Source organism: Anarhichas minor, unplaced genomic scaffold (assembly GCF_050575085.1).
Source record: "Anarhichas minor isolate MPS153535 unplaced genomic scaffold, ASM5057508v1 ptg000014l, whole genome shotgun sequence".
Lineage (NCBI taxonomy): Eukaryota > Metazoa > Chordata > Actinopteri > Perciformes > Anarhichadidae > Anarhichas > Anarhichas minor.
The window spans coordinates 2,999,075-3,071,163 of record NW_027466460.1 but is presented as its reverse complement, the minus strand read 5'-3'; positions in this window follow the sequence as shown (position 1 = coordinate 3,071,163).

Below are 72,089 nucleotides of genomic sequence, written 5' to 3'. Positions count from 1 at the left end.
CCTTTAACAATTTAGATAAAAGCAGAACACATTATTATTATAAGCAGAAGAATCATTTGGATGCAGTTAAAATACTCTGATCAAGGGAGTGATATTCTGTACACATAACTTCTCCTCATCTGTTATGAATAACTCTTTTTGCTGTGTTGACAGTTGGGCGGTGGTTGGTTGATACATAGCTAATTATGATGCTGTCCAATCCCAGGCCAGTTTTTGTCAATTTGCAACTAATCACATTCCAGCAAGGTTTGCCCTCAAATGACCAATATACAGTTTGGTGTACTGACCAAAATAAACTGTAAAAACTACATAGAGATGTATTGTCAATAATACAAATATTAATAACAATAATATTAATAATAATAATAATTATACATCATAACAAAGTTTCACACTTTTCTCTTCTTGAAAATGCTTGTGGTAATTTCAAACTGCACACTACTACTGCTACTATTTATAACGTTGTATTATATCATATTGACAGCAACTGGATATCAACACTGAGTAGCAAAATGTATTTACCAAAGATGAATTCATATTTTTTATTACTAATTAATATATAATTTTACTGCAACACAGTATCAATAACTTAGTTCAATCTCCTGGTTTGTATGTTAGTAAGTCTTGACAAATTCCGGATATGCCCCATGTAGGCAAAATAACAGATATTAGAAGATGATTTTGACACACAGCCCCTACTTGTTTAATGAAAACAGTTTTGGGCAAAAAGCATTTGAGTAACTTAATATGACGCCCATGTCTGTAATGTATTAAAAACCTAATTATAATAAACTTCTTACAGCAATGTTTGATTCCTTAAGAAAATGTATGTGCATTGTTTTACCTTGTTGCTGCTGCTGATGAGTCGCCAACTGAATTCCGTTGTATCTTTTTACGATGACAATAAACATCCTTTATCCTTTATCCTTATCCTTTATTATTATAACTCATAAATATTCATCATGCTTTGAAAGAGCATCCAAAACATATTATAAAGCATTTAATAATAACTTATAAGGCAAAGTAACAATAAACTTTTTGCATAGATAATAGTGATAGATAATTATAATTCACTTAGTTGTAATATATCATATTTTCAATATGCATTATAATAACTGTGATAACATTTTATTATGTGATTTTAGATTAATCATTAGGTGCTTTAAGTCAAGTGAAAGAAATATAATTAAGCATAAGAACAAGAATGTAAATTTTTACTTTGGTCAGCGAGCGACCAGCAGTTATGAAATATTATAATACTTGAGTCATTATAAAATACTTTATAATATGTTATGATTATTGTTATTAAGCATCATTGATATTTATGACTTACAACTATGTCTATACACGGCTATAAGCATAGAGCATTATGTCTATAATGCCTGACAGACATGGGTGTCATAGGAGGTGCTACCTAGGTATTTGTTTGTTTTCTTCATGTCCATGTACTGATTCTTCACACCAGAAGGTCAGAGAGAGAGAGAGAGATGGAGAGAGAGAGAGAGATGGAGAGAAAGAGAGAGAGAGATGGAGGGAGAGAGAGAGAGAGAGAGAGATATGACTGAAGTGCTTTTCACTTTCTTTTCCTCTCATCATTCCTCTCCCCCCTCACTTTCTCTGTAACCCTTTGGAGAGGATGAGAGGAAAGAAGACAAGTGTCTGCAGCATTTGCCCCTCACTGTGTGTGTGTGTGTGTGTGTGTGTGTGTGTGTGTGTGTGTCTTTGCGTGTGTCTGTGATCGTCCGACAGCATACCCGGTGAGATCTCCTTGTCTCTCTCTTCTTTACCTCACCCCTCATCTTTTTCTACCCTTCCTTCCCTTCTTCTGTTTGTATCTCAATCTTATTTTCCTTCCCTCTCCACACACATACACACACACACACACACACCTATTCACTGCAACACATCCAGCAGTCTCTGCTGTAGCCACTCTGCGAGGTCAGAGAGTGTAAGTGTCGTGAAATGCATGTCAGCCTCCTGAGACTCTGCTCCTCCCTCTCCTCCTCCTCCTCTCCTCCTCCTCCTCTCCTCCTCTGCTTTTAAGACACAGAAACCACAGTAACCACGACAACTCAGGGCAGAATTACTACCTGCTGCCTCGTGTGTGTGTTTGTTTGAGAGAGGGACAGAGAGAGAGAGAGAGCAGTGATTTGGAGTTGAGACCACATAACAGAGATTTGGCCTGGCTTTGTTTAGACAGAGAGAGTTCCCCTTCTTAACATGGTCGCTATAGTAACCAGATTTTGGTTCAGATCATGTAACTGGTGTAATTGGGATAGTGTAACCTCATGGGCAAGCTCATACTGCGAATAGATGCAATCCAGTTAAAGCCCTGTCAAAAGTAGCATTCAATGGTGCGGTCAAGAGTTTATAGAATTATAACTTCCTGCTTTGGTGAAAAGAAAAAGTTTGCTTTTAAACTTAATTCAAAAGTCTTCGTCTGGGACACATGATTTGATGAAAATACGTGATTTTTCTAACTAACTGGTACATTTCCCCATAGGTGTAAGTGTAACCCTTGTTGATATGAGACTTCTGCTTGAGCAATGTACGGCTTTATTAACTGAGATGTAAATTCTGATTAAACTGCTCCCAGTGTTTACAACCTACTAAAGAACACTACGGCCTCCTATAATTCTAAACATAAGAATTAAAAAGTATTTACCATCGAAGAAGAAAGTGAAACCCAGTCGGTGGGCAAATATGCTAAAGCAGGCACAGACAGAGACTCGGTTTTGTTAGCGATCAGTCACTTCACCCAGACCTTCACAACATGAAGCATGAAATTCATGACAGATTTGAGGTACAAATTGTAGAGGCTACGACCAGAAAAAATGTTGAGAATGACTATGATTTTACTCCTGTTACCCAAAAAGAGATACACATTGGCTGATGTTTCTATTTTCAAGTTAAATAATATGTTCTAAACGTATTTAGAAAGTTTTTAGTGATGCTTCAGAAACCTCAGCCCCAAAACTTCACCAGCCTCATTGTTGATCCTCTGCCTGCAACTGAACCTGTACTTTGTCTGTACTCTGTGATATGAATGGCTCTGTCTGTCCCTATTTCTGCCACTGCATTGTAACTGTTAACAGGACTTGCTGTAGAAGAGCATGCATCAGACAAGCCAAGTATAACTTGTAGTATAAGTTGAAAGAGTCATTCTGGAATGGTACAATTTCTATGTTGAAAAGGTGAATATGACTTAAATGGTTATTGACTATCAGCAACATTTTCAAACATTGATACCCCAACAATAAGACTATTGCTAAAGTGTTATTGTTACAAACTCATGTGCAGCAGAACTGACCATATTGATTACTTTTTATTTTATTATCTCTCCATCTATAGTGCTGTTAGCCTGTCTGAGTGCTCCCTGTCAAGGTATTTTGTGCTATGGTCATGAAATGAGAACCTTGACAGCAGGTATGAAAAGTTGTGAGCTTTTAAAACAACCCTTGCTGCTTCATAAACACTTCGGTCTCTACAAAAATCTGTATCTTAAAATACAACTCTTGGGTTAGGTTCTTTTACAGAGGTAAAAACACCAAATGAATGACACATTATTATTATTATATTAATATTTTATCTTCCTAAAAAACAATAAAACAAATTTGAAATCTCATCCTTAGGCGAGATGAGATCCTAGCGCGGATATACTTTGTCTTTATTTAAAGATGTTTTATTAATCTTTTCAAACCATGTGTATATATATATTTATATATATATATGTATACGTATATATATATATATGTGATTGTGATTGAAGGGTGTCATACTCTACCCACTGGTTTTATATAAATCCACAGCTGTTTATATTCACTAATATAGGTATAATTGATTCAAATTGGAACTGTACTGACTGTAGTTAACAGGGAATAGAGACTGACTGATACGGTTAAGAATAAAGGAAATACGAAATGGAAAGGTAAAAATATAAGAAGAAGAAGAAAAAGAGAGGGACGGTGAATGTAACTACAAATTGAAAAGTAAGGTGAAGAAAAGAGAAGAGATAAAAAGGTAGAAGAGAAAAGACAGGGGCGAAAGAAAAGTTTTACAACAGCAATAATATAAATCTATCCAATTTACTTTGTTTTTGTGCATCTATGGGTGTGTGTGTGTGTGGGTAGCGAGGGTCCACTAAAAAGGACCTATGTGGCACATAACCAGGCGTGGACCCATGATATTACCACAGGGATCTGTCTCTGTGTCACACCAGCTCACACACTTACACTCACACGTAAAGGGGACAGGGAGAGTACAGCATGCCTTTAATGAGAAGTCTGATGTTCTCTTAGTGGCCTATTCCTTGAGTCACAGCTTCATTTACAGATGTGTGCGCATGTAAGTGTGTGTTTGAGAAGGAGAGAGATTTTTATAGTTTATTCCCACTAGGGAGACTTGCATGTGGTGGTCAGAGCCAATTGGACATGCCTGAAAGATTTCTTTTGGAGAGGAAAGTGGGGGAAAGGAACGAGAGAAAAGAGTTATCTGAGAGGCAAAGACCAACCCTCTTCATTATCAATTCTCATGGTGAAAAGAGGATGACCATAGTGGAGGATACATCTTTGTAATAGGGACACCATTATTTTAAGAAATTATTATGAAAGCAGTTCTCTCTTTGAAATAATAAAACCCTTCTCTACTCTCTCCAGATGAGCAGAAATAGCTCCAGCAGTGAATCTTAACCCAGCAATGAGAAACTTAAGAAAATAGCCAAAGAAAAGAAACAGTGAGCCGCTCTCTGCCACAGTCCACACAAACTAAACCTGGATACACTGGCTAATAGAGCTGTGTATCTTTTAAACATTTAATGACACACTGATGCATTTACTCTAGTACTGTACATCAGAGTAAGACCTCCATTCCACTTTCCATTCCAAACATGTGATAATGACGTAGATAGACCTACACCTACATCACTCAGTTGTACAGTATTCAGATCCCTTTCTTGTAAAAACACTCCGTTAGAAGTAGAAGTCTTGAAGTTTTAGGTAAAGTCACAGAGAAGAATTGATACATAAGTATAGCATATATATATACCAGCATATTTTTGACTGTCATTTACTTAAGACTAACTACTATGTAACTGCAAATTTATATAGAATCAGGATTATGTAAATTGGTATGGCAGCCACCCAGACAGTGTTGACATGGTGTACTCGCTAATTAATTGTGTTCAAGTTCCAGTTAAAGCCCAAATACCCTCCTTTCATTTACTATTGTCTAAATAATACGTCAACGTCAGCAGTAAATTGAATCACTATGAACTATCATCACTTTGTGCCACCACTGACAGATAGAGTGCAAGTCTCATAATTGCAACGTATGCACAAAATGCAAAGCACTGCATTATGGCAAGAAGACTCAAAGTCTCCAGCCATGCTAGCGTTACTTGGGCACAGTGGTGCTTTGTGCTAATGTCAGTGTTCACCATCTTAATTTACCTTGCTAACATTTGGTAATTAGTGCTTAACACAAAGTTTAACTGAACGCTGAGGCTGAAGACGTATTTAGCCATATACAAAAGAGTTGGAAAAACAGAAATTGTCACTTGATGATAGCGCTAAACCAGAAGGGATCACCAAAGTCATTTTGCTTAATCCGCAGAGGGACATAAATGCCCTCACCAAATTCCATGGCAATCCATGCAACAGTTTCTTGTGATTTCACTCCGAATCATAAATGTCAACCTCATGATGGCGTTAGAGGAAAAGTCAGGGGATAAACATATCTCAGTAGTTATACAGTGATTTTGGACATAGTCCATCTTTTGCTTTTAACTCCTCACTTTGCATTGCTGGGTGCCAGGGTATTTATTATACTACCGCTGGGGCCAACAGTCAGATATTTGCTAATTCTAAACATAATTCCTAGGATCAAGAGTAAAAGTAAGTTCTATTAATGATAATATGTTTTGCATGTAACATCTTTTCTGCAAAGTAACTATCGCGGTCAAAGAAATGGCATTAAAGGAGCAGTGTGTAGGATTTAGTGGCATCTAAAGTGGAGGAATACCCCTCCACTCAGCCCTCCCTTTACTCTACAGTGGCCTTCAGTAACCTACAAATGAAAAGGCCCTCTCTGGAGCCAGTTTGGTTTGTCCGTTCTGGGTTACTGTAAGAACATGGTGCAACATTGCGGACTTTGCGAAGTGGACCTGCTCCCTATGTAGATATGAAGGGCTAATTCTGTTTTATTCAAGCAAACAAAACAATTCTTAGCTTCAGGTGATTATACACTGATGAAAACATAGGTATAAATATTAAATTCCATGGCTGCCCGTGCACGCCAAAATTCTACACACTAATGGTTTAGGTAAAAAATATATATTTTCTCTATTATGTAGACTAGAAGTATAACATACTTCATGGAAATACTCAAATAAACTGGACATAAGTACAGTATTTGTGCACTGTCCATAACTAAATAAACCAATAAATAAAAAAAGAGTAAATGCACAAAGTCACTTCCCTCAAGTGCAGTGAAGTGTCACTTAGTCTTTTGTGATTTGGATGAAATAAAAACAAATACAAACCCCATAACATTTAAACTTCTCACACACACACACACACACACACACACACACACACACACACACACACCTCTGTACATGAATCTTTGTGAGTTAATGCATTTGCTAGCCCCTTACTCTAACCATAACAGTCACAACTAAATGACTAACACTTACACTAAACCTACTTCTAACCTGAACCTTTAAACTAAGTCTTAACCCTCAATCAGGCCTTTGAAGAAGTAAGGACCAGCCAAAATGTTCTCACTTACAAAGAGTGTCCTCACTCTGGTAGTTAAAAACTTGTTTTGGTTCTCGCTATGTCGCCAGTACAAGAACATGCAACACACATTCACCAAGGGAAAGCAGATTGTTCTGTAGAGTAGACAAGCCGGTGGCCACTCTGGTGGTGTTGGACATTGTGTCTCTCACCAGAGGCTTTCACTTGGCTGAAGGACTGTTGCTAAATAAAGGTTGTACCCCATTCGACGATGGAGCTGGTAGGTTTGGAACCGCAGCAGTGCTTTATTTCATCTCTTTTCCCGACTTGTTTCAGATGAACTTTTGGAGGGGTTTTCTAGCCAGCAGTATTTCTCTCTGTTCTAGTGATTCCTCCCTCAGCAAACTCTTTGATTTTACAAATTCAAGGTGTGAGCCTGCACAAGTTTGACAAGGGAATATTTTCACTGGCAGCTGTGCTAAGTGTAACTTCTGTATATTTAATAAGAAATACAATATGAAGACACAAAACAGCTCGTAAATAGCTGCTCGGGAGGAATGTCTATCTCTAACTTCCTTCCTATCTCCTTATGAACTTTCTTTCTATCTTCTTTTTCTCTATCATCTGTTTCCTTTTCTCCTCCTCCCCCTGCTTATGCTCTCTTCTATTTCTACTTGTCTTTCAACGCCTCCTCCCCCTTCACTCCTTGCCTCCCTTCATCTCTATCTGCATCACTCTCTCTCATCATCAGCTGAATCTGTTTCTCTTCCTCTTTCCTACCTCCCATACCCTGCTTCATAGGATACAAAAAACCCTCCCTTCAGTGTTTTGAACAAATCAGGAGATGATCCGAGACACAGATTCCCCAGAAACTCAAATTCTCCCAGCAGGCAAGCTAAAGCCGTGATACAATGTTGAATGGCAGAGCAGAAATCAGAAGAAGGAGATACATCATAATGAAAGATGGATCAAACGTGTTCTCTTTCCTTGTTCATCTCTCCTGTTCACGACCAGCGTTCTGCCTGCTTATAATTAAGATTAGCTAGCAGAAAATTCAATCTGGAGTTTGTGTAATTTTTTCGTCTCAGCTTTGGATATTTTCCCATAGGTAAAATAATACATTTTAATATATATATATTTTACGTTTTTAGCTGAATTGTAGATAAGGAAATGTCTCATAAGCAGATATCTTTATTTAAGTCATAAAACCAGATTTACTGTTCACTAATTATCATTTCTAATTGTGAGTTTTCCATTTCACCTGCACTATTCAGTGCAGAACTGTTTACAACAATTAGCCTACCTATTGTAAACTCAAGCATGTGGATCCTGTAAGAGAACTCTACCTGCATGAACCTCTATGATCTTGTTTTAATCCCTTAGGTTCTTGAACCAACTTTATCCTCAGTCCTAGAAAAAACAGTGCTTACTGAACTGCTATTTAACCAGGATCACAGTCGAATATATATATTAAAACAATGTTCAAGGAATTAATTGCTTTAAAGATAGTGTTCTTATCCACTTGCTATCAAACTCAACAATAACAACCTAGCTCGGAAACATAATATGAAAGACACATATTTGGTCCTGAGGCACTAATGTGGAAAAACAATAGTTTTGAATTGGGTTCAATAGAAATAAAAAAGAAAAACATAATCATTGTATCTCTTTTTTTATTGTCTTGATTGTGCATAATGACCTTGATATTGTTTCTTAATGTATGTTGGCTGAAAGTAAATTAAGTCATTCTAATACTCAATAACAATAACATGATAAACTATAATAGAAGCTGTCCCCAGTCACTATTGGCAGTTAATCTGCATACTGGGCTCCAATTTCATGTGGCGTCCCTCAGGGTTTGATTTGGGGTGCTATCCACTTTTCCATTCACATGAACCCCATTAGACATCATTAAACATACGGCATCTCCTTCAACTGTTAGACTGCTTCAGCCTTGTTTTTTAGCTGAAGAACTAAAATATATATTGATCTACAAGTTGAACTACAGCCTTGATACAAATGTAATGGTTTAGCATACAGACAGCAAACTCATTGTTAGTACTACCCCAAAATTATCCAATCATTGCACCTCATCCCTGATCTGCAAAGCACTCACAATCACACATGGCCCAGGTCATCCACTCTACCAGCACTTTGCACACCTTCCCTCTGGATGCAGGTACAGAGTGCATATATGTGCAGAAAAGCCTGTTTTAGCAGGAGCTTAGTTCCTACAGCCATACGCACTGTAAATAAGTAACAAATAATCCAGTCTGTGGCGACTGATGAGCCATGTCTTTGTCTTTTTGTATAATACTGTATGTCTTACTTGCTTATGGTTTGTGTGCATCTACTGAGGAAGACAAATAATGATATATCTAAAACCTTGCGCAGCAAAAGCAGCATAATGGTATTCTTTCTCAAAAATCAAAGCAAACACATTTTCAAAAAATGCACCAACATAGTCAAATGTAAGGTGTGATAAATAAACATAATTAACAAGACCAGCTCCTCCCTTTCTGTTTCTCCACCTAAAATCAATCTTATGCCTCACATCCGAAGCATGTCTCTCAATTCCTGTCTTTACATATTTTGGTGCTTCTTTATCTACATTCAGCTGATGGGAAACTGTGCAGAAAAACATGATAGAAAAAAAGAAACTATATTAACTGAATTTACTGCCTGTTATTTCTGGATAAATTAGAAATCCTGTTATTTGTAAAGCACTTTCTTTAGCACTGTATGGTCCTGCCCTTTCATGTATTTTGCTCTGCCAGAAGTACCGCCAAAACTGGGCTTTTGTCTGTCCTTCCATTTAAGAAACAGTCCTATGGTGACAGAACTTTGTCTCTCCTTCTATTCAGTCAACCGATAACATTAAGAACGATCAAAAACACACTTTGCAGGTTATGACCCCTTGTTTCATTTGTGTGATACTCTGTTGGAGTGTTACTGTGGGAGTGTTTTTGTGTTAATGGATTTCCGAAACAGCATCAACTGTGTTGTATTTAAAGGCGTATTGAAAAGTTGAGAAAGTGGTTGTGGGGTAAAGAGCATTACAAATTTAATTGCAAAGATAAATGAATGAAAAAGAGAGATTTTGATTCAGAAAAAAAAGAAGCGTATCCTTGTATCCTTGTAGGCAGCTGGTACAAGATCAATAGAACTGGAAAAAAACATAATCCGTCTTTTATTTTACATTTTCTTTTTCTCCAATTTAAGAGCAAAGCCTCCCTGTAGACCGTTAAACTTACGCACAAAATTAAGATCCTAATTTAGGATTAGACAACACAAACTGCCCCCAATTTATCTGGAAGTGGTATGTAAATGTGCCTGCAGTCTAAGAAGTTTTTTAACTCCTTTCAAAGTGTAACAAATATATTTAAGGTGATTTGTCAACCCTGGCGCTTGATAAGACGTTACATTCTTAATTAAAAGGGGATATACCGGAACAATCTGTGAAATGTTTTCCATTTAAAGCCTGGCAAAATTTTGATTAAGCTCAGGTGATGGTTCCTGATTTTCTAACGGAGCAGTAAATGACATCCTGAGTGGAGGAATTGTGACTTCAGAAAACAGTCGTTCTTGTGTTTATTGCTTGTGTTAAGGCAAAGCTGATACTACTGTATGTCACTGTGAAAGACTAAAGATGAGGTTGTGTTAATTAAAGCTGTAAGGATGATTAAAAATGAAGGCCAAAATGGCAAAACAAATCAGAACCAGGGTTCATTAAGCAGTCATTTACTTGCCTTACAGATAGAAGGAATCTACACATTCAAAGAGTAAAACATAAGAGAATAAAGTTGGTGTATATGTGCATCAGTCGTTTTTGAAAAAAAAAAAAAATAGGACTGTTTATCTAATCTGCAAATCCACTACCAAAATAAAAATGGAAATATGTATAAATATATATATATATATATAAATATATATTGCACGTTTAAACATGACTTGGTGTCTCAGGTCAGTGGAAAAGAGACTATAGGAGTGTTACTTAGAGCGAGAGAGAATGCACTAATAAGCATGCAGACAGGGCAAGCAAGTGATTGTTGTGAGATAGAGAGTGAAAGGAGGAGGAGTGAGAGAGATGTGTGTCCATTGCTAATGGATGTTTCTGCTTTGCGTGTGGTTGAATTTGTGTTTGTGTCTCTGAGGTTTCCCTCTCCTTTCTAGCGGCACACTAATCCTGTTATACAGCAACTGGTGTGGTTGTGTGTGTGTGTGTGTGTGTGTGTGTGTGTGTGTGTGTGTGTGGGTGTGAGTGTGTGCATTATAATGGAGCTGCTAAAGTTCCTCATCTTCCACCTTTCTTTTACCTTATCTGATCTTTCTCTTCATGTCTTCCTCTTCATCCTCTGTCCATAGTTCTTGCTCCATTGTTGTCTCCTGAACCGGTTTTACCCTTTCAAGTCTTGTTCTCTCAACCCTCCCTGCTCTATATCTCCATTCCCTTACTTCCTTCTCTCCTCTCTGTCCACTTCTTCTATATCTTCTCCTCTCACAGCTACACTATACATTTTCCTGCCATCAATAATTCTTTCATTATTAGTTCTAAAGTTAGACCATGACAAAATCAAGCATGGGAGGCTCTCTGAATCGCAGCAATTAATCAATCCTTATGGTGTTACCTGTGTAACCTGGCAGTGGCAATATTACACCATTTGAACTAATATACAGTATATATATATATATATATATATATATATATATAGTTCAAATGGTGTAGTGTAAATATGTGACTTCTACCTCTTTTTGACTTATCTTTTACTTAAAAGTCTTGTTTTAAACTGGCTGTATCAGACATTTTATTTTGTTTTATATAATAATATTCACGCTATTTTTTTTTACTGTATCGATCTTGTCCCATGTATGTTTTGTGTATTGACAGCCACCAAGAAGATTAGTACCAGCATCAGTAGAAGATATATGGAATTAAATGATAAGGACCAATAAACTGACAGAAGGGGAACTGCACCGGGAACCCAATTTAAATACACTGCTATATTGTCTTTGTCTGTAGAAAAGTGAGTGTGAAGGCAGCCTATGAGAATCAGTAAGTAATTGAGAAGCACATTTTCTTAATTAAGAAAGCAATGTCTTCTGGTCCATCAAAGCTCTGCTGTGGATATTCACAGTCCCCACAGGGTGAACTATACAACTATTTGGGTGACTTCTATATTCAGTAGTTCCTCTCATGTCACCATCGGGGAAAATGTTTCCACGTGTACACATACGAAAAAAACATGATAGACAGCCATGAATTTGACCTAAATTCATGCTCTCCAGAGGATGAACCCTTTCCATTTTGGACACTTCATGATTTTACCCTTTGCACACCCTCTTGGCCAAATTGTTAACTTTGCTAGGAAATTTGCTGAACACATTTTTTTCTCTCAAGGAGATAAGCTGTTCTGATTTTTACAACCCCATAGCCCTTTACTAATTACTTTTTAACATTACAGTTTTTGCCTCAGAAGGCTCTAAGAAAAACAACATTGTCATTATCATGTCCAGTCTCTGGTGGCCTGTAATGAACACTGAACCCCTATAAAGGCCTTCAGCGGGGCTTTTGGATTTTAGTCTCGTCGCTGTAGCTGCAGAAGGGGGGATATTCTCTTACTTGACATATACTGTATTACTCGATATATGATGACTTATTGCTGATCTGATGAAATGAATAAATGTTCCTCAGTCCCCCTATGGTCTTCATCATCCTCCTTCCCCAACCTCCTTCTCCTCAATTGCTTTGTCACCCTTCACCTCTGTCTCGTTAATGACCGGCCAATTAAGCTGCACACCGTATTGTTGGTGGGGCGTTCAATAACACGCAAGGGTCAACGGCACTTGAAAAAACATTGCACATTAATGGTAATTATAGTTGTGAAAAAGTCAAAGGGTTTGTGGGTATGGTGGGTTTAAATGCCAGCATGGGATAACAGTTTTTAAACAGACCTTATCAACGCATTTGCCTGTTATCTTTTCTCTTACTGCCTTCCCCCTCCTCTTTTCTCCCGTCTTATTTCTCTTCGTTCACCCATACTTTCCTCTGTGTTTTGGGGCTGCTGATTAAGTTGGGTTTGCTGGTAATGAGCCATGAGGCCTAAGTGGGATTGTCAGAAAGAGAGAGACAGCGGGAGACATGGCACTTTGCCATTTACAAGTGCAATAAGTCAAATATGAGGGGAAGACATGAAAAGAGAAAGCTACAGGAATCTGTCATCATTCTGATGAATCATGAAAAGGCTTAAAGTCTTGTTTATTTTGTAGTAATGGAACAAATAGAAGCCTTTTCCCCTCTCAGTATTATTATCCTCATATTTTACATAATAAACGGCTAATTTTGGTCTCCTTTTGATTGACGTAAACTTTTGACATTATGAAATTTAGAGCTTATAAACTGTCGGCTTTGGGTCATTTGCACATGGTATTCTACTATTATCTACTTTTAATAGACTTGAAAGGAAAATTCTGCTAATGTAATGAGATACTGTCATGAAAATTCTTTGAATTAAGCAACATTTTCTCAGAACAAGTGCTGTGATGTCCTTTATTATGTAAAATAAATTAGAGAATATTGTCAAAAGAAGCAAATATTGTTGGTTGTTCTCTCACTTGCATAAAAAGGAAAATGGTGACGTATGAACTGATGGGGTTTGTAGCATGCTACAAACAGGTTCATGATGTTGTCATGGACTGAAATTATAAGTGTTGAACAATCCCACAAAACAGGTCACCCTGCTGAATACGTCAGAAATCCATGGACGATCTTTATTTTATGGTATTGTATTACTTAAATATATTCTATATGAAGGCAAATTAAATCAAAATGCCAGTACTTCAGGTTGATTACACTGCACAGTCAAGCTTTGGATCCAGGGTACGCTGCATTACGGTGCAAAAAGTAAAAACACACACACTCACACACATATGCAAACAACCTATGTATGTAAGCAAAGTGTGGAGTGTAAAAGCTATAAAAGCCAGGATCCTTTGTTGTTTCTTTTCCTCCCCTCCTGTCTGTCGGCATTCTTTATTCATTTGTAATCACCCATTAACAAGCTGGCACTGCACCAGAGATCATTAAATTAAGGTGCAGGATTTATTTTTTATTTTTCAAAAATGTAACACACAAACATACATTCCTCCTTACGCAACTGTTTTTATTTTTTTTGATAATGAAAATTGTATATAAATATATATATATAAATATATATATATTTTAATAACCGTTATGTCCTTAAGATTTCACTTCACATTACATTTTGTGTTTTAATAAAACAACCAATTAAAGCATGAGAAATGGCATTAAAAGCTGTTTTTTAACTGTTATCTTGTGGACTCCAAACCAAAGACCTATGAGCAAATAATTTAATAAAATATGAGAAGTAAAAGGGAAAGCTATCCTGTCACAGCTAAAAGCCTGTTTAATTGCTGTTTGAAAGAATGAAAGATATATTGGGTCCTTCATAAATGAAGAATATGAATCAGCGGCTTGAAAACAGAGTGAACCTGCTTTTGAAGGGCTGTGATGAAACTTCAGACTGTTCAACCTATAACCTTTAATTTCATCTAATTTATTAATACAAATTTTTCTCATCCTCTTTTTTAAGGTGCAACTTAAAGAAAACATCAGCTACTTTTATTTTCTTCTGAAAAGAACATTGTAATGTGAGCATTTTATTTATTAAAAAAAACTGAAGAAAATAAGCTCTCAACCTAATTTACTTATTACTACGGTTTAATCCAAGAGCCTTTTTACAGAGTCAAACATTTATTATATACTGTATTTGGACGGAGAGGTGGGGATTGGTCATACGCACTTTCTGCAAAAAGACTACACTGACCTTGTACCGTATAAATACTACACCTACATGATTTTTCTAAATACACCCATTGCATAAACCAACAGTCTTTTTACATTGATGCTAAAATCATCCCTCTTCTCGCCTCCTCTTAGAAAGCAGATGAGCCATGTACTGGCTCCAACATGTCTCCTCTTAAAAATCCTCTGGCCTCTACAGTGTGTGTGTGTGTGTGTGATAGTGTGAGTGAGTCTCTTTGTCATCCACTCTCCTTTTTAGATTGCATAGCTTCATTACAGACATTAGTGCATTAACAAACAAAATCCTCTCAGCGCGCACATTAAAAGCATCTCATTCCCACCTCGACGCACAATCAAGGCCATAAAACAATACGTTACAGCCCTGACTAATTACCAATGTGAAAACTTTCATAATTGAATAGCGCCCCTTACCCAATCCCGCTTGGCCAGGGTGTATTAAAAGAGGCTGTTCTCAATTAGAATTTGTCAAAGACAACAAATGAGATAGTTTGCATGGAGCGATTTATCTGAAGTCAGGTAATAAGGTGGGAATCACAACCACTTTGTTGTTTGGGTGTTTGCTAAATGAAGCTCATTAGTGGTGGGAAAACTCTGCTGAGAACATCACTACATTATATTGAACCCCAGTTATGAGCAAAAAATGTACATCAACACAAATGTGCACGTGCAAGCACGTAAAAGGTTTACGATTGAATTAAGTTAGAGATTGAGATTGTATTGTTAATGTGTTGTCCAAAGTGCTGTTAATTATGTTTTCACTAATTTACTGAGGTACGGCAGTCAGTTTATTACTGAAATACAGTGAATATCAAATCATATATATTAATACATTTTAACTATTGTGTTTTATTTTAAAACAAACTGTCCATTTGCCCAGATATAAGAAAATGTTAATTTCTGGAAATCATGCCTGTCATGCTGCACATTGAGCCTGTTACTTATAGACACTGCTGTGTGAGGCTGACTACGACACTAACTGCCTCACCAGCAGTGTGTCTGCTACAGACAGAAACGGGTCCAGTAAGCTCAGTTTAACCTGCAGTAAGCATGTTAGTATTCTTTTGTCTCGGAGTAGCTAGCCTTGGGTGATACTTCTTTGTGGGCTTGTAACAGCAAGTGACCCCTTTAACATTAGATGTAACGTCAATAAGATAGTAACATGTATTTACAAGGGAAATATTGTTAGTTGTATTTTATGTGAATCAATTTGGTTTTATTCACCATATTTGCAGATTATTTTGTTTTAATATACAAAATTACGTTCCCATACAATAAAACTGCTTTCTCAATGACTTTTTGAGGAAAGAAAATGTAACACAGTATTAAACACAAACGTATTTGAAACAAATGTAATCAGGGAGAAAATGTGTTTCCCTTAAAACATTTTAAACAATTTTCAGGAGAGCAGGCTGTTATATGAATGTGACTATACATGTAATGATGTGAAATAGGACATATCTTCCTACGTCATTTCATTGAGTAGCGTTTCTTATCTGTAAAGATCTTATCTTATCAAGATGAATGACTCTTAATTGAGACACAGAGTGTCAGGGAAAGACGCAAATACAAAGAAAGCAAAAGAGACATTTACTATGGATTTATACAATGAACTGGAATTTCATTAGAAAGACAACTCAATCAGTTTGATGTTTGTCACTTGTGGGTCTCTTTTTAGAGTTTTATTGATTATGACATTACTCTTAATGACTATAAATTACCACGTTGTCTTGTTTTGTCACCTCGATCATGTTTCCAATGAACAGCATTCAGAAGGAATTTGGAGCACAAATCTGTTGAGTGATGAGAGACGGACGGAGGAGGACAAGAGTGTGTACTAAGAATGTTTCCCTGAGCTTGGATCTGGTTTCAACCCGTATTAGACGTTGTCCTATCTGAACTGGGACTTTACAGCTCTCTATGGCGAAGGACTCACAGTCAAACCCATAAAATAAGCTGATTATATGAGCAGACCAAAGAATGCAAAGAAAAAAAGGATGTTACCACATATTTTACAAAGTAACTCAATACAATGAAATATAACACGTGCCAAAATAACATCTGAAAAAGACATCACATCGGCACATTCAAATAAAATACATTCGCTCCTGGCAAATTTAATTTCCATGGATAATTCTGAGAAGACTTTAAATGTCACATCACTGTCAATAAATGTAGACATGCAGGCATGACGATTGGAAGCTATCTCCTGCTTCAGTTATATAATGATCAAAGATAGTTCATCATCGCTTTGTGGTCAGACAGCTACTGAAGTCTTCAGCAGATAAAAAGTTTCTTTCTGGCATTGTGTGAGTTTTATGCCGGCCTACACTTTACATCTACATTTCTTCTTTTTTAATACTGATGGAATTCAAATTCTGCTGAAGTGGACTTTTTGCTGAACAGCGTTTTTTGATTAATGAGCTACAGAAAGCTAATAGGCCTCTACCTGCAATAGAACATTTTAACAATAATTGGGAGCAAGTGCTGCTTTATTAAGCATATACTCTGTTAAAAACATTCATTTATTTAGAACAATTAAAAATACTTTTGCGCATCCCGCCTCCCAGTCCCTTCTTTTGAACAAGAGTGGGTGTCAACTGTTACAGCCAGAGTTAATGATTGCAGCACAGGACTGTGTCCTGTTTACCTCAGTATTCCAGCTCTATATTTTGAAGCTACCAAATTAACGGTTACCTATACCATTGAATGAGTGACCTGGGTATCTGTTATAGGCTCTTTGTTTGTCCAGCGGCACTTGCTGTTATGTGCGCTCCAGGGAGGGGCTTCATTACAAAAGGATCTTTCTGTGTTGTCTACTGTAGTGTCACATGCAGATGCCAGTTAATTGTCCTTTTAATACATACCTTATGTGTTCTGGCAATCATTAAACTCTGTCTGAATATATATTCACCAGTGGCGGGCCGTGTATTTTATACCTGGGCCTTCAGTGCTGTCCTACTATAGTTGAACCACCTCCTAAGAACCTTATTATGACGCCAGCATAACAGGATGCTTCGTCATGAACAGGCAATGCATATCGTCAAAATCAATGTAATTAACTCAATGACAAGAACAAACTCACAAGAACCAGTCACATATATTTATATGACAATTCAGCAACACACTCGAGGGCACCAATTTAAATATTATTCACATCAGAGGGAACGATATTAACTATATCATAAAAACGACACCATAGAAAAATGAACACATGTAGTAATGCTACTGCAGATGTAAAAACAACAGCAGTTCAATTATCAAAGCTGCTGTTCACTCTAAAGACAAATTCCATCCTCCTCTCTTTGATTACAAAGAGTTTAATCCCACGGTTGTACAGTAACGTTACATCGGTGCGTTTCAGTTCCAGTAAGAAGTCCTTCTGGATTCATGGACGCCAGTGAAGACAGTCGAGCCTCCCCAGTTATATTTCTTGAATATGTTTTTGCGTTTGAGGGCTGAAAATGTCTGCTCAACAGAGGCAGCAGATATTGGGATTGTCACCGCCAAACATGTCAGGCTAGCCCACATGATGTACTGAACAACCGTGAGATTAAACTCTTTGTTAACAAAGAAAGGAGGATGGACTTTGTCTTTAAATAGTGAACAGCAGCTCTGGTAAGTTAAATGCGTTTGTTTGTACATCTGCAGTAGCTTTAATATGCTTGTTTATATATTATTATTTGTACAACTTGTTTATATGAAGATGGATTTTTGTTTGATTTAATATGTGATAGGAACTATTGTTACGTCCAATGTTGCTCTGGGGACACATTTAGTCTGTGCCAGTGTTGCCAACTTGGCGACTTTCTCGCTAAATCTGGCGACTTTTTTTGTTAAAAGCTTCTAGTGACAAATCTAGCGACTTGTTCTGGTGTTGTTGGAGACTTTTCTGGTGTTTTGACTCTGACGTGAAAGCACGCACCGTTCTGCAGTTACTGTCGTGAACGAGCAGCGGGAGTTCTCTGCAGTTCTTGCATTTATAGGTATTGAGCTTCATTTTTACATGAAACAAATAATAACCGTAGCCGTGTTTCAGCTGCAGGACAGCAGTGAAGGCCCAGGTATAAAATGCACGGCCCGCCACTGGTATTCACACATATGTATTTCTTTAAATATATGTTTCACATTTACTTATTGTTTTCTTTTCAGAAGGAAATAAACTGTAATTCATTCTTGAATAAAAAAGACCGGTGAGCATATATTCTAAAGACGGTGTTTTCATTGAGGACTTTTTTCCCTTGCAGTCGGGGGCAAAATAAGATAAAGCCTCTAACCCCCTAACCCTAACTTCAGCTCAACAGATCTCATCATTAAAAATGTTCGTTCATCCTAACTGAGAGAATGTTCAGTACAACTGTACTGCGCTAGCTGCACTGTCTATGGTCCTGCTGAACTGGGTAACATAAGCAGTATGCTAAAATCATATCTGAAAGATAATGAAATTGATGGGAAAATAGGGCTGTGTTCAACAATGCCCATAATTGGCAATCAAGCCATGGAGACCATCATCCAAAGGCAAATTCAACATGATCAAAAGTAAGAGGTGGGTAAGAAACACAAAGATAGAAAAAGAGAAAGGAATAATGAGAGAACTGCAGAGAGGGAAAGATGGAGGGAGGAAAGAGCAGGAAAGGTGTGAAGGGAGCGAGGAAACATCACGAGAGAAGAGGAAGTTATTATGGCTCAGCGGGAGCCAGATGAAAGAGCTGTGATGGCTGAGGCAGATGGAACTCCTCTCCCAAATGAACAAGTCAGCCTGATGAGGAATGCAAAGTCAGGTCGGATCTCGTAGCAGACTGCTGGTGTACAAATCACACTGTGGCTGGACTTATTCCTCTGAAGTACCTTGTCGAGCAAATTCTCAACAAAACGGGTCGTTTGTCAGCCTCTTCAACAGATGGCAATTCCCAAAACGATCCCTGTGTGTGTTTTCAGATCTGTCACCTCTGGTTAAAACTAGTAAAGTAAGCTAAGGGAAGACTGAGGGTAGGGGTTAGGTTCAGACAAAATCCGGCCCTCATGGTTAAAATAAATGATTATTGATGAAGTCTTTGTACAGGGAGAAGGTCAGTCATTCTTTTTTTCATTTACATTAATTGACATGTGAAGCTTTTTCCAAAAGTTCCCTACATGCCAAAGTGGAAATATATATAGATATATATATATACGTATATCTATATATATTTTTTTTAAACCCACAAACTGCAGAAAAAGGCTGAGGAACATAGACTGGTGAGAAAAGAAAAGCAAGAGGGTGCAGAGATGAAAACAAAGTCCCACTTTGAGACATTTCCACAGTTTGGCTTCAAAGCATCTCACTGTAAGCAACTTGTTTTCCACACAGCACGATCTGACTAATTTATTTTCTCTTTGAACAAAAATGATGGTTATTTATTATGTGATGAGGGTTTTTTGGTGGGGTGTGAAGGAGAGGGGAATCCAACTGAATGTGCACAAGTGAGACAAAATAAATTGTGTCCCAACACAGAATGATACAACTAGTAAACAGTTTTTAATCAGGCTGTATCATATTTTTAGTACAGTGCATGAAAAGGCTCTCTCTTTTACCACCGGCTCCACACTTTTTATTCAAAGTTTTTATTTAGAATTATATCTTTATATCTCTTTGTGCATATTGTATGCAACAAACACCAGGTTACAACAATTCTGTATCTTAATAGTTTCCGATGAAATAGATAAAAATATAAAGCGAGCAAATGTATAATCATGGACAAAGTTGAAGCGGCTTCCGTCCAGTTTTTCCACGGCCAAGCAGCTGACTCATCACATGAGATTAACCTCACAGGAGATTCTTAGGAGTGCTTTTCAAAACAGACAATCTGATGCAGGATAAGGGCTTTTAACTTATCGGTAATGACATTCGGCCTGTTTTCTGGCTGACTGAACCGTTGTTTTTACAACGACCCATCAATTCAATTCAATTCAATTAATTTTGTACAGCTCAAAATCACAAATTACAAATTTGCCTCAGAGGGCTTTACAATCTGTACACATATGTCATCCTCTTTCCTGGAACCCTCACATCGGAACAGGAATAACTCCCAAAAACCCCTTTAACAGGGAGAAGAGAGGGAGAGACCTACAGAGCAACAGAGGAGGGATCCTCTATCAGGATGGACAGAAGTGTGATAGATGTCATGTGTACAGAATGAACAACATAGCAGAGTTACAACACATTAAAGGTTGCTTCACTACTCCACCATAGTATCCAGCCATACAACGGTGTTTAACTGTAGGGGATTATAACCTCAAAATAAACATGAAAAATAATTGGAAAAAGTATCTACAAAATCTTATGCAAAATCTAAAGATTTTCAGACAGAGGGAGAGTGTGCTGCTATGTCTACTGGGGTGTGTTGTGTTTTTGCATCCAGCATTTAGGATTTAGAACAGAATACAATCCTGTAATACCACGGTGATGACAACGATATCACAAAGATGTGACCGTTAAATATTTCAGTGTAAATCAGTGAGAGCTTACAGTTTTATGATCCCGCAGAGATGATCAGCCCAAGGGTACTGTTTTAATAAATGCAAACAAAACTATAATGACTTACTGTATGCAGGGGAGATCTAACTCATTTACACATTTCATGAATGCATGCACAGAGCCACACACACAGAGCCACAATAACAGATTTGTATGTTGGATAAGTTGGACTGCTCAGGAGTGCAAAACATGGACTACTGGCCATATTTAACACTCCTACAAATAAGTTTCTTGTTTCAAGATACATACACTAAAGAAAAAAAACGAACTAAAAGAAACATTTAGGTCTGTTGCAGCTGACTCAATTTGGTCCATTAACTGAAAGTGAAATTGAAAACCTCAATAGTATACCACAGCCCTCAATCATGACTCGTGTTTTGATTGGAGGTTACATTGGAGGCCTTACTGTTATTAGTGATGCAGTTCTCAAGTTAATTATTTGAATTAATGATGACCAGATAGTTTTTCAGCTCAGGCGGAAACTTTGTTCGAACTAATACAATTAGCAGTCTTACAAATTCTTTAAATAAAGACATAAAGCTCAGCAGAAAAGCAGCTTGAAGAGTTAAAAGGCCAGAAAGAAAACAGGAACACTCACCACCTCCACACTTTCAGTCTTCAATCCCCTGCATGTATTTTCTTGTTGTCCTGTCAGTTTGTTGGTGACAAACCAGCCCCTCAATCCCATTTAATAACACGGTTCCCTTGGCTAAAGTAAATGACAAGATCTAAATTAAAATTACCTTAATGTTTCAGCCAATAAACAACACTGTTTTCTCGACAGACACCAACAACAAATATTAGACTAAATGTCTGGGCAGTGGGTTTGAAACTCCACATAAGCCTTAACGCCATTACTTATTCAGGAACTTTATTGGTGTGTTAATAATTGATCACCTAATTAAGGGGGAAGTTGGGGAGATATGGGCTGAATGCCTCTTTACCAGTGGGCTTTTGGTAAGTGCATGGTTTGGTGGAGCTCGACAGAGAGGCGCCAATGAGAGTAACTTCTGACCAGCGCGTTGAATTCCTTTTCTTATAGATTGACCTGAGCATGGAGAACACGGAGGGAAAGATGCACAACAGTTCCAAATAACCGTTCTGTGAGTTTACAGTCAGGAGAGGTTCTCTTCACTTTTCATCTCAGATTAATTTAAACATCTACTGTTGTACTTAATTCATGTTGAGAGTCAGCCATAATGCCATTCATCTTCTCTTCATGGCCAGGTTTTAATGTTTATTTAAAGTTTCCATTTTACCATTTATATGTTTTTTTTCTCAGAGATAGAACATCATAATCATGTCATTCCTTGGGGGAAAATAAATAATTGAAAAGCCTTACATGTAAATAACAACAACAATAATAACAATAATAATGATGACAGAATTTCATTATCTAATAATAAATATAATAATAATTTGAAGGCTGTTGACAGCGTTTTGAAACTTGCTTTTACCAATGTTCACATTTCTGTCCATTGAATATTAATTAGCACATATCTAATAAGATAATGCATCATTTGGATTTCAAGCATATCATTTCAGAAAAGGTGTAATGACGAGTGTAATCAAGGAGGGAAGTATCATGGTAATATCTAGTATAAATATCTATTCACCTGAGGAGTCTCTCCTTAATATGCACACAACTAACAACTTCGTTAAACTATTTTAAAAAAAACAGGAAAGAAAACGTTTTTGCGTAGTGCAAATGTTGAGGAAACCCCTTCAGAGTGGTCTTCCAGACCGTGATGGTTCTATAAAGCACCATTTCCCTCACCGTCTCTGCAGGAGCCTTTTTTTCTCAGAGTGATTTCACTATCAGAGCCAACGGATTCTTCTAGAGAGCCCTTTTAAAGGAAGCCGTCTAATGCCAGCCATTCATCATCTTGTTGGAAAACACACGCCAAGCCAGCAGATAAAAGTGGCATTCATCATTCCATTTATCGTACATGAACATAAATATCAGCCATTTGAGCCACACTTTTTACCCTGAACAGATTACAGTCGAAGCAATTGTAGAATGAGAGGCTCCAGTGAGACTGAGATCAGTGTTTTGCTTCGTGCCTCTCCATGGGGTATTTTAAAGATTTTTCTTTTTTGTGTGGAGTATTTTGTATTTGTATACGTTTGTAAATATAAAACACCCCCACCCTTGGGCATAAGATCATCTCTGAAATCTAAACAGGTTAAAAATAGTCTCATTAAACCATATTATTATGTGGAAACCTTCTAGTTTGTAACTGTTAGAAACTGTATTCAAAATGTGACATATTTTCTACAGCGTTGCATTGCTAGTTTCCAGAAAATAGAAATGACAGGTGATTTTTATTGAGGCCCATTATATTTTCCTCCCTTTTTTGCCTGCATGAAAAATTGAATTATTGCAAAGGTAAGAGATATACATTTTTGTATGAACACTACAAAAACCATGAAAATATAAACTAATCTTGGCATCTGACATATGAATTGTATATTTGCAGACTTTTTGGCTCACTCTGTCCTGAAGAACTTGACCAGCTCCCAGCGGCAGCTGAATGCAGAATTTCAAAAACATGACATCATCGCTCATTACATCTTTGGTCTATGTATTTTTCTTATACTGTCCAAAATCTAAATAATTAACCCTCAGCATTTCTAAAGTGAAGGGAAACAATCTCACAGGGGATTGTAAATATACAGATAACAACGTAAAAGGCGTATGAGTTCCACACTGCATTGCAACAATATTCACATGTCATTTTGTTTACATTTAACCTCAGGTATATATATTATGATTTCACCTCAACATGTTCTCAGCCTTATAATAAAGGGGTTACACTGTCTGAGTGTTTACAGCCCAAATGGAAATCCTAGGAGGACAAACTAAGATTAGGACAGCTTCAAATTCTCAGAACACTCATAGCTAGTCTCCTATCCACACATGCAAATAAGCAGCTATTGAATGAAACACAAAACATTTGTGCAGGAGGTAAAGTTTACATTATTTGTCATGTGCTTTTATGGATTGGAACTTTTTTTTTCACAGTATCTGAAGTTTTTTTAAATTATGTTTGGCAATAGTTGTTTATTGTTCATTCAATATATTTAAGAGTAGAAAAACTGAGTACTGTTTTCCACATTTGTTCATCATTTTCCAAACAAGCAAAGCTTTTAAACTAAACAAGACTGACTGAATCAAATCAGGGTGGAATTCTGGGACATGCTGGATATTTCAACCCCTACAACAACATGGAATAAATTGAGATTATTTTCAAAGAAAATGAATATGAGGTGGTAGAGACTGTTATTGATGCCGTGGTCGAGGAGGAGTTTGGACACATTAACAGGCTGACATCTGATGATGAACAAGGCCAATAACAGAAATCAACCTTGCTGCACATAAACTTAATTCTCTAATATTTAAATTCTGTATCAGATATCAGATAAAACACAAACTACAAAAACAAATCTATCCAGTTACTGTAATAAAGCTTGTATTCTTTTATGTCACATTTACATGTTAGACTGGTGCATAACTGAATAGTATCTTAATTACTCAAAATATAAGGTGACGATATTTTCATTGAGTGTTGAGAACAGCAGAAGAGTATTTTTCACACATTTCTAAAATGTAGTATTCTATTCCTTCAGACTGATTTCTCCTGTGGATCCTCAACGCAAAAGTGTGTAAGAAATATAACTGTGATCATTTTAGTTTTCAATAATTTGAATGACCCTGTCTTCTCTTTTTTACTGCCCTCCTTCTGCCTCACCTACTACCATTTGGTGATTCTGCAGGTTTGTTGTACTTTACAATTCAGTATCGCCTATATTCATGTTATTAGACATATATACTATATATTATGAAGCAAAAAACACGGTGAATCAGCTTATCTTATATGTGCTGTGAAGGCTTTTTGCTTGAACATTCAAGGTTCTTGTACTAGCACATGTTGAAATAAACATTGAATAAAAATAGAAGTAAATGAATAATTGATATCAGCTATTATGTCAACATGTGTTAGTAGTGTTACCAGTGCGATTTGATTAAGAATCTGCGTTTCTACTACAGTGATTAAGCAGTTGCTAAGCTGCTGGTAAACTAAGCCGATACTGCTGCAATATGACTGGTGAGTCCTGTGCATTTCCATTTCTATATTTATATCAACCTACCATCCAAAGATTATTAATGCTTACAACTTCATCCATCATATTCTGATGAAGTCAAAGAACAGACCTAACAATTATAAAAGGTCAATACTGGGCTGATGTGTTGGGAAATTGATGTATTAATATAACCCTAACCAATTTGGCATTACAATAAACAGATTGCTTGATTTTAATCAGCGCAATTAATATATGAATTAATAAGAAATAAATAAGAAAGGAACAGTGGTCTCCAGTAAAAAAAGAAAAGCCTCATCCAAACATGCCACAAAGTGGGACACTCTTCAATGAATCAATCAATAGAAACTGAATAGGTTAATTATCCAATATGCTTGATTAATCACTTTGTTAGAAAACAGAATGAGCGATGGAGTGGCATGATGAGAAATAGGAGCTTTTCTGTGTGAGCGGCAACACATCAATCAATACTTATAGTGTCGGTTAATAGTCGCACTAATTGCCCAGCAGTGTCTGATGGAGGATGATGTTAAGTAACATGGCTGCCAGATGAGAACATGACAGCAGAATGTCAGAAACAAATGAAGAAAGAATGAGACGGGGAAGCCATTATAGATGCATCATAACAATTCAATATATTTAGACTTAAAATTAGCAATTTCTTTTATTTTAATATAACAGGTTTATTATTGCTCTTGAAAAAACAAATCTAATGGCTCATTGTTTTTTTATCTAAATATGTTCATGGCTTTTAAGTTCAGCTCTCACAAGATATTATATAATGCTGCCACGCTAACTTGCTAGTATTTAGCATGTCGGAACCAAACAACCTTGACAAGCGGAAGTTTCTAAGTGCTGAAGATGTCAGGGATTATCTTGACTTCATAAAGTCAGCCATTAGGATTCATCCTCTAGCCAACATGAATACCTGGGCCATAGTGTATAGGAAACCCAGACCACCTCCGCCCAGCCTCCTTCACAGAGCACGACATCTCATCAGTAAGGAAGAGGATGCTTCTGTGAACAACAGACTGCTGAACTTTTCATGGCACAAACCGGGAGACGTTTCAAAATCTTTGACCAGGAGTCAGTGATTGGCCGGAGAAATATCATAGAGAACATTTGACTTCAGACGGCAAAGACCACCTCTGAATCGAGACCTGCGGTACAATTTAACGACATACATGGTGCTGAAGAAGACTGTGAGATGGGTTTGAGCTGTGATTATTTTGTTCTAGCTGATAGTCGTCAAGACATTTAAGTCTGTGGGCTGACTAACGTTGCAACTCTTAGAGGCTAAAATGTAGCAAAAATATATATAAATGAATATAGAAACCAGTGCATTTCATGGGCCTGTCGATTTGATTTGTAACATTTTACTCTTTCAAAAACTGACAAACCAAGACTTGTGGTATGAACTGTTGAACCATTCACATATGGCACTATATATTATGCTGAACTTATGATCAGATTCTTCAGGGCAACACATTTTCTTTTTGATATTAGTAGTGCATTTAGATGGTTTGATGGACCGATTGATAGATGCATGTGAACTTTTCGATTCCAAATGAATGCCCTGCTTACTGAGTGAAAGGTCAGGGAGAGATGAGAGATGATAATGATTTTTTAATGATGGTTCTGAAAGGCACCGCATTTGCTTCTCATGTGAAGTGCTTTGAGGGGGAGAAAGAGTTACGTAGAGACAGAAAGAAAGCTGGAGAAGACATGAGTCTGACAAGCACAATTGGCCCACCCCTTACATTCAGCAGATGAACAGCATGACCTTACAAGGCCTCGCCATTCTGTTCACTCCGTAACTATAATATCGTGTGATGTAACGGCATGAAAAAACTATTTGATGGAACATCTTTTACTTTAGTTACATTTTAGTTAAAAAGTTTGAGTTAAAAGCAAAGCAGTGCACTGAGATGTAACACACGTTAAAGAAGGTCAGTTTTCAAAGGCCTGGCTTATTTTGAGAGACTGCTTCTCAGCAGGTTTCCTGTTCAGCAGTGGCAAAAGGAGTGAAGAAATAAAATGAGGGTATTTACAGAGAGCGAGAAAGGACAGAATCTAAATTAGCAGAAGAGAATTACAGAAGAGAGTGGAGTCTGTAGATGAACGATTAGCAGAGATGATAAAGAGAGGATCAGGATTTCATAGTTAATTAGATGTGTTCACATCAGATGTTATTTATAGTACTAAACATATTCATGTATCTTAAAAATCATAATTTTTGTGTTATTGTTTTAAGTGTAATTAGTAAAAGGAGTGTATAGGTTGATGTTCAATTTGCTGGGCATGGATAATAAAAGAGGAATTCATATTTTGATTGAAGTCACGCAGCCTCAAAGAACAATACATTTCACACAGTATGAGATAAACCTGCCTGAGCTAATGACTGAACCAAACTGTAAAGTGAGTGTACATTCAGTACATCAGGAATTCACTTCTTGCTGTTAAGAACAATATTAAGAAGACGATAAATTCATTAATGTCTGTGACCCGTTGATACTTAGAGGGCTTTCAGCTTCCTAAAGTTGGTAAGTATTATTGGCACCTCATCAACTCATATATGTGTTAGATCACATTAATGAAACATTGACTGCCGTGCATTTTGATATATTCCAAACACTGGGGATTAGCTGTAGATGGGAAATGCATTGCCAAGACCTTGATAAGAATCAAAGAAATATATTAGTCAAAGGACTACACACTTTTTTCCACACGGTGAAGAGACTTTGCATTAATCAAACAGCCCAGTCATATATGGCAGATGCAGAGACATGAGGACCTCACAAAGTAACGACATGTGGAAGGAGATTCCAGAGCAGGTGAACTGTGTGACATTCTAGTACACAATGGAATAAAATAAAAGTGATTCACAGCCTTCCAAACCAACGTCAATGCCACAGCGGGGCCAGTGCCAGGATTTGTCATTATTTGTCATTGTTCAAGACAGAGGCAGTGACATCATGCCCAGAACTGAAATTGTTCATTGGTGGACAGCTTGTGTGTTGGTAGGCAACTGTGTCTCTATAAAACCTCTCACATCCTACTGAGTAAAGATGAATCGGGGCATTGCATTTCTTTTAAAGACCTTTAGACCGTCTTAATTGCAGAACATGCATTAAAATGCATCTTGTCTGGAGATGGTGTCTAGATTCCACATGATTACATTTATACCTGGTATTAATATGTGTTTGCAATGTCCCCATTGTTTACCTTCATGTGGTCAGGCATGGCTTATAGGGGGTAATATACTGTTAGAGCAGCCAATCTACATGTGGTTTCATTAATGGATGTGAGAATTGATGATGGATAAATTACAAACCATTACTAATCACTCTGATTGAGCAATTTCTTCTCTGGACACATAAATGGTGAATGGACTGTATTCACAATGCAGTCGCTGCCAACCATGACAGTCACTGTGTGTACATGTCTATATGTTTGCGTCTGCGCACTCATACCTCTTCTTGAGTCTTTTGGGGAATTCTAGCGGAGTTACCCAATGCTGTGAGGCTCTGGCTCTATTTCATCACAACGGGAAGCAGCACTTCAACTTTAGTCAGAAGAATCTGCAAAGCAAAACAAAAACAGATCTCAGCTTCCATCAAATAATATCAAACTGATTACATACTCAAAAATTGGCCCCAGTGACATGAGCAAAGGTGAATGAAAACAGTAGGCACAGTCTTAGATAGGGACGGTTGCATCAAGTACATACTTGCTGTTTTAAGTCTGCACATTTGTCATTAAAAAATATGCGAGTGGTGATATTTTGGATATACTGTAGAATTTTTTATCAGGTCAAACATTGACATTAGAGTTCAACCATGAGTCATTCAGAACTCGTGCTTTAACTTAAAATTAAAATGCAGCATTTTGACCTCTACATGAGTACTATGTACATGAGTACTGGCTAAAAAAACAGCACAGAATAATGGCTGAAGAACAATTAGGCCATTACTGTGTAAATAGATTCTGTGAATCATTCTGAATGAACTTTTGAATAGACTTACAGCATTTCAATGGGCCTCAACCTTAGAGAATAACAAACATTAGCGTTTTATTTTCATTTTTTTTCAAGCAAGTTGACATAGCTATGATTAGTGGAAGGTGGTATGTGACCATTAGTCCATCAGTCTGACAATTACAAGCACGAATGGAAGCCTGTTCATATTCTACATAAAAAAACGGTATTGGCCATAAGCTACCTATCTAAATAAATAACTGGGCTTACTGGTGCATTCAAAGCTATCTCTCATGCAAACTCTCTTTAAATGAGCAATGAGCAGCCGTGCTCTCGAGTCACCTTCATCAACGTCATAGCCTACACCAATCATGTGCAAGAGGTCCCGTGATAAGAGATGAAACAAAGATATTGGACTCATTCCAAAATGAATAAAAATGAGACGGCAAAGATCAAAACCAACTTCTAATTTTGAGCATGACAAAATGGTCAACTCATACAAATGTGATAATTATCGTACATCTGGCGATGCTTTGTGGATCAATCACTCCTAGCCAAGTGTGCAGCATCAACTGTTAATGAAGTTCAACTTAACCAATAAATAATTAGGGTAACCGTATTATGTTATCAATATGTAGAAAGGAAAACACTTAATCTACAAAGCCCTGCTAGTTAGCTTTTGCGGTGGTAATGCTAATATAAAGAATGTGTAGGATTGAACATACTAAGGATTTTGCAATTGTAAAAACCTTACTGGTAGTTAAAGTCTGTCCTGTAGTTTTAACCATTTAAATGTAATGGGATCATTCCAATCAGGGGTTCCATCCCCTTGGGAGAATGTTTACAGTTTGCTTAGATGACAATTGGCTAACTGGAATATGAGATATCATGTATGCAATAGACCAGAATGTGACCAGATGGAGGCGCTTAGAGGAAAGCTCAGGCTGTGGAGAGTGAACATGCTCAACTTCATGGCATGCTCATCAGATTTGATGAGCCACTAAAGAAATAGTCAGAGTGTTAATCCTCTAGGGACCATGAATATTCATACACAATTCCACAGCATCCTAGCCAGAAGTGTTAAGCAGACAAACCAAATAGACAAATCAACAGAAACATTTAGGTGACACCAAAAATGCAAAGTACAATGCAGGTGAAGGTACAGCCCCAAAATACTGCGATCACAATATTGGTCTGTCACTGCTTTCATTAGCCTTTGCATCTTTAATGTACTGTCCTCCATTGTCGGTTATTGTGTCTGCTATTATATATGTGCATTTTGGACTTCAACTGTCATTTGTTGCAGTCTTTTAAATACGTTATATATTTGGCATTAAGAAAGATTAGAAGGCATTACAAGGTATCATAAGTGCATTACGAGCAGTGTGAGAGAATAATTATTAAATGTTAATACTTTTTTAATACTTGCCTGGTGATTATATTGTAATCATTTGATGTGAGCTTTTAGTTGGCTTATTGTCTGCTTAAAATGCAACACCTTACACAATGTCATTTGTGCTTGTGTTTGCTCTCTCACCACACACATCAATTTAAATTCTGCATTTCAATCATTGTGGTTCGTATCCTTTTCATGGAAGCTGTTGCAGCCAGGAACAACCATTAGCCTGTGTTTTCATGCAGCTACGTGTGCACAGGATCTAAAGGACCTCCACCTCTGTGATAGGCCAGGAATTGTTGTGGCTGAGGATGATAAATATCATTCACTCAGCTGCTGATGAATATAAGGATGCAGAGTCAGAAACAACAGTGACACAAATGTTCCGCAAACAAAATGGACATCTTAACTTGTTTTCCAGTATGATATCCCATCTTACAATAATTTATTCTTAAAAATTGTTTAATACTATATTTAGCTAGTGAAGATGTTTTATTTGGTGTTGTGTTGAGTGATTTCTGGAATCTTATAACAAAGTAGAATCAATCAATCAGCCTTCAAGGCCACCGGAGGATGGAACATCTCTTATATAGTATCTGTTACTCATAGAAACAGTTTAATGAATGAAAAAACCTTCCCTGTGGTGGCAAAACTCACAATTTAATCGTCCTACATCCAGTTTGGAACTAGTTTTCTTTTTCAAGCACATAATCAGTCACAAGTCACAATTAACTTATACATAACAGTAACAAAATAACACACTAGCTGAGAACAAACTCAGCTAACCCCTGGCTCTTTCCAATATCGAGCCTTGGCTGCCACCTGGCCATTGATTATTTGGATGGTATTGTTTTGCATCATCAAAGCTTAAAACAAACTGTAAGTTAGTTGGCTAAATGGCATTGAAGTAGCCGTATTAAAATTGGTGTATTGTAACCAGCACAACGCTTAAGATCATGTCCTTGTTATTTTTTAACGCAACATCAACTTGGCAATGTTGGTCAGTCAGCCCTTCCAACAATTTGGTGACAGGGAAACTAAAACTAATGGATATCCATGGAATTTGGTTTAAATATTGCAATGCAATCGCCTGACGAGAACTTCACTATTGGGCAATTCTGCAAAAACCTGGATAACGTTCAACCGATGTTTTTCTTATTTCTTTAATTCTGACTTTTTGCAGTATTTGGGCTATGGTCAGGGTTAGGCATTTTAAATGCTTGGAAAAGGTTAGACAGGGTTAGGGTTCATTAATTAACACTAACATCAACATTAATTAACAGACATTATTGCAGGTCCGTCACAATATGTAAACTCTGGTCTCCTCCATGAAAGTCAGACATACTACATGCTCATCCACCTCCCTGACCTCCACTTCGCTACATAAATATTGCGCACTTATTCCTGCACTGGCACCAAAGTTGGCATTGGACCTAAATGTTGAGGTGCAGAATCTCCCAATATACTGTAGATGTAATTTGCATCGCTACTGGGCTTCAATATTCATGGTCATGAGTTGATGAATTTATTTTAGTGCTATCAAGCTCAATGCAGGATCAATTCATGGTCCTCACATGCATTCATTCTTCTATTGAGATAATTTGAATGAGTGCATGCTCTTTGCTCTAGTACCATCCACATGACATATGAAGTGGATCTTTAATAACAGCATTTGAATATTTTGCATAACATGTGTTGTTGGAAGTTGTGCTAAAGAAGAGACTGAACTCTATTTGCCCACTATTGAATTGCTGTAATAATAACTACACCCTACCTCACTCACCTCAACTGTGAAAATGTGTCATTCTGAATCTTTTGGATTTAATCTCATGCTCTCCATCTAATACAACAAAACATGTGGACATTTTCCTTATTTGCAATTCAAGAAACAGAAGGCAATAAAGGAAGATAATCTACAACAAGAACATAGTATAGTCATTTGAGTATGCATGTGCTCTGCATTCCGGGATACATTGGTTGAACTGCAGGTAATAAAGGAGGCTTGTAGGAGTTTTGGATCAAGAATCCCATTTCTCCCACACTGCCGTTTCCAGCAGAGAAAACACTTCAGAGGCAGAGAAACACTTCAGTTTTCATGAAGTGTTTATAGTGGAGTGGATCTGTTGTACTTGACAATACATTAGTGAAAGATGTAGTTACACTGATTATTCCACAGCCGTGTAAACCTCTGCTGGGTACAGTTGATGCCATAAACCTACTGTAGGCACCAGGGGACTGTACAGCGTGCTACGTGAGCGTTTATGCCTAAACACGTGTTACATTCCAGTAGGGCCCCGGGTGTTATTTTGAATTTGGCTTTAGAAATTGAATCATAATCAATAATACGGTGTAAATCATACCAATAAGACAAATATATTTTATTAAGTAAAAACATGATCACACACCTGTATGTGCAACACAATCTCACTCCCAACTTATAAAATAAATATTGCAGCTTGGTCAGTGGCCCTATGCTTCAAACTATGACGCTCTACATTCCCTCCACTGTCCGTTTTGGACGTGTCAGTGACAAAGTGTCAGTTTTAGCTTGTTACATGCCCAGTGTCTTTTCAATATTAACTTCTGTATTCACAGGAAACGTACAATTTCTGCTCATTACATACATACAGTCTCAAAATAAACTTTCAACGTAAGTTCAAGGTTTACTTATCCAGCAAAATTACTTGGTTAAGTTTAGGCAACAAAACTACTAAGGTCAAGGAAAAGATCATTGCTGTTGTTAGTAAAGTACTGAAGTTATGTAAAAAAAAAATAACGTTGACTTATTTCCACACCGTCTCCTGTGTTGTTCGTCACATCCAAATCTTACCTACCACCCATCCTGAACAGATTTATCGTTTGTACTTCGTCAGTAGCTCTGAACGTTTCATAAAGGTTTGGATGGGTTTACATTGGAGTTTGTTGAAAGCATGTATGTATCTCATCCGAACACCAAAAGGTATCTATATGCGTTGTATAAGGAGGCGGTTCTGATGAGTTGGGGGTGAGAGCAGGTTGGTATGTGAGCAGACTGCTAAGTCACTTACAACCAACTCTGTCTCATCAAAATTGCATTGATGTACTACTAATTTGTTTTTCCTAAACTGTTTGGAAGATTTTCTGGGTGTACAAAGGATAGGACATTGACTAATGAACATTAGTTAAGTATGAGTAAACATTCATCATTTGTAAAGCATTGTTCCTACGTTAACACTCATTAGTATGCAATTCATAACAACAGTTATAAATGTTTTATTGTTGATTAATAAGCTTGTCTATTATGTGTTTTGTGTTTTATTCTTGATTAGACGAGCTTATTAATCAAGAATAAAACATTTATAACTGTCATGAATTGCATACTAATGAGTGTTGTTGTAGGAACAATGCTTTATAAATGATTAATTAAGTGTTTACTCATACTTAACTAATGCTTTATAGCATGTAGTTATTATATAGTGTTACACAATGTCCAGAAATTTACACACAGGTTTTTTGAAATATCACAAATTTGGAGTATGTCATTCTATCTGGTTGATTCAAGATGCTGGTTGCATATGTTAAGAACGTTCATATTTGTCCTTTGATGTGTATGTGCAGAAAAATGTATAAACACACACACATGGCTCAGTGGTCTAAGTATGTAATTGAAGGTGACACAAATACTAGTGACTGGCACATCAACAGCTCCTTAATTAGTACCAGCTAATGGCATATAAAGAGATCACTTGTCTAGTGCATTATAATACATTAGCACACACACACAGCTGAACACACAGAGCTTTTAGAAAAAAGGAAAATGGAACACAAAGAGAGAGAGAGAGAGAGCGCTGTCAGTCCAATCAGGAGGGGAACAACAGCAGTGAGGCAGAAACACTCCAGATGTCACCTCTGTGTGTGTGTGTGTGTGTATGTGTGTGTGTGTGTGTGTGAGAGAGAATGTGTGTGTTTAAGAGAGGACAGGTAGGAGGGTGAGATCTTGTTTGGCCTCCTCTGCCCTAAAATTCTCTTTTGGGATCCCCTCCACCACACACACAGGCGCACACACACACACACACACACACACACACACACACACACACACACACACACACACAGTGGTGTTTCCATTACTTTGGGGGACATTACATTGACTTTCCTTCATTTCCTGGAGACTATAACTTCTACCAGTCTGATGAATGCTAACCCTTACCCTAATCTTAAACCATGTCTTCACCCTAAAATGTAATGATTTACATTATGGGGACATGTAATTGTCCCCATTTTGTTTCAAAAAAGGCTAGTCCCCACTTTATGACTGTGTTATCAGATTTGTGTCCCCACATGACAGGTTAAAACCTGCCCACATACACATAAACACACACACACACACACACACACACGATGACACATAGACACACTCTGACTCTGTCAGAGTGCTTCACTTCACTCTTCTGGGTCACTGGCAGGTCTCACACATCATGTGCTCATCAAACTGTGAGTGTGAATTTGCGTGTGTATGTGAGTGTGTCAGCACATCAGTGCGAGAGAGCAGGAGAATGGAGGAGTGTGTATACTAGTGTGCACAAGTACTTTACATGCATAGACCTACATGCACAGCGACCTATATGACTGTTGACGGATAAACATCCACCCCTCTCTTTAACACACACACGGGTAAAAAGAAAAAAATATATATTTTCACAATTTTGCAGTGGAATATTATCACTGATGACCACTGCAATGATCACAGTTTAGCACTAGAAGAACAGGTCCCCTGTGACTAGACCATTACTTAGCACTGCACTGTCAGTGTCAGCACTCCAGGTAGTGGTGTCTCCTCCAGATGAGCCTTTCTTGCTGCTGGGGAAGGGCTTGACATTAAGCTTCCAGCAAGTAGCAGTGAAGTTTATTTGCCCGATAGCCAAAGTTACAGAAAATCAACTGCAGAAAAAAAGACCAAAAATCTCAACGCTGTTCTTTTACTTTGTTATCGTCATCTGAAGTTATTTGCATAAAAACATAGTTCAAATTCTTTGGAAATAAATTATTTAATTATATTTAAATATTTGCTTTGATTTAACATGTGTTTGGGGCATTAGTAGTTTTAATTATGTATCATAAGCTGCTTACAGCTAGTGTCATAATTCTCTCTCTAATATCTATTGTATACTGTGAAGAACATCTCCGTAAAACAACTGTATTGTTGTTCACCAAAACTAAATTGTACAGGATTACATTTGAACACATCATGTTCATAACGTTTAAATTTGCCTTCGCCCAATACTCACGTTTACTGAGTTTGAACACACCATAGTGTTAGTTAATGGAATCTCCATATATTAGCTCCATTAAAACCAGGACAGTGCCAGAGAGATATTTTGTGCTTTCACTGAAATTACTCTGAGCAGCATGATGGGAATGAATTAATCTAAAAGGCGTATGTGTCTGGTTTACTCAGTTGTTCTAAAGGTTTGCTATGCTGTTGGCTCCGTTAGGAAGCTAAGCAGAACTGGGCTGCCAACCTCATCAGTCTCCTTCCTGGGGTACATTGTGCCCACTCACATAAATCAAGTGTCGGGCCTTGCCTTGTGTTGCCCTTAACTGCTATACAGCCAAAGATGAAGCAGATTGTCTTTTCTTGGAACACAATCAATTTCTTTTGAAGAGCATGAATTTCTTTTGAATCTACCTTGTTGTTTTGGAATGCACTGAATTAACACAAGGTTAGAAATCATTACAGCCTTTTGCCTTAGAAGCTGTTGTTGATGGAAGACAAAGGAACCTCGAGGCTTTCTTCTTCTACAGTATCGGCCTTTTGAAGTTAACATTGTCATTAGAGACACAAAGCTGTACTATATGTGGAATGATTTGCTCTTGTCGTGACAAAAGTGTCAGCATGAAGCAATAACAACCACTGAAAACAAGTCATAATCCAATCACCCAATGACTTGAACCTCAGGAATCTTAAAGGCATCAACTGAATGTAACAGAACCATTTTATTGGAACAAGTAATGAGAACTGCATTTACCAAGCTTTTTGCAAAAAAGTATATGGTCAAGTAAAGGATCATATTTACCCAAATCATCAGCATTATGGAAATCTATCCATTGCTCATTAAGGATCCAAACCTTGTTCCACATTGAGTTGTCTGCAACTAGGACTTTAAATATCTTGGATTAATCAATTTTACAATAAGAAAACTGACTTTTTGTGAACCTTTTGTCATGTCTAATTATGCTACAAAATGTTTTAAGAATAAATCATTTTCTATTATATCAATAAGAAATCTTCTGCTGTTTAGATCTCCGTCATGTAATCTGGGAAATACACTTTCTTACCTTCTCGTTGAGATTCAGATGAGAAGATGAATACTCATGTCTGCGCACCAACTATGGAGCTACAGCCAGTACGCAGTTGGCTTAGCTTTTATTAACATTGTACCTGATGACGTCTACTTTCTGGTTTTACCCCAAAAAATAAAAATAAAAAGGTAATAATAAGAATAATCATCTCACGCTGCTTATTTTAACAAAAAATAAAGGGGGATACTTTCTCCTGTTAAGATCCTGAACAGGAGTTACACTGGAGAGAGTGAAAGGGCTATTCAGCTGTGATTGGTTTAATATCAGTGACAGCTCACCACTGCAACGATGTTTAAATAGTGAAGCAGCAGCTTTGGTAAGTGAACTTATTTTATTTTTACATCTGCAGTAGCGTTACTACTGTGTTCATTTGTCTATAGTGTCATTTTTATGATATGGTTAATATTGTTCCCTCTGATGTGAATAATATTTGAATGGCCCGTCCTCTTCAGTGTGTGGGCCATACGTGTTTTAGCGCCCCAGGGTTGATGGATTGATTTGTCATGCTTTGTTGTCATATTAATATATGTGACTGGTTCTTGTGAGTTTGTTCTGGTCATTGTGTTAATTACATTGATTTTGACTCTATGCATTGTCCGTTAATGACGAAGCATCCCGTCATGCGCGGGGTTATGGTCGGACATTTGATTCTCTGTTTGGGGTTTTGTTTTCATTAACAAAGCAAGAATCATGATCTGGAGAAATGGGGATTGTGTGGTGATTTCTTTAGCCCTGTTTGAATCAGTAGGGAACAGCTAAATGCTGCGGGGAGAGTTTGTAGCGTGTGTGCTGCTGTTGGTTTCCTGCTGAACTAATTTAGCATAGCCTCCCAGAATACACGCGCCTCAGCAGGGTACAATGTTTTGTTTCCGTGGTGGGAGTGTCAGACAGCATGCCTGTGACATTGGGTGGGTTGCCAGGTTGAGTGCAGTCCACCGAAAACATTATACAGTATTTCCCACAATTTAAGCTTCTGCATTTTCCAAATGCCCTAGTATTATTCAAACGTATTGTTCGGTTCGTAAGCCTCGTACCGAACGGTTTAATAAGAATATGTGCATTGTTACACCCCTAGAAACAAATAATAACCGTAGCTATGGCGTCATAATGAGGTTATTAGGAGGTGGTTCAACTGTAGTAGGACAGCACTGAAGGCCCAGGTATAACATGCACGGCCCGCCACTGCCTTAACCAGGTTAGCCTAAACCTAACTAATCGTTTCACGTTAACCTTGTAGCATTGTGCATTTCTCCAAACATGATATGAAATATCATCATGAAACTAATTTTCTAAATTTTACAAAAGCTTGACATTTAACGTACATTTAACGACTGATGTTTTTGTTCTTGCTACTGGGTTGGTCCACTCTAACTGGAACGCTTCCTGATCAACATTCCAGCCAGCAGCCTCTTATTTGTGAACTCAACCTCTTTTCAATTGTGATTCCAGCAGACCAGGCACTGACCGAGTTTTCATGAATTGTCAGAAGGCTCTAAGCATGTCATGAATTTGAAAAATAAGTTATCATGTTTCAAGGCCAGAGATCATCAACCCTGCACCATTTTCATTCCAACCAAACACTACACCAGAGACCTCATTTACAGAGCTCTTGTGTGTGCGTCTATGTTTGTGTATCAGTGAAAGTGTCTTAAAGACAAAGTATATCCTCCTTTCTTTGTTAACAAAGAGTTTAATGACGCGGTTGTACAGAACATCTGTTCAGTTCTGTTCCAGCCAGAGGTCCTCCTGCGAACATGTTCGTTGAGTTGTAGATCCACACGGGTCTCAGCAAAAGTTTTCAAAAGCACCGTAGCTTGTAAGTGTCCTGTTGTGCTATGGTGTCGTGTTGCTGCCAACTCAGGTTAGCAAATCCAGTTTAGCTCCAAACACCAACACGCTCAGTTGCAAATTAAACACATTGTTAGCCGTCACGCTGCCAGCCAGGAATACCGTTCGTACAAATCCTTTTCCTGGCTGGGTCAGGGCTGCTAGCTGTGGGGTTGGCCGGCCCTTTCTTACGATGTCCAGCTATTCTTGAAATGTCCTTCTCCAGAAAGGCGTTGCCAGTAACTCCGCCAATAAATCTGTTTCTCCCCCTCCTTCAGCCATTGAGTGTTAAAAAAACAAATAGGTAAAAAAAAAGAAAAGAATCTACACCAAGCAAAACGCTAAAAAATGTCATGTCAATGTCATAACTTCTTACATATCTGTCACCTTGAACTCTCACCACTACTACTAAATTTTGCTAGCTAGCTTCAGCTTCAACAGTGACGCTAGCCCACTGACCAATCAGTCATTATTCGTTATTGCTGAGCCAGCCGCACGTTAATCCTGACGTACTTGTAGGCTACCGAGAATGTTCTGGCACGTCAAAGATTATGCCCAACGTGTCAAACTAAAAATCGAATTGGTTGAAGACGATGAAAATCAACAATATCGCCCCCAGTTACTTAAACTGCAAAGTCTACCGAGCGGGCATCGGGCCGCTCTTCTTACCTAGAGACATAGGGGTGAAATCTGATTGGATAAAAGCTCTACTTAATGCAAGCTGCACTGGAAGCAGCGCTGCAGGCTGGAAGACAGTAGGTGTGCAATGAGAAAACAAGCTAATGGGAAAAATAATTAGAATACATGTAGTGTATTTATTTATTTATTTAATTTATTTAAAAGGGACCATGTACAGTTTAAACATAAATGTCACCATTCGATGCACTGTACCAGATTGTAGCTTAAACTAATTAGCATCTGCAGTCCCTTGGCAGGTCAACAAGGACAAGACAATAACACAGTAAAAGGAAAATACATAATACAGAGATATACCACAAAACATACAAGACACCCAATACAACGCTACACACAAATAGCACATCAAAAATGAATGTGTCAATAAAATCAAGTTAGAAAAGACCACAAGAATTGAGGTCAGTGTGAGCAGTGTTGTGCAGTTTTTAAAATACTTTTTAAGTTGGCTTTAAAAGTGCAGCACCTCACCTTCAGGCAGGGTGTTCCACTGGTGTGTTGCTTTTACAGAGAAGGCAGATTGACCAAAAGTAGTGCGGCGAAATGGTATTGTACAGTCTCGTGTAGAGGATATTCTCGCTGATCTAATAGAAGTTGCTGAGCGAGTATATACAAAGTCACGGAGTGGAGGAGGGGCCAAACCATTTAAAAGTCTATAGACCAGGCACAAATTTGAGAACAATCTGAAATTGTTAAAGCTCAGTAGATTATGCTTCTCCAATACCCTACAATGGTGAAAGTGCAACAGCCTTTTGTCCAGAATTTTTAACGCTTGCTTATATAAAGACTCGAGAGGTTTTATGGCTGTTTCACCAGCCTGCCCCCAACATGAAATGCAGTAGGACATATGTGAAAGGATCATGGCATGCATTTGTGAAAAATTATTAAATTATAAAATAGCTATAATTTTGTGATTCTGTTTAGGCCTTGCAGGCCCTGACGGCCCACCACTGTTGAAATTAATGTTATTTATTTTCAGGAACATGCTAATATTTTGCCAAAGATTCATGATCAGATTGGAAATAAAGAGAGGCACTCAAATAAAGACAACTGGAAACAGAGAAATGCCAACAGACTGATGCCTCACAGAGTGACAGAGGCAGCATAACAAAGAGATAATGTAAAAATAGCATCCACTCGTACATACACACAATGATGCTTCAGAATGAGAGGAAGATGGTAAGTTTGTGATCATCAAGCCTCTTTCACAAAACAAATGATCAGATTTGATTTTAAAGTATACTCACAAATGTTTTCACAAACATTTCAGCATTCATAAAAAAGAGCGTATATTAAGAACTACACATGTTTAAAGCAGAAAGCAACAACAGTGCAACAACAGTGCATGTGCTGTTATCGGAGCAGTCTTGAGGACAGAGTGTGCCGCTTGGGACTGCAGATGGCTCATCATTATCTTTCAACTAGCAAGGGCAATGCTCCTGGATCTCCGCAACAGCCCGGAGCTGAGACTGAGAGGGGGAGAGAGAGACCCCAGCTCGTCCCTCCACATGTCCAAATGATCTCTGCTCTCGCCTCCCTGGACACGAGGACAGTCCAGAGGGAGGTAGGTGACCTGTGCGGCATACTGTATCTCAAGCATCTGTCAGCCGCACGCTCACAAATACACCAGTTGGTACTATTAAACTGGGATAAACTCCGCAGTAACACAGATTTAGATAAGAGGACTACAAAGTCCCTAGAGGCTTCACTATTCATTACACCCCAAAATGATTGTTGTTGTAAAATAATGAATGGAATATTCCACAATATTGTGATGGTTTGGTTAATCCTATAGCCTCATTACTTCAGATGCATGAAATGTATGGTATTCCTTAGTGGTGGCATTGTTTAGTGGTTGGGATGATGGAAACATCAGGTTTATTTCCCTGGGGACCATGAATATCCACAAGAAGTGTAATTGATATCCAGGTTTGCTGGAAACCCTGTGATGAACCAAAGTGCTCAACAAGTTTGAAATGGTGAAAAGTTTCACTTGATGGTGACAATAAACAAAAGGTCACGGGATCATTGCTGCCGCTGCTCTCCTCTCCCAGGGTTGTAATGTCAGTGGCTAATTACAAGTCAGACATGTCCCACTGTCCCTCCAATCTCTTTTGACACACTCTAATATAGTAATCTCAGAGCCTCATTTCACTAGTGTCACAATGCCATCCTTAGGTCATTGCTATAGCAGGGTAAATACATTTCCAATCCCAAATATACAGTCATAATGACATCATAACAGACAACAAACAGTAGAACCAGGACTTTTACCCAGGAGGCCACTGTTTGTGTCCTTTGTGAAACCAAAAGTAAAGGTTGACTTTACTGATTAACTTACGTAACATACTTTGTAATTTAAGTCGCATAACAAACATATTTATTTGAACCCAAACCATGAACTTTCCCCTAAACCTAACAAAGTAGTTTTCTTTGAATTCACGTTCAAGTTAACCACCGGTTGAAATGCGTTAGACTAACCTGCTCGTTAGTGCGTTAAAAAGTAATGCCAAGGGGTCCTGGAAAAGCGCCTGCATGTCACGAGTTGGGACGGCAGGTTGTAAACAAAAACAACTAAATAGTCTGTATGTTGTCTTCATGCTACATTACAGTTTAGTAGGCAAGTTGTTCAAGAACAAAAGGAAGTTCAAATTTAGGAGAGAAGACCTCAGAGAGTGGCATAGTGGCATGGTTATATAGTAGGAACTTTTATATAACTCATTGGTTGTCCCTTTTCTCTCTGCCGTCTGTTTCCTTTATGACTTTATGTTACATTACTCTTCAGGAGTGATGCACAGAAAGTGTCTTGATGGCTTATTAAGAAAAATGCTTAGGCCTGTATATTTTTTTCTTAATTAAACTGTACATAATCATTATCATAAATGACTTGCTTACAAGAGTGATTAAAATGATATCAATGAACTCGCTTCATATGTTTGAAATGAATATAATTTCAAATTTCTAAACTAAGATCATAAGATTAATGAAAAATTATCATTTGCAGAGATTTTTTCCAGAGGCTGAGAAAACACTAGTGTAGGGGAAATAAATGTTCTTAGAAAGGTCAAGGGAAGTAAAGAGAGAGATAATGAAAATAAATTGCAGAGGGGAAGGAAATAGGAGGATAAAGGAAGGAAATAATGGCAAAAGCATGTGGAACAAAGAGGGAAAAAAAGAGGACGACAAAGAGAAGAATGGAAAGCTACAATAAAAGTGGTGAAGAGGAGATGAAAGGGTATGTCAAAGAGCATGGAGTAGACGGGGCAAGTGAAAAAAGAATAGAATAAAGAGGATGGGAGACGAGGGAATTGAAAAGGCCCTGTTTGCATTGAAAACTAAAGCAGGAGTGGAAGAAGGGAAAATCAAATTAAGAGCGGAAGGAAGCAAATAAATAGGAAATTGATTTCCAGGTCTCCTGAGGGAATTATCCCCTACTAAGAAACCACAGCAGGTGACAGCAACTATATCAATTGTTTGACTCTTAAACTGTTCAAATGTGATGACAGGGAATTTGAGGAGAGCATTGCTACTGAAGAATTAAGTATGTATATATATTTCCCTCCAGGCATGTAATCGTGTATGTGGACACCTTACCTGGATCAGGAAAATAATTGTGAATGCAGATGTGAATGCATGCAGATCCCATTGCAAACTGAGGTGGTCAGGCTCACATTGTGTTAGGATGTTAAGAAATACAATCTGGCCAACAAGTTGAAAGGTCATCTAATTCCTCCTCTACCTACTATCTCAAGCCACCCATGAAAAAGCTACAGATGACCTTCCACTGCAATGGAAAAATAAGAACAGCTCACACAGCAGCACTGCTTATCTTGACCTGGGGGTTCACCAAGTTTGGTGATAAGTTTGGTCAATGGGTTGTAACAGTATTTCCATGGTACGATTACCATCTCAGAAAATATCTCGGTATAATGGTTTCTTCTTCTTCTTCTTAATATCATTATTATCAGTGACAAGGACTTTTAAAGGATTGAAAACAGAACATAAATGAAGCATGTTAGTTTAAATATTAGGAGCGCTAAAGAATGTTAAAATACCTTCTAAATTAAAACATCAGCTGTGATCCTTTGAAATAATATCCTATGATTATTTACAATAACATAAAGTGTAGGTGCCCGACTGCTCCTGACTCCTCTCACAATCACTTGTTGTCAATACCCAACACAGGTGCCACTGTGAGCTTTTGCTCTGAGAAGTGAATGCATGTTACCTCCAGCTCTGTTTTTTGTTTTTGACCAACCACCAATAACTACAAGAACTTGAACATGAAACATCTACTGACGTGTCTGGGCTGGCCTCGGTCGGAGCTAGCTGCTGTTGCTGACTGAAGGTAAGCCCACATGCATGCCGTTTTAAGTGCAGAAACGTGTATGATCACACTTGAACATAGCGTTATTTGACTGATGTTTGTCTCCTGATGGTCGTAAGCATTAAACGACCCAGTGGAGCAGCTAAAGCTGGCACCACATGGTAAGAGCTCGGTGCAGTATAGAAATAACGGTGACTTATCAGTTCAGCATCCCTCTTGGTGGCAGCCCCAGTGTTCACTGTCCTGAGACCGTCCTCTGACAGAGGTGATTTTAACCTTCATTCAAGATGTCTCACTGTCATAGAGCAGGGAAATCCAGGACATAGCACTCATGGATATGTGTTAGTTGGGCAACATGAACTGAGTTTTACATCATTTGTTGGATGGTAAGAGTTTGCATCATGCTTCAGTCTTGTATTTTCTAAAAGGTCTTCGTAAAATATCCAATTGAGAATGTTGCAGAGGGTTTTACATCACCATGGCTAAATGTGGAAGTAAGTGCACAAATGCTTTGAGGAACACGAGTTCCTTTCACAATGAAGAGAAAAGAAAGAAAAAAAATCAAACTGCACAGGACTCCATTCAGAAAATGTTAACTTCTCTCTCAACACAAAAATACAATTTTCACAAAATGCCTATCGCAGTCAGATGTGGTCGTGCAACGTGCTTAATATTTTCATAGCCCAAATGTGAATTGACTGGCTCCAGGAGCTGACAATGATTATTGCGAGTAGTAAACCTAAATCAAAACTTTGAACATTTACACTTGTTTGATATGACAAAGTTGACACTGAGTGCTTTTCAGTTTTATGTCGCTCAGGCTTAATGTTTCTGCCTCAATAAACAAATACACACATACTAAATCAGCTCAACGCGATCAAAGCACTTATGCATCTGGAGTGAAACTGCTTGACATTAAGTCTAAATGTAAATGCATCTGCATGGCTAATAGTCAGTAAAGGGTTGCTTGCCTACAGCCGTTCTGGCTCATCCAGCAGAAATGGTACGTGTAATTCTCAGACTTGTATTGGTGCATTTGTTCTGTAGCAGTAGTGGTGAGGGGTTGTACAATGAGATATATATCTGGGTTTGATGATCTTGAAAATCCCTTCATCATAACATAGTGTACACAGTAGAGTGACAAACAGGACTGCTGTGGAACTGTTTTCCCCCTGTGACTATGAAGACATTTACAGCCTAAGCTACTGTAGGATATTTTATTGAGTTTCCTTTTAGCAAAATGTTCTGAATTAATTTGAGTTCCCTCTGATAAACAGTTACACAGTGTATGTTTTGGGCTTCTATTGAGAAAGGTAAGAACAGAAGAAGGGGATCTGGTCTGCGCTGCCTTTGTCAAGGTTGAAAGGAACAATAGTGTTTGCTATCTTGGTTCGGACTACTGTGCTTCCATGTTGTGTACACTATAGTGTATGTTCCGAATATGTCCGCTCAATGTGATTAGTTGATGTCTTTATTCGCTGTGCAAAAAGCTCTAAAAAAAAAGGCCTTGTTCCAAAAAAATATGTAGATTCCATTACACGCAATATTTGATAACTAAAGCAATTCGTTTTTAGGTGAATGAAATCCTGTGTGAACAAAAATACTGAATATATTTAATTCCTGTAGTGTGTATGTAAATAGGGGACTTTGTAATGTATGTTTCATGCAAATGTTGAACATCATCCCTTAATTCATCGGTGGAGTGGGCTTCTTTTAGTAGATATCAAACTGAAGTGAAATAAAAGAGTCTAGCTTAGAGCTTGGGTAGAGCAGAGGAGGGTGAAGGTCAGCACCTCCATGTCTGAGGCGTAGTGAGGGAACAATGGAGCATGACATCAACAGGCGGGTGGGTGCAGCTACAGAATTAGGGTACACATTAGGGTACCACTTATCATGTGGGAACATGATAAGTCATGTTATCATGTTCCCACTGACCTTTATGTTTTTTTTTCCTCGAGCGCCTGATCAATAAGTGCAACATGTGGCCTCGCGCATTGTCAACAGACAAATCGGAAACTGAAGACTGAATTTTTCATTCTAATACCCGCGTCTCTGAAAAATGTTTAACCACTGGAGGATTTCATTCTCAAGTAACAGAGTACCTCGTAAAAAAATCCATGCTAATGTGCTGTGCCTACAGGCTAGTCAAACAGACAGTCTTAAATAGTGGATTTAAATGATGAAAGTACAGATAGTGCAGCACAGGGAACCCTCCACTCCGTTTCCATGTCCATCAGTCTCTTAATATATCCCTCTTACACACACACACACACACACACACACACACACACACACACACACACACACACGCACACACACACACATTTCTCTTATTGTCTGAGTATAAAATATTTGAGAGAGTGATTTTTTGTATCTGTATATAGTATGATGCATGCATGTGTGTGTGTGTGTGTGTGTGTGTGTGTGTGTGTGTGTGTGTGTGTGTGTGTGCATGAGTGTGTTTGTAAGCCGATGTTGGTGATAATAATTGATATGACAGAGTCTAGGAGTTTGGTGTCAGCTGAAATGAGAGTACGGCTGAATGGACCAAGCACGCGCACTCACACATACACACACCTACACACGCACACACACACACACTCTAATGCACACTGTGTCTGCAGGGTTAAATAGAGTTATTTCAGCTAACCCTCATCATCACCGACACCAGACGCACACACATGCAGTCACACACACAGTCTCTTTCTCACTTTCTCTCCCACAAACACACACACACACACACACACACACCATCATCTTCATCATCAAGGGTGGCTAAATAGCACATACAGGAGTTAAAAAGCTACATCATCTTGACAAGCTAATCCTGATTAACATTTCTTACAGCTGAAGTTCATTGACTGCGGCATAAATGTGGATTTAGTTTACGTGATATTTAACTGCAATGGGTTGCTCAGAGATTAGGACGATCCAACGACACTCTGGAAGTTATGTCAATGCCAAAATTCCAAACTGACAATAACAATAGCCTGGGCCTCCAGTGTTAAGTCAAAACATGTGCATCAGATCCGAGAGCCAAGCCAGTAATTAGAATAAGTGCATGCATGCATAATGAATGAGTTTTTCAACCTGTTTTCTGTGATTAGTGTAATTACATCGTGTATTGCATGTAAACAATACCGCTAAGCGTGGACAAATTTGAAAGATGATAAAAAGTTTTGCAAGTGATTCCAAGGTCACCTTTTTAGAATGCGACTTGCATGAAGAGAACGGAGAACATTTTTTAAAGACAGATTGAATGAGAGCCTTTATTGAAGTCTGCTGCACTAAATTACAAACAAAATGAAGGAACAGATTAGATTCACTAAACCTAACTTTATCTATTCATGTTTTTGTGTCTTTGTTGATGAAAACGATGCAGTCAGGCATAATGTTATAAAACAAGTTTTGAATAAAGTAACTTGTTAAAATGAATGGCCAAACTTCTTTCTAATATAGGGTGGTAATATTTATTTTCATTTTGTTTTAGTTGGTATTTGAGGTTAAATAATTTAGTAGCAGTTCTCATTTAGCCCATGTTTAAAATTCTCTGGGGTTTAATGTTAATAATTAAGTTGATCAAGACGATAGTAATTGGTTTAAAGAAATACAAACAAGCCAGAGCGTTTGTACCACCTATACCAGAATGATGTGCGGAGCCAGATCTTTTTTGTGCTGACACAGCGCTGTGCAGATATATCTGGTGATGCAAGACTAGGCTAGACTACTTAACTAACGCAACATGGTTGGTGTTGTTCAGTATTACCCTTTTTGTTAACATATCTCATGAGAGCAAATCCAACAATTTGTTAGTTTGTCTTCCAATACTAACAGACTTCACTACCCAATCTATAGCACTGAGCCTTAAGTCTGTTCATTCCCACTGAAAAGTGGCTCTCAAATTAGTTTCATATTTAGAAGAAAAGAGTCATTTTCTAAAACAGATGGACACCGTAGTTCTGTCACGATCAGGCTTTGCCTTGTGTGTTCTGTGTGTCTTTGTGTAGCTTCACCCTCCTCACTCTACCTGTCAGTCACTCCCTCAGCATCAGCCTAACTCCCTTCACCTGTCTCTAATCAAGCACTCCCTCCTCTTCAGCACAACTTCCCTCACCTGTTCAAGCCACTTTATAAACCCCTGTCTCTCAGTCACTCACTGCCAGATCATTGTTCATGTCTACCCGCCTGTTTTTTTCGTCCTGTTCCCGGTTTCCCAGTCTGCCTGCCCTGCCCCGTTCCAGCTGGATTTTCCCCCTCGTCTCTTGTCTTGTGCTTGGACTCCCTGTTGTGTGTTGGTAACTATTTCTATTTGTGTTCAATAAATACCGGCTTCACGCTACTCTGCCTGGTCTGCGTTTGAGTCCTCCATCATGCCCCGTGACAAGATCTCAACAAACACTACTACTACCGTCAGAGGAAACGGTGAAGTTGTTTTCAGCTTCATATTAATACCCATTAGGTGCTGCTACTTTCAGCAGCAATAAGGGTTGTGTTGGCTCAACTTAAAGTAAACTGCAGTGCTTGTGTCCATGGCAATAAAGGAACATGTCACCCAGTGCAACAGTGTGGCTTATTCATGTTTTTAATTACCAGTCCAGTAAAATGAGCCTAAAACGCCTATCCAAGGCATACCCAAAGTAAATTGAAAGCTCTTGAACCATTTGGAGTACATGCATGGTTTTGGTCTCTTTTGAAAGGTAACTCTGAAGTTGTTTCCTCAACAGTCTGAATCACTGTAAGTGCTACTGGTATAGAGTAATATAAGTTTGAACACACTGAAGTAGAAGGTTTTTATTTCCGCCTGAATATCTTTTTGCAAACAGATGCCTGCAGATGACTATAGCTGGGACTTATTAGCTGGAAAACACAATGGGGCCACAGCATGAAGCCTTACCTAGTCCAAGTTCAAATTTGATAACAAGACCACAGAAAATTAATATTTTACACATGTTTTTCTAAGGGTATGTCTAGGCGTTTTCCAAAAAAGGCCATTTGGAGACCCATGGTCACATACCTAGGCTGTGTAAAAGTGTGTATTCAGAATTCAAACTAAAGCTTATTTATGTCAAAATACAGTAATTTATAAGTTATTTTGCCATTATTCACTTTTCTAAAGTCTCAAACTCTCAAAAACCACACTTTGCATTTTAGGCACGGACGCAGGGACCAGACTCGTGGTTACGCAGTGACTTCCGTGTTGTGGCTCTAAATCTACCCACTGAAGCTGTATATCGTCTTTTTTTAAATTGCATTGGCTATACGAAGCGTCAGTCATCAGAACAGTCGGTTGCAATTGGCTCGGTCTTTACACGAAAGAAGAGGGGCAGGCACTTTCCTTCAACGGACTCTCGTTGGCTATTGTAGACAGGACATGGAAGCTCCTATTGGGTCAAGTGAGGTGTCAATCGAAAGGTCAGAGTGCAGCCGCCATTTTGAGACCCAGATACCGGCAATGTTTACATGCGAACTGGAGTTACGTTGGAAATTACATAAATAATTAGGCATATCTGCTAATTTGCAATGATGCAACAGCAGTCCGTGGGTATTTATTGATGTAATAATGTGTTTTGGACTAAATATTTTATTGGATCATCTGAACCTTTGCCAACAAGACCGTTTTTGTCGGAATATTATGGATGTGTGGATTACTATGAAGCTTCATAGGTGAGTTGCCTCAATTTTGTAATTGTCAGACCACAAACAAACAGAGGCATTGATTGTACCTGCTGTTGTGATTGTATCTTGAAAGGGTTTGCATAAATCGAATCACAAGAATCTTAGCTTTCCAAAGATATGTCGCATCAGTACCTACCTATACATAACACAGATGTACACTTAACACTCCAAAAGCCCGTGGGCGGGCCGTCGGAGTGTTAACAGGTTAATCGAATTTGGACAACAATGGATTTCCATGGAAGAATATGGGAAATCAACTATGGTCAGGCTTCAGATACACAGGCACCACTTCTTACAAGGATCACTATTGGTTTTGGTCTTTTCATGAGAATTTGAAAATATGCATAATAGAATATCATCAGATATCAATGCATTAAAATAAGTGTTCTATCACATATTATAATAATGAGATATGCATTAGTTAAAATCCACACCAACTATTGCACAGCACAGAGGCTAACAATACAAGGAGTGTTTCTGGCAGAGTACATTCTGTATTGAGCTGTTGTTCATCTTATTGCTGCAGGGAGATTTGTGTTCATACAAAGTAGTCCTCACCGCAGAAAAAAAAACCCAACTCCATGTTGCTGAGGGGAAATTAAAGTTTGAATGTCTTGAAGGTTTTATTTGGTTAATGCTTGATAACTTTCTCTGTGGCTTAACAAAGGTCCATCCCTATGCTGTTTTTGGAGCACCGCACAGCCTTTTCCTTGTCCGAACAGACAAAGCTATTTTTGGTGAATGTTAAGTCTTTTTTATTTTTAGCGTGGCTTGGTAACTAGAAATAATAGATAAATTAAATGAATAATAATAAATAACTACGTACTGTTTGGTTTAGGCAACAAAACCACTTAATTAAAAAATCAAAGGTTTTTAAACTCAGAATTGCTCCAAAGTAAAAAAAATACACAATTCGTGAAATACGTAGGCTTGGATAACAGCAGACTAATTGCACGTGACTCCTTCGGCAGGTCTGGACCAAACAAGAAAAATCAAGAGAAAATCCGCGGAAAGTTCAAATCACTCGTACAAGCCACTTAGCAATGAATCTGTTCATACTAGTGGTTCCTGCATGAGGCCCAATGTTAGGCCATGAATAAAGTTGGAGTGGTCATTGTGCTGCAATATGATCAAGAACCCCCCCCCCCTTTAACTGTGCCAACAATCTCTTGCCTGTGAGCCCAGAGGTCTGTTCAGTGGCCCGTAGTACCAGTCGAACACTGTGGTTGTACTAGTGGGCAGCTCTCAGTGTGAACGCATGGAAGTGTGAGATTGTGAAGCGGGGCAGTTCTACATCTGAGCATGGATCTCAGCTCACTCCCCCTTGATAAATACAAACAGAAATCCCTCACACACACACACACACACACATATATAGATGCTGCTGTGGCGCTGTCACTGCCGTCTTTCCTCCCTCCCAGCTCCTCTCCTCCACGCTCTTTTGTCCCGTCTTTCATTTGTTCCCTGTAGAGTTTCCCATTGGTCACTCTTGTTCTCGCTCTTTCTTATTCTTTCTATGTTCTCTGTATGTTGATCATCTCCCTGCTCAGTGCTTCTAACTCTGTGTGTTTGCCTTTCTCTGTCTCTCTCTTGGTGACATGGTTCAATAGAGCGTATTGTCACTGGCCACAGTAACACTCCAGTCATCCAGGGAATTCTCTCTCACACACACACATATGAAAGAAAAGCAAAAAAAATAAATAACCTGGATGTCAGCTTCACCTCCTTGCCGTTGGCTGTGAGTGCATGTGCGTGTGCAATGTCATCAGTAGTTTTTCAGAGGGCAGCTTATTTAAGTGATTTTATCATTATGTAAATGACATCAGGAGAGCAGCCTAATCTATTCTGATTGGCTGCTGCTCCCCATGTGTGTGCGTGTATGCGAGTGTGGGTTCAAAATGAGCCTATTAACAATAATTGTTTCCTGTGTGTCTCTCATCTTGCCTGTTGAGAGGCGATGTCAAAATGTCACTGTTCATTTGATGCATCCTCCCTCTGTGTGTCAGGTCCGTCGTCAGATCCTCTCCCAGTCACCACTGCCACAATAAAAGATCAACATAATGCTTTTTCCCCTGATGGAAAACACTTTCAGTGGACCTTGACTTGGAATTGTCAGACTTTTTTCTATTTTCAAAGTTAAGAATGAACTTTGATATTTAACTTTCCAACCAACATAGACAATAAGTCCTCATGTGCTGTGCACAGGGCTGTAGTTAACATTTAGGGCATGTAGGCAGTACCTTGTATTTTATTTTCTGGGAATTTTGGTGGATTTTCAGATGAAAACATTCAGAAAATATAATTGCTTAGCTTTCCTAAATATATGAAATTACTACATGAACTACATTCATCCATGTGTGTAATCACCAACCAATGTAAGCAGACAAATTAGAACAATACAAGTTTATAAAAATAAAAGATCTTTTGAATTTTAAAGTTTGTACATATGTGCCCTTTGTGTGTCTTTCTTTGGGTATTGTTTCCCTTAAAACTCCAGCGACTCCGTCTTTATCAGCTCTCCTCTGAAGGAATGCCCTGCTGTGTGTGTGAGCGTGGATGTGAGTGTGCGTCAGTCATCTGTGTTGACGAGATATTCATTAAGTGCCAAACCATGAAATATCAATTATGCAAAAGTCTTGTTTGTATTTGGCCATCCAAAACTCGTTGAAGACGGCTGTGAGAATGCCGACCGAGAGCAGATTAACAGGCGCTATTACAATGGTTTCAAATGGCAAACAGAGCAGAGTCACACAGATATGAAAACCTGCATGTTCATTCATCACGGCCCTCAGTGGCCTGAACAAACCTCTCACTGCTCATTTTGTAATTATTCTGTTGTAATTAACAACTGGCATTGTCCTCTAATAAACATGTGGGGAATGTTTACTGTCTGCAAAATGAGGCTTAAAAACTGTAACGGATGTGGATTATTGATGCCATATTTATTTATTTTATTTATTAAAGCCACTCATGGCCAGTATTTTCTGGATATATTTTTCTATGAAGATACTGAATTGTCTTCTGGCCATATTTGAACAGCCTCAACTGCATTTGGACTGTTGAAGGACTCTGACAATATGATAATTTTCAATGTAGTTCTAATGAAAATTCATACTTTTTTCCTTCTTTTTGCTATGTGCAAACAGCCATACTATAGGTCGATTTTTTTATTAAAGAAAACTAAATTGGTTTGAGTATAAAAAGAAGAGAAAATGGTTCAAATGCTAGAAGAGAGTTGTCAGTTGCCATGGAATAAAAAGGGAATTTGTATGATATGTGGAAAAAAAGGAGAGGGATTGGCCAGGCTTTTGAGAAAGAGATGGACTTCCTGACTAGCCTAATAGGAATAATTAGAGAAATGATTTTGGAGAGGCTTCTCTCTCTCTTTCTCTCTCTCATTCTTACACAAACCAACATCTCCTTACACAATACTTTGTAGGGTATCTTACCAAAATATATTTATTATTTCCCGTGCATTCTCCTACAAATATATTTAAATAAATAAATAAATACATTTTATGAGAGGGAATCAAACTCCTCTAATGTTCCACTTTCAATCAGTAAAAATGCCATTATTTCTCTTTATATAGATATATTTCAAATGCTGGCAGAAGCTCTCTGTGGGGTGAACTCCAGTCAAACTGACAGCAGATGTGCATTAGTAGAACATAAGGACATGCAATAAGGAACCACTGCCACTTAAGAGGTTGGTTCATACAAACTGAATTGGGATGACTTTGGGGTTAAACCAGGTCACACTCACTGTCTGGTGATTGCTCATCTTCAGTTTTTGATCAAAGAGTCTTTGGACCACTCTGAATAAGATGTACCATTTAAATGCATGACAAAACACAAGAGCTCCTCTCAATGAGGTGTATACAAATCATTTAAAGTCCAAATGATTGAGAATTAGCCCACTCACACCAAGACCACTTCCTAATGTCTTCTCACATATTTTGCATGTGCATTCAGCAAGCCATATCTCTCTTTCTCTGCCAACACCTGGGAATGGAACACACTCACTCCAATCCATTAATTAACATGCAATGGAATCATTATCTCACCGCTTCAGCACAGACCCAACTGGAGCTGGAAAATAATTTGCTATTCCTAAAGATTTATAAGCTACCACATCAAGGTTACACTAATAATGCAGTGCTATGTTGCCATCCTGTGGAGTTCAGAGGAGGAATAAACATGCCATACTGCATCTGTTCATGCTGAACTGGATGGGAACACGAGTTTAGAAAACTGATCTTGTCTCAGAGTCACAGTAGACAAATCAACATTACTCTGCCTTTCTACCTTTCTGGCTTGTAAGCATACAGTTGCATTAAATCGTGGCTTTGAAATATATTATCAAACAGCTTTGTGTAGAGTATATCAAAATCATTCACTTGTACAATTTGATTTGTCTTGACAAACATGAAGGTTATCAAGTGGGGTTTAGAAAGGCTTTAAGGGACAAACCGTCTAGTGGAATATCTCAACACAAAGAAATCCTCTAGTTTAATAGATCAGTTACCCACTATCATAATACATTGTTTCTCACTTATCTCCAGTGGTATCTAACTGTACAGTTACTTTTTGTTTCATATCTTGAGGTTTTGAGAAATCTATGCCACTCCATTACAGTTAGTGGTGTTCAAAGTCCTGTATACAATTTGTAATCCAGAGCTGACTACTTTGTGCTCAAGCGAAAAAAAGAGCACCCCTTTCATGATTATTAATCAAAAATGAAAATACATACCTATCCAATCATGCAGGTGTTTAATACTCAATAGATGATGGACTCTATTGCAGACCAGCAGAACCAAAGGCGTAAACATGCCGTAAAAGATAATAAAAAGTTGAGACCTTCAATTATTTTTTTGTCATGTTAGGAGGACTGTCTCACATTCTCACATTATGAGCTACATAATGTCTTATATTAAAATGATGTTCAGGTTTAAACTCAAAATGTTCAACGCTAAGCATTGATTAGAGTTATATATATTTACATACAGACCAGAGGGTTATGCCCTGACAAAGTGACCAAACGGCCATGCAATAGAAAAGTTAATTCTCTGGGCAACGCAGATGCTTGTAACCATAGAAACTTACTCCTGCCTGTGCGCCCTAGGGCGCCATCGAATGTCTTTTTTCTGTTATATTCAAGGCTTCTATTGAGGTTTTTTGATTTAAAGCTTTGAATTGGCATCCATTATCCATCCATCCTGTCCTTCATATATTTGTCTGTCAAAATCATATTTTAACACTTAAAAAGGGTAAAGAAAAAATAGGATTGTGTGTTATTGGCTGTATAAATGGAATATATGCTGTCATATTGCTGCTAGACTGCAACATTTATACAGGTGCATCCCTCCCTTTTGGGTGTGGTGTTTTTGAAAAGCTACATGCCAACATATATGGATTAAAGCAGAATATGTTGTTAGATAAGACATGTTGTGAATATGAGAAATGATTACAGATAATTACAAACAAGATGACTGAGCGCCACTTACTGTGTGTGTGAGAGAGAGAGACAGAGAGAGAGAGAGAAAGAGAGAGAGTTGGTGGACTATTGCAAGTAAGTGTATAGTTCATTCTTAATTAGGCACAGCGGCGCTTTGAGCCAAATGCATGTAAAAATGGCTGCATGCTCACATTGACACTGTAATACTGATGTTTACAACATACAAAGTACTGGACAAAATATAATTTTGGTCTAACCTGGATGAAAAGTCGTGGGATCAAATTCATTAAAATGTATCCTGAATGCATATAAACATCGAACAAAAAGTTCGGAAATTAGTGTTTGGGAGATTATTTCTCTGTTGTAACAATGCTTCTTGGCAATAAATGTTATACCATTCGAAAGCCTGTATATTTACCTTTCAAACGGTGCCCCATTTGTAAGGAACATGCATTTGTGGGATGAGCAGCACAGCTGAGTATGTGGGTTGCGCCCATGAAAAATTTGCCAAATCTCTGCCAATGCCAAACAGCGTATTCTGCTGTTGCTATTGACTCTTGTTTGGTGTTGTTTGGTGGATTGGATGATTGAAGTCTGTCAGTAACAAGGAAGAAACAAGACATATTGGCAATTTTACAATTTATTCATTTAACAAACAGGAGCCTCAGTAGCGTGTGGAAGAACCATACACAGCCACAACAGCCTGGCACCTCCTCCTCCTGTTCCTACCAGAGTTGGTCACTCTGGCAGGAACAGCTGGTCCCACAAGTGTTCACTTGGGTTGAGGTCAGGACTGCTGGCAGGCCATTCCATCCCCTCTACTCCCACATTCTGGAGGTAGTCTCTGATAAACCCCGCTCTGTGGGGGCGAGCGTTGTCATCTTAGAGGATGGAGTTCGGTCCCAGACTGTGGAGAAATGGGATTGCCACTGGTTGCAGAATCTCATCTCGATATCTCTCTGCATTGAGATTGCCTCCAATGAAGACAAGCCTCGTTTTTCCAGTGATGGAGATGCCGCCCCACACCATCACACTGCCTCCACCAAAAGGTGTTACTCTATCGGTGCAGCAATCAGCATAGCGTTCTCCCCGTCTTCTCCACACTTTGACCCTACGATCCAACTTCCGTAGGCAGGAATCTGGACTCATCGCTGAACATAACGTTCCTCCACATGTTCAGGTTCCAGCACACGTGTTGCCGACACCAGCGCAAACGGGCCTGACGGTCAATAGCGACAGCAGAATAAGCTGTTTGGCATTGGCAGAGAAGATTTGGCAAATTTTTCATGGGCGCTACCCACATACTCAGCTGTGCTGCTCATCCCAGAAATGCATGTTCCTTACAAATGGGGGACCATTTGAAAGGTAAATAAACAGGCTTTCCAACGGTATAAAATGCATTGCCAAGAAGCATAGTTACAACAGAGAAATAATCTACCAAACACTAATTTCCGAACTTTTTGTTCGATGTTTATATACCAAAAACTATGGCAACCCATGCTTGTTGAGAAATTTCAATCTGATTGAAAAGGTTGCAAAGTATATCTGTAAGTATTTCACTGGAGTAGTGAAAACTTTGTCCTGCTGATGGGGCAAAATAAAGAGTCAGTGGAACATCAAAGTCAGATCCATTCTTGGGAATCATGAATGTCTGGAGAAAATGAAATAGCAATCTGATATTTTGGTCTGGACCAAAGTAGTAGACCGACACTGACTAAAGGACTTTACCATCCTATAGTGGCTCGAAAAAAGGGGATGTGCTTGCAAAGGTCCAGTCTAAAGGTCAAGCCTCACAGAAAAATACAATGCTTGCAAAGCTGATGCAGCGAGTGATTAGTTATTGTGATTGCAATACATCCAAGTCTGCTATGCAGGACTGATCCACTGAGGGGCCACTTTTTGACTAATTCAAGAAGGATGTACAGTATTAACACCTTGCTAACTGTGCCTGAGATCCAATCACAATGTGAGCTACACTACCTGCAGAAACAGTCTGGCAAATCCAACACATTCTGATTTCATGCCAACTACATTTACACCTTATATTAAATGATGCCGTGTCATTTCTTATTCAGAGGAGACATTCGGATACAGATAAATAAATAAATGGAATGTCCATCCAAATACATTTCTTTTGAACTTTGACCTCTCTTTTTCACTCAAACATCACATAATAAAATGCACTTTTTCATGGTTTTCTAACCTAAATATGTGTCCCCGGTCAGATTTGCAGCTCCATGTGATGTCTGATGGAGCAGTACCACCCCCAGCAAGGGGACCATCTCCACCCATGAAATACCTAGTGAATCTACCTCGCTGCCCTCCATTGTTATTTCACCACTATGGCTAACGCTGAAATGTCGCAGGCAACCGCCCCCCCCTTGTGCCAAAATGCAGTAAAGGTTTACTGTTGGATGGCAGATAAAATATGATAAAGTGACTGCTAGCCTGTGCCTCCAGTGCATAACACATAATACAAGACCATCTAGAGTGCCCTTCCAGTGGAAAAAACACAATACAGGGCGTTATCGGGTGCCCTTCCAGTGGAGAAAACATAATACTTGAGCCTCTAGGGTGCCCCTCCAGTGGAGAAAACACGATGCAGATCGCTCTAGGGTGACATATGTGACAGTGATTCCGTGGCTGCAAAGGTTCAGGCGCCGCAGATGCGCACGACCCCAAACACTGACCAATCAGAGCAGACTGGGTTTTTTGAGCGGCCTTAAAGAGACAGTCGCAAAAACGGCCTGTTGTTTCAGATAGAGAGTGAATAGAGGTGCTGCAACAATTAACCAAATGCTAAAAATTGTGTATTTTTAACATTGAAGCAAGTCAACATTTTCTAGTTAACGCCCAAAATAATATATTAATCTTAAAAGTAGCATATTACGTGAACTTTAAAATGATTACCATTGTTTCTTTTAAGGCTGGCAGTTGACTCTCAGACTCAGGTGTTGTGTGTTCTACTTATAACCTTTAAAAGCCAAGAGACATCAACATAATTTATTTTCTTTCCCTCATAAAATGGATTTAATTGAGACAAATATTGAATAAATTAGATTCATGTCTTTTCATAATGAACAAGTGCCATTAGCGCACCATGAGCATAATAACTTGATTGGTGAGATCAAAGTGTGTGTTATTTAGTTTTGATTAAAAAGTTGAATTTTCTTATTCACTTTTCACATTGAATTATGGTTGCTTTTCTCTTGGAAGGCAAAGTCAATTGCAGTCATTTCACCACATTCCTGCTGTCTTCTGTAACCTTGAATAACATTCTATTTGAAAGCATTACCAGATAGTATTTTGGGCAGAAATAGCATCCTCTCTTTTACCAATAGTGCCCTGTATGTGGGGTATCTGTATGCATGCATGTGACCATAAACTGTTTCTTCACATCTCCTTGCTAATATATGTAGAATCAGAGTAGCTTGAGCAAGCTATTGTAGGGAATCAATCTGTCAGTTGGTCAGTCCACCAATTTGGTCCAGACTAAAATATCTCAACAATATGGATGGTTTACAATGCATTTTTTTCAAGACAATCATGGTTCTCAGAGAATGAAGCCTACATATTCTTCAGTGACTTTACCTTTGACCACTACGAGGCCACAATTTACAACAGTACACCGGTAAAAATCTACTCACAGGATGAAACCTTTCCATTGTGGACAATGTGCCTCAGTTCCAAGGCGGCCTCCTTTGAACTCTGCATTTCAAGACTGAGCGTCGAGGCTGTGTCATTTGGAAAGCTACTCCAAATGTGGCTTTCTTTTTCCTGAATTTGGAAGACATAACTGGCGTATTCTCCATTGCGTGCTGCTGTTAATGCATTCGGACAGTCCTCATCGCTTCAGAAAGTCTCAAAGTATAATGTTGCTGGTCACTGGCCAATATATTACATGAAAAGGACCTAGAACAGAGGCAACACAGGATGGAATGAATGGAAGCCAAGCATCAATTCCACTGTTCTTGTTTGCAGCATGGACAGGTTGTTCATTCTGTAACACACACACACACACACACACACACACACACACAATGAAAGAAAAATGGAAGTTTTACTTTTGGTACTTGTTTTCTGTTAACTGTTATCAAAGTCAAATCTTGTCCAAATAATGCGTCGTCAATGGCTTAATTGCATTTTTGCATCAGTTTAGTTAAGAGCCACACTTTAACTGCACTTTATATCCTGGCACCTCAGCGGCCCATTGTACCCATGGATCACAGACTTGGCTTTGAATCAGCATCAAAGAGCGCAATCTCCTCTAAAAGTCAAGCTGTTTCAAAAGGAACTGCTTCTCCACTTGCCATTTGGAATGGTACTGGGTTTTCTGTGGAAATGTTGGCAGGAAATATTGTCAAAGAAAGCAGGGTTCGTTTTAACAATGGCTTACCATGTGAGCCACATCAAAACCATATCTGTGTTTTCAATCATCCATGCGTTGCCAATCCGGCGCTTCAGGACAGAATTGTATGTCTATATATCAGAAAAAGTCTGCTTTTGTGACCAACATCAAAGCAGTCCCACTCTTCTCCTCCAAAAAAACCCCCCAAAAAACCAAGTAGTTTTAATGACAACTTGCTTGGTCGTGTGGCGCAGAGTCACATTGAGACTCTGAAATGACTAATAGCAGATAGAGAGTTCCAAGGCATGATCCTCTGCCAATCTCACAGGCACCTCTCTGAGCACTCTGTGCCATATCACACAGACTTCTCATTTCAGATTCACATCAAAGTCACCGATCCCGACTTCTAAAAGAAAGAAGAAATCTTTCACTGTGGTGAGTTTTGAATTAGCTGTGGCTTGAATGAAGACTTTTTCAAAACATTTCAGCCACCGAGTAGACATTTGACCATATCAAAAACAGCTCAGTGTTTGGCATTGCCCAACAAAAGCGAAGTGGTGCCTTGGTATCCATTATGTGAGCTGTATTACAGGGTAACACTCTCTGACTGAAATCAAAGCTGTTCATTTATACTCAATACGCATTCAATATGGACAAGAGGCCATGTCCTGTGTTATTTGTGTGTGTGTGTGTGTGTGTGTGTGCTTGTGCAGTGTGACTAGTTTTGACACTTGCACAAATTATTAGACATATTCTGAATAAATCAAAAGGTAGACCTTTTCATAAATTCACCAAAACACATGAAGAGAGGATTTTCTGAACAATTAACCTGGTTTTAAATTCATTCTACACAAAAATGACTGGAAAAACCATGGATCTCGGTAAAAGTACTCAAGCAAAAAAAATCCCTTTGTTTATTAATCTCTCTTTCTCTGCCACTCTTACATCCAGCACTCCAAAACATTCTTTTCTCCTTTTTTCATATTTTGCTGTGCCATGTTTTAACTCCCTTGGAGCAAATCATATTATAATAGATGCTGGATGGTTGGATAACAGCCACTAATTGTTGGAAGCTAATCAGAAAAAAATAAGCCAGTGAAACTTTTTTTAATCTCTTTGCCTTTACATGCATTTGTGTGTGTGTGTGTGTGTGTGTGTGTGTGTGTGTGTGTGTGTGTGTGTGTGTGTGTGTGTGATGGAAAACAAGCACAAAACCTTGAACTGCGGTGGTGTACCTATACTGAACTTAAAGCAAATGTACACTCTCAGTCACAAGTCTAACACAGGCTTAACACCTGGCATTCCAGAGTGACCACAGTTCCAAGAAATGGAATGGTTACCTGTAATTATGCTTCACTACTTGCATTCTGCAAAGACAAATGGCCATCTATCAAAGGCTCACACACTATTCAGATTACATGTCCTTTTTTAATTACTGAGCACTTGGAGTCTCTATTAGGATTAAATGGTGTGTCTCCCAAAAGAACACGGTTGACTTATTTTTCCTCTATGAAATGAATTCAGATCAGGCGGGAAACAGTTAGGGTTAGGACATTGTGAAGTATCCCCTGATCCTACTTATCCAATAAGGGCACGCGGAGGCTTGTATTCCAGGGATAGCTGCACTCCTGCTTTAGTGGCCCCAGGCTCTCGCATTAAGAAAGGGGTCGGCTGACTGAGACGCGGCTCCTCTGGTCGGTCCTAAAAGGCATTGATAGTATAATTTTGGGAGGATGTGCATTTGCATTGTGGGGAAATGTATTGAAATGCTAAAGGGTCAATAAGCAAAGAATAACATTCACTACTCTCTGTTGGTGGAAACTTTCAAGTATGTTGCACATCTGGCAATCAGTGATGTCACAGGAGGTGTTCTGTCTGACAGCTGATGGGAAACATACACAGAGAGCAGTTCAGCAGCAGATTCCAGCTGAACCACTGGCTTGGAGGAACACCTTACTTTGACATTGTGATTGTACCGTCAAATATATTGATAAAATCTAATATACCATAATATACCAAAATCATGAATTTTACCAAAGCCCCCCCCAAAAAAAGTAGGGCTAAATGTAACAGCTAACATACAAAAGTGTACCCTGGTCCTAGAAGAAAAAGAAAAGAAGAGCCTTGTTCTTCTAACTGAGCTGCTTTAAAATGCTAACAATTATCCAGTGTTGATAAGGATATAAACAATCTACTACTGTATGATTATGAATATGTTTTGGATGTGCACACAAGATGTTGAAGATAGGAAGAAGAGATCTTCCATTTGAACATGGAACCCTTTATTAATGAAGAGTGCTTGTATAATGTGGGTCTACAATTGAGGTCATTTTACTCAGGATTTCGCTAGAAAAAAAATGTTGCGTTGAAAGTATAACAAAAGTTACAATCTGTGAAGTTGGTGCTTGAGTCGTTCGAATAAAGCGTGCTTCATCTTATTAAAACCTCTTTGAATCTACCTCCCTTTCCGCTAACGCCTACTTAGCTAGGGAGGATCTGTAAAGCATGCTTGTGTTTTCTGAAGAGGAGAGAGAATTTAAGGGTGGGGGTGTTGATGAAAAAAAGAAAAAAAAAGAAGAAAAACTAGGTCACCATTTTTACTACGATCTCTCTTTATCCCTTCATTGTTGCTGAGCAGCTTTACACCCCCTGTTGTGACGTAAAAACCAGCAGTTCCTGTTGGTGGAGATCTGGGGGAGACTTGCAGGTGTAGGGATGCGGGTATTGGGTGAGTCCGGTGGACACGTGTGATTGGAGGGGAAGCAGGAAGAGGATGGGGGTGTGGTTGCAGAGAGGAGCAAGGCAGGGGTGATGCTCCCCTCCCACTGAGATGCTTAGGCACCCTGGGGACAGTGTTGGTGGTGTAGGAGAGGGTGAGTGTATATGTGTGTAACTGTGGAAGCCGGAATAGAATCTGGAAAAAAATGGGAATGAAGCTTGAATGCAGGAGAGACAAAATGATTGGATGAGAGAAAATCAGAAAGAGAGGGGGGGTGATTGGAGAAAGGAAGATAAATGGGGTGGAGTGAGTGGACCAATCCCGTCTTTGCTAGCAGCAGGAGGTGTGTGTGTGTGGGTGTAACTGTGTGTTTGCCTGTGTGTGCATGCACAGAATCGTTTGAAGTAGAGAGTATATAAATCTTTCTGCAGACCCTGATGGAAACCGCTCAACATTCATATTTTGCTAAAAAAATGGCAGCAAAACCTTGCACTTTTGTCTCCAACAACAGCTCAACAGTGTGAGCCATAATGGAAAGGACAATCCTCGCACAGCAGCAGAGTGTTGAAATAATCCCCAGCCTGCACATTAATAAATGTGATACAGTAAATGATCACAGAAACGGGCCACATATCAGCCCAGTATCCCCAAGAATTATGCTTTTATTGTTAAAATTTCACTTCAATTTCTGTGTGCACCACCATGTGAAACAACCATGGATGCCCTTGAAGAGAGACAGTCTGAAATGTACAATAGGAATAATGATTTCGTCCTCATTATGTTGGCTGACTGTTGGCCCTGCCTTTCCAAATGTGGCCGTTATGAACAGCTTAAAATGATTTTGCCTGGGCATGTGTTTTGATGAATTATGGTAATGTTTGTTTCAAGCGTAACCAGACCTTTAACTATTTCTTAATCGCTGTTCATTTTCCATAATCGCAAGGTTTCTCAAACCTTGCGATTATGCAAGCAACATATCTCAACAAACGTCTTCCTGTTTATCCGGCTTTGCCCTTGGAAACAAAACATATATGTCATTAACCAAAGAGAATTATTTCAGCAGCCATCAAAGCAGATCCGGAAGAGTTGTTTCAATACCAAGTTAAATGGTTAATGGTTGTTATTCTTGCTTTAATATTTTTAGTTGGAGTGCTCAACAGCTAGATTCCAATGCCCAACACTTGACTAATCGTTCTTTTACACCAGATCCTTCGTGTTAGAAATCCTCTCTTTATTCCTGTGTTGTGCATGTATTTGCATATATTTTCCTCTTAGGAGAATTGATCACTAATATGAGGTCATGACTGTCATGCTTTTAGACTTCTTATGTTGTTTCTCTCTGACTAGAATTCCAAAACACAGTTGAGTGCTACAATTCCTTTGAGTATTTAAATCATGTCATAGCCACGATTTGTTTGTTACTTAGGTTGAGGGTGACTCCGTCTCTCCCAGCAGAGAACATGGATGAAAATCAACAGCCTAAAAAGTCCATGGATGTCTCCGGGTGCCCGGTCTTAGAAAGCAGAGATCAGTGGGTTATTGAGCCAATGTTGGGCTTAACCCTTGCTTTTCAGAACAGCAAGTTTGCAGCAGAGCAGATCACCATGGCAACTTAAACTGCACGACTAACTTGCTTCGATACGTTCAAGCTCCTGGAAAATATTACCAGGATACGGGATAAAAATATTATTCCATTGCCACAATTTCACCCCTAAAATTAAATGTAAATGAAACACAAAGGTGATAAAAAAACTATATATAAATTTCCATATAACAACAAGGGCTGTTTACAGAATAACAGTGATCTGAGACTAGAAAGAACACTTAATTTTCCTTGATGATTCACTGTGTCAGATATAATAAATATTTGTCACGTTTCCAGGGCAATTTCCCCACTCTCGCTACAAACTGTGCTTCTGTGTTAAAAACTGCGGTTATTAATAATGGATGAAATTTACTGTCAGATAGTAAGTGTGCTGATATTATTTTGCAGGATTCACAGGAGTTATTTGTGTAATATATTATTTGTGTATTTCATTACTGCAGACTCATTCTGCCAAGGAAATATGTTTGTGTATGTGTAACATGTATACATTTTCAATCCTTATTATTGTAGTCTGCTGAAGCATATGTTTACATTATCCAAGAAATGTAAATAAAGTGCATACTTTTAGTAAACTGATGGTATGAATTTTGCATCCTCTGCTCAACCTGCTTGAAAAAAAAACTTTCCCCTCAAAGAAAGACTGTAGTTTATGATAAGAGTTATATTTTCAAAATTCTGGTTTCATTCATAATGCTAACCTTGTACTTACTAAATTGCTGACATCTCAGTATGTGGCAACATAAGAGGTACAACAAGAAAAAAAACATAAATTGTCATGCAATCTGAAAAAGCAACAGTTTAACTATATAATAATTATGGTATATGGTATTAAACCACATCATGTTGGTCATCATTTATTGTTTGCCATCATTTTCTCTTTCAAATAAGCTTGGCAATCCTTGGGTTTAATTTTCATTACATGGCTGATTGTCCGCATGTTTCTTGTTGTATTTAGTAATCACTCTGTTCCTAGAAAGTAACGTGGTGAGTGTCATACTATTTTTACTAATAAAGCCAATGGCTATAGATCAACGAAAAAAAAAGCTGTAATGAACCATATTTTTCCGTAAAGTTGCTTTAAGGTTTGAAAAATGTGTAACGCTTTATTCTATTAGTCTGCAATACACCTATAATTTCATATCTAGTATTAATTGTTCCCCCTTGAAAGAACAGCTTAATTAAATCCAAGAAAATATGCAGTTGTTATTAATTTATTATTGGAAACGCAATTCTTTATATATTTGGAATCAAGTAATTGCAGACAAATGCTTTTTTTTAATTTCTCCATTTAGCAATGAATTGGTTTTAATTCATTGAACAGTGTCTCCATTTTCGCTAAAATCAGTACAAAAGGACATAGTTCAAACATTAATTTGAGAATTACAGTCCGGTTGGTTATTCAAGCTTTTTGCAGATTTTAAAATCCAAATCCCCATGATTTAAATGGAATTAGCCAAGATAACTATGGCATACTTTTACTCACATTTCCCAAAATTCCGTCTTGACAAAACTGTGCGTTTGGCCGCACTGCATTAGTTTATGACTCGCCCATCAGCAGACCGCTACTTGTTAAATGTTTGAAAAGAAACTAGCGTGCAGATAGTCTGCCAGCACAAACCCATCCTCCTCATATCAGACTAAAGAAGTTATAAATTAGTTATGTGAGAGTGATCTAAAGCTATTGTGATCAGGGGCATGAAATCATGACTAATGAAGCATGACTTTCATCCATAGGTCTCTGGAACACCTCTCTACATTGTGAGGCAGATTCCAAACACCACACATTTTGACCTATGTCTGCGTTCATACCACAAACACATATGACACAGAGGTTGTCACATTCAGCACATTACCAATGATCCCTGTATGAATTATTTCATACATAAGTAAGCAGTTTTTCCTCTCCATTCACTCAGCGAAACATGACACTCTAATGTAGGTCAGTAGAATAAGTGGCTGTCATTGATGCTGTTAATATGGGTGAAGTAGGATCGGCCTAAAAACCCTGACAAGAAACAAGACTGTGAGAGACACAGAGGTCGCAGCAGAATTAACCTCATTAACCAGTGTGACAAATGCACTCCAGTCAAAAGTCTGCAACGGTAGCATCTCACTGCCGTCTCGCTCACTCAGTGTGCACTGCATAGCTACAGCATTGAGTCCGCTGGTCGTGTGCTCTCTGACACACATGCCACTACCATGCTAATCCTGTTAGTGCTGTGGCCTGCTGCCTGACACACACTCACACACATTCTAAAGCTGTTGGTAGAAAGTGAACTCCCTAAGCTTCTGTAAAGGCTGACAAACAGCACCCAGGAAAAGACTGACTGAGCCTTTTTCCTTTTTAGCCCATTTTACCTCAAACAACTATTTCCAATGGTTATAATTTGAGCTGAAATAACTAATGGATTAAATCAATTAAAATAGACGAGATAAATGGTTTGCAACAAATTTTGTCGTTGTTTAGTTGGGTCCATTTTACGCACTGTCTCCGTACTTGGCCAATGCGGCGCTTTGTGTAGTTCACGTGAAGAATTACAGGAAATGACTCTCTCTACTTTGTCTCTGGAGTGAGCACAGACAGAAATACCTTCCATTTGTTTTGTTTTTTGTTATTGCAGTAAAAGCATTGTGCAGGAACATAAGGTTGATGACGACAAACTGTTTCAATACCGGAGACTGACGTTTAGCTAAAGATTCATGTTTCAACCTAGCATTGGCTCTTTCAACATGTAACCAAGACCACCACCTGTTCCCTTCTCTCAACCATCAAGGGCTTTTATTATCTTAACATGGCCAATGAAACATTAATAATGCTTAAGGTGCCATGAGCCGACATTGCAAGAAAAACTAATTTTTATTTTTATTTTGAAGAAGCATTGATAAAAAAAAAAGAAAAGCAAAGTCCAAAAATGCTTATAGGTAATGCAAATTAGTTGTATAAATCAAAAATATATCTTGATACAATTAAAATCTCTATCTGACATCCTGCCTAAATACAGTAGTACAAGTCATTTCGTCTCAGACATTAAGCACTACTACATAATGTTACTTGGAATTGTAATATAAAGGTTTTTTTCTTGCTCCCTAAAACAGCTTAAAACGAAAGTGTTTGTGTTTTTACATTAAAGTAACACTATTCATATGTATAAGTTTTCTAACTTTCTCCCTTGAAATAGTCAAGACAATGCTCAATCTTTTCTGCCTTCACTTTTCCACAAAGGACTCAACAGAAGGCAGTGGAATTTGGTGACAAAGATGAAAGAAGAGATGAGCAGGTGCTGGCGTAGCGGCAACATCTCTTGGATTCTATCACAAAATTCCAACTATTTTTTTGTCATTTTTAATTCTAAGAAAAAATGCTTTTTATCCCCAGTCTTCCCACATGTTTTAATATTATTCATTGGTTAACAGTTTATAGTTGGTTAATTCTTACAGACAGCCTATTGGACGAACTCTAAATTACCATATTTCTTCAACATATTGTGTAGTTAAATGTTACATGCACATATCAGCTTTGTGTGTGATTCTGCAACATTTCACAACAGAACTTGTTGAGCATAAGACTTACTCATATCAATTCAAGCACAAATTGGTGTCTATGTTGACTGTATATTTGGATACAGATGAACAGAGTAGGCCAGAAAAGTCTTCAAATGAGTGTGTGTAGAAAAGGAAAGGAGAGGCAGTAAGGTCAGAGGGAAGAAGAGAATAAGCCGAGGAGATAAAAGGGGCACATGTTTCCTGGAGGTGCTGTGTACCGATTCTCCAGTAAAACCTCATTTGGGCAAAGAACACACAGCCAGTTAACAAAGAGATTAAAACAAATAAACTACATGAAGTTTTTTGTTTGTTTCTTGTAAACATGTCAGTGTAACCAAGGAACAGAACAAACTTAAAAAAAGGTTTATTTAGATAAATACAAGACTTGTTTTCTTGCTTCTCATTTCTTCAAATGCTTTCCATCTCTGAGCCTGCCACAGAAACCACAGGAAATGTTTTCTTAAATACAAAGTAATGAGGTCCTTTAAAGTCACAAACATATTTTGTTTGTGAGTCTCATGATAAAATGTTTCTTGTCAGGTACCACAACTATAAATCTGTATGTGTTTATCCCTTTGAACTTACAGTATCTCAACTTAAGACATTTTCCTTTTAAAATCAAATTGTTGATAAGTCATATAGCTGGTGATTAATGGTGACTCAGGAAAATATAAAATTAAATGTGAAATAATCACATTTCCAGATGAATCACAATGGAATGAAAACAAACAATGTATGGCTAAAATTAGATCAGTGATATCTTATCTCATTATTATTATTATTAGTAGTAGTAGTAGCAATGGTAGTAGTAGTAGTTGGTATTAATTGGTATAAGTTTGATATTAAAATTTAATTTATTTAATTTAATCAAGGTTTTTAGAAATGCTCGTGTTTTACTCAAAATCTATAGAAAATGACATGACTACAGAAGGACGCCGCAAGTTTGACTTCCTACTGTACAGTTTCCCCAAACAGTGTCCTCTTGCTGATTTCTGACTCTTTTAGCTTTTGTAACTCTTTAATTAAGTTACTATTTAAACAAATCTGAATGTAGGCAACTCATTTCATCTTTCTATATTGCTTATTGACAGGCAATGTGAAGGAATCAAATACATAAAAAAATGTTTGGCTGTTTCAATGTGAAGCAGATCTCAGATAATCATCTTTTTTTTAGACCTTACTGAAAACAGGGCTAGAAAACTTCATAACATCTGCTGTGTTGAAAACAAGTGTCTATCTGTCAGGAATAATTTATAACAGGCAGATTCAGGGAACATGATTAATTAAAAACTGGTCTTAATTAACAGCCTCAATCAATGGAGCTCATTACCAGCTCTGCTGGAGGTTTCACAGGTAGGCCTGCACTCCACACACACACAATCACACACACACACACAGACACACACAGCAGGACAACCCAGAAGTATTGACTTATTTTTGGTGGATTTCAAAAGAACTCCTTTGGGTTCAGTATCTTGCCCAGGGTTATACATATTTAGACACACACACACACACACACACACACACACACACACACACACACACACAGTGTCACCAAAAAGTTCTTGAAAAGGAAATCATCTCAAAGTCAAAGTGAAATGAAGAGAATTTCTATAAATAAATAGAATGAAATTGAATGTTTTCTCTTGATTAAATTAGTGCAGCGAGAGTAAGCCACATTGCAAGACACTCCCAGAGCTATACCACAAGAAAGGCTAACCAAAGATGAAACATTTAAAAAAAACGACTGGAAAATAAATTGTCAGTACACTCAACAGAGCTCTCAGCAACGTTTTTTTTTAACTGCACAAATCTGAAGAGTTCCAGCTGCTGCAGTTTATGCTGCAGAACCAGAACTGACAGCTGAAATGACGGACATGGACACAACTGTAGTATACTGTAGTTCCACTCACGGCTCATGAGAGTTTATGGTTTAAACATATCCAGAGCACATCCAGGAGTCTGCTCCAACCCATGGGGCCATTGCTCCACCTGGTGAAATTAGCAGCACCACTGTCTTGGCAACCGTCCAGCAGGCTAATTCATAATTTATCTCAACAGATGAACAGCTCTACAGTGGCTAATTTTTACATACAATTTTACATTTATTGATGATAATTTCATTGATGTTTAAAAATAACAATTCAAACAATTCATGACAATATGGTGACAATCTTTGAATTAGACATCAAATCTTCCATAAGAGTGATATCTTTCATTTTATTGTTATTGACCTAAGGGTAATGGGAATACAGTGGATCCAGAGCAATAAGAGTGTACCTCTTCAGTTGTATTTCAACTGTATGTTTTAGTAGTTTCTATGATATAGAAAATATTTTACTACAATAACACATTCGTTAATGATCTACTACACAAAACAAACTTCCATTGCAAAACAAGAGTTGCTCTCTGTGCTACCTTACAGAACATGTTCAATAAATAGGTCCAAAATGCTGTAATATTTAATAATAAATAATTTATTTTTGTAATTAACAGAGTGATTCCAAATGGGTTTAAAGTAAACTAAGAAATGCATTACAACCAAATGTGTACACTATCCATACGTTTATGATAGATAGATGGATAGAAAATTGTGGCAAAAAACTCCCCATTATCTCCAGAGGAAATGACTGGGTGGCATGTACCAAATCCTCAATTCAGCAAGACTTTCAATTAAGACTTTGTATCCATTTTAAATATGTATCTCACTTCAAGCCCCCCAAAGTCCATTTGTTAGGCACGTTTCTAATGGAATTATGTATGTGTGTTGGGTTGTATAACAGTATGTAGAAAAAATGGTGGTTGGATAATCATATACCACTCACACACCAGCAGCCATGAGGGCTGTGTTTGCCTCAGTTACGACTTAATTTAGTGACGTCATTATAGTCGATAGCCAATCATATTATGGGAGTGGTTGTAGAGGAATTCATATATTTTGAGCGAGAGAGAGAGAGAGAGAGAGTGCTCTTCTTGGGGGGATTTTAGCCAGATGTCAAACTGAAGTTATGGCTGCAACTCAGCTCAGCTGCTGTGCGCCACTTCAAAGTTTAAACATTCTCTTTCTGTATGTGTGTGTGTGTGCGTGTGTGCTTGTGTGTGTACGTGTATATGCACGCTCACCAGCAGTGCTTTCATCTGCACACCTACAGTGAAACGCTGTGGGGGGGCGTGGGCTACTGAGTGCTCACACACAGACACACGCACAGGGCTGGGACTGCATGTTGAGCAGCCATCACCTCAGGTTTGAGCAGCGGAGAACGCTCAGGAATGACTTCGAAAACGCACTCGTCTATTACAGTTAGTTTAAGTTTAAAGGTGTAATCCTCCCAATAAAGAAAGAACCCTCAGCTGCAGCACTGAGGTGCACCATCAAGATTCTATTCCTTTCTTAGTATGATGTTTCTTAAAGGGCCACACCAATGATATTACATGTTTAGTCCACATGCAGGACAGGAATCGAACCTCAAATCATGCTTTATCTCTCTATCTCGATTATGGGTCCATAAATGTGGTCAACACAGGTCTCTCACTCGTTTCCTCTCAGTTTCGTTGTTGTTTGTTCTCACTCATAGCTCTGCTGGTGGCTGAAGTCTCACACTGGAGAACATGTAATTATTTTGTTCCTTTACAGTTTCTGTGTAGACTTCACAATAGTTGTGCAGAACAGAATAGGCATTAGTAAGGAACGGAAAGTCCCCAGTTTTCTGTCCATCGGCCTCCTCAAAGCCGCTAACCGTGACTTCAGACATCTGCTCCGTAGGTCTGATAACGCCGCTGGTCACACCGCTCGCTAATCGCTTCAATAACAGCTGCTTCCTCCGCAGAAATGCAGACTTTAACTTGACAACAGCTGCTAGTAAAGACAACAAGGTCAGCAACATCTGTAATCAGTTGTCCATGTTGAATTAACCTGGTAGTCGATCGATAATCAAGGCTGTTGTTGTTTGTGATCTTCCGGGAAAGGGTCACGTGATATGGGCTTGACGAATCAGGGAAGGACACGTCATGACTGCTAAGAACCAATCAAGTAGCGAACGCGGGAGTCGTTTACAAACTTATGCCTGTACGCCCGTCCACACTACGAGGTAACCACGGAGTTTTCAAACGTATCCGTTTTCGGTGCTCGAAAACTCCGGAGTAGTGTGGACATGGCCTGATTCCACTCCACTCCATTCCGTTTGCCAAAAAGTATGGAAGCCAGATGCTTTGGACAAAATCACTGGTGGCTTTGGTCTTCATGGAATTCATTGATAAAAGAAAACGATAGAATAAATCCCACCGTATCCTCGTAAAGTAAAGGCAGTAAAGGCTCTGTGAATGATGGATTTACAGGACTGATAAACAGGTAACAAAGGACACTCAGTGGAATTGATATCACATGGCTGTGTAAATATCAGCACTGCAGCTACAAAGGTAAAGCAGTTGTCTAAAATAATTTAGCTTATGTGGCAGCAGCATATCTACAATTCTAACAAACTACATTGTTATCAGTAAAACACATGCCAAAACATCATCGCCAAGGCAAGCTGTTGTATTAACACAGTATATTATCTTTCTAGTGCTGACAACTTGAATCCATCTAAAAAGAAGCTGTCTCTGTATATTTAGCATCCCATTGTTGTACTACCACTATGCTCTCTGTCATGGTTTCATACAACATGTCCAACAGCAGATGCACTTGACAAGACTAAATGAAAACATGTATCCAACCTACAGATATGAGCATAACATGATCACATGACTGACAACATTCACCAATATACTTGTTGTTTCCCTCAAACTATTGGTTTAATTGTAAAACCAAGAGTAAGAGTGAGAATTATAGAATAATGGAACTGGAGACAGACATAGAAACAGTGAGATTTGAGGAAGATAGCATATGAAGGTGAAAATGTAAAAAAGAGAGAGCTGGAAGATGAAAGAAAAAGAGAGAAATGTCTAATTATATAAGAAAATAATGAAATTCAAAACAGAGAATAATAGAGA